Here is a 72,089-nt window from a genome sequence, read left to right as displayed (position 1 = left end):
CACCTCTGGGACATTGCAGTAGATGCAACATTTTCCTAACTCTGCTCAGAGATATCTTTGGGCTTTGGTGCTGCATTCTTTTTTTGGTTAGTGTTGCTGTAGCCCTAAGACAACACGGTTCTTAATTCTCCTACACTCTCCCCCAGTGTTCCGTAGTTTTTAAATTAAACCATATCCACCAATTCTCAAGACAGAAATTTTCCAGTCATATTTGATTCCACATCTTTAATTACCTACATTCAATCCATAAGGAAGGCTGATCAACTTTATATCTATACCTATGTCTATACTCATATATACATCCACATCCATATTATATCTATGTCTACACACTTATATTGTATCTATATCTACATCAGTTTACATACACATAGACATGTATATTTTAAAATCTGTGTATATATTAAAAGTCTGTCCACTGCAATGTTTCCTGTTACCACCACAAAGTGAAGATCTGCGTTGGATCTTGTTACGTTATCTACAAAACATCCTTGTCTTTTAATTTTTTTGTGACTGACACCCACACCCTCAATAATTCATTGTAGACACAAAAGCCAAAAAGACTTTGTTGTAAAGAAAATTTCATGTTGGCATGCCTGAGTGGCTCAGTGGTTCTCAGTGGATCTCATGGTTCCTGAGGTTGAGCTGACAGTGAAGATACTGCTTGGGATTCTCTCTCTCTCTCTCTCTCTCTCTCTCTCTCTGCCCCTAACCTGAGCTCACTTCTCTCTCTCAAAATTAATAAATAAATAAACTTTACAAAAAAGTTTAAAAAAAGTTCATGTCACATCCTCACAACATTCCATGAGATTTCACTGAACAAAGACTACTGTATAAATTATTGTCCATTCCCTAAAATTCCCTCCTTTCTGCTTTTCTAGCCATAATCTCTTTCTCCAACCCCCACCCCTTAGTAGTTTGTTCCCTTTTATTCCTGGGTCGTGTTCCATTGTCTAAGAAATCATAATTTACTAAGTCGTCCACCTTTTGAACAATGTGAGTTATTTCTATTTTTTTTTTTAACTGTTATGATTAAAGTCACCATGCTCATCCAGAAAAAAAAAAATTATGAGCAAATATACATTCACTTCTTTGGGAAATACCAAGTAGTACAATTCCATATAGTAAGTGTATGACTTAGTGTATGGAAAGAGTCCAAGTATTTCAAAAAGTTTGTCATATCTTTTTGCATTCCCACCAGCAATACATATTTGTTCCAATTTCTCTCTATATCCTCACCAACACTTGATATTGCCAGTTTAAAAATGTTTATTTATTCAAGTGTTTGTAGATAAATCTCATAATGTCTCTTTTTTTTTTTCTGATGACTGGAAATATTGAACATCTTTTCATGTGTTCATTGACCACCTCGGTATCTTCTTTTGTGAAGTTTCTAAATCTTCAAGATGAGTGCCCTTTTTTATTATGTTGTTTATTTCCTTAATTTTGGATCATAGGATTCTTTTTCATTTTAAGATAAGTTTTTTCTGGGATAAGTCACTGATTAAGGTCCAATTTTTTTCAAATTTTATATCCAGATGATCCAGAACAATTTGTTGGAAATATTAATTGTTCACTCCCTGTTCATAAGCTTTGGCAAAAATTTAAACCTCAATAATATTGGATCACTTAACATATAATGTATATGATTTTAATTTCCTCCTTTTGACCTTTGTACTATATTTGTCTATATTTTACTTGTATATGTCTTAGAATTTTGTGGCACATAATTGTTATTTTCACTTAAAATCTGAAATATTTATGGAATTTTGAGCATGGAAAAGTCTTCATATCTGTCCATATGTTTACTGTTTGTTTTGTGTTATTTGCAAAGATTCAAATCTCCAACTTGAGTTATTTTTTACTGATGTCTGAGGAATATCTTCACTTAATTTTATTTGAAAAATTATTGTTTCTTATAGTCAAAATCTGTTGGACAAATATATCTAAATTTTTTTCTGATTAAATTTTATTTCAGCTTCATTTTTGATGCATAACTGGGGTAACTCTAGTTTCTGTCTTTTTTCTTAGAACTTTAAAAATGTTAACAATTATTCTCTGGTTTGTATAATTTCACAAAGGAAAACTGGAGTCATTCTCATATTTTATCTTTGTCTCTGATAAGTTTTTATTCTCTAATTGTTTTTTATTACTGCTAGTCAGCAATATGGTTAGAATATGTCTTTATGTGATTTATTGTGTTTATTTTACTTGGATTCTTTTTAGCTTACTGAATTTCTGGGTGCATAGTTTTCATCAAATTTAGTAAATTTTATCCACTATTTCTTGACCTCTTAATCCTATTCCATGGATTACTAGAGCTGTTCTTATAAAACATTGTCTTTTTTACCTTGTTTTTCAGTCTGTATTGTGTCATTCCTCTCTCTTCAAATTTACTGATCTTTTCTTCTGAAATGTCTGCCTGCTGATAAGTCATCCATTGAATAATTAAATTACTGATATTATATTTTTATTTTGTAGATGTATCATCTAGTTCTTTCATATTTTCCATTTCTATTCTTATTTTGTACATGTTTTCCTTTAACCCTTAAGCATAATAAAATAAGTTTACTTTTCCAGTAAATTTAATCATTTATATCATTTCTATATCTTTTTTATTGATCAATTAAAAGAAATTAGTTCACATTTTCTGACTTAGTGACATGCCCTCACATATTGTGATTGGATGTTGGGCATTGTGAATATTATGTTGATGAGTGTCTGAATAATGCTATATATTTTTTTTAAATGTTGTGAACTGTATTATGGAAGAATTAAGTGACTTGCCTATCACTTTTAATCTGTTGAGACTTGTATTAAGCTAGTTTTAAGAGTACCTATTACTGTAGGAATTGTTTAGCCTTACTATTAAGGTCTGGGTCTTTTAGGGTTTCTACTGAATGCCCAAGTGATAAATGAAAACCCTACACTGAATTGACAGAACTAGAAAGTCTGTCTACCAAGTATGATTTCTGAGAATGATTCTGTTTATAGCATACTAGGCTTTTACAAGGACTCCTAGAATTTTACCCCATGCATACAAGACGTAGTTTAGCAAAGACAAAAATAGATTCCCCTTCAGGTTTTGTGGTGCTCTTTATATATAGATATAGATATAGATATAGATATAGATATAGATATAGATATAGATATAGATATAGATAGATATAGATAGATAGATAGATAGATAGATAGATAGATATAGATATAGATGCACCTCCTCCAAAATTCTGCCTTGCAACATTAGATTCCCTCAAGTCTGATCTTTGTCTCCTAAGCTCACTGACACCACTATACCCTGCTTTGAGAATTTTCATCCTGATTTGGAGACAGTAATGTTCACATTTGTTTCCTTTCTCTCAGAGATAATATTCCTGTGCTGCCCAAAATTCAATGTCTGAAAAGAAATATTTTATATATTTTGCCCTGTCTTCTACTTGTAATGATGGAAAGGTGTTATGAGCTGAATTGTGTCTCCCAAACCCCCACACCCCCAAATTCGTATGTTAAAAACTTATAGCTCCCAGGACCTTAGAATGTGACTGCATTTGGAAATAAGACCTTTAAAAGGCAATTGAGATAAAATGAGGTCATTAAGGCGGGCCCTAATCCGATATGACTGGTGTGCTTATAAGAAGACAAGATTAGGACACAGAGGCACAGAGCTCAAGGGACAATTGTGTGAGGACACAGTATAAAGGGACCACTTCCAAGTCAAGGAGAGTGACCTCAGAAGGAATCAAACTTGCTGACACTTTGATATTGGATTTCTAATGCCCTGAACTGAGACAATAAAGTTCCATTGTTTAAGCCACCCAGTCTGTGGTATTTGGTGATAGCAGTCCTGTCAGACTCATGCAGAAGATAAGTGAGATTTTCATTATTACATCTTTCCAAAGGAGAAGTGCCATAATAGTATTATAAACTGCCAAATATAATTTAAATTGCATTTTAAAAACCAAGTATTCTGCATATGACCTAGATGCCATTTAGGAGATGTATTTAAAGGGACCCAAGTGTTGAAATTACTGGATTGTGTAATATAAATTGGATCTTGTTCAATCTTCTTTATTTGAATGATTCACAGTATCTTACTTTATTACACAATATAGCCCTGTTTCAGTAAATTAACGGGACAAGAGCAAATGGCCTTTCTTCCTTTCTCTAGCACTAAACTCACTAGGAAGTGTTGTGGATTTTTTAAGAAAACTTTTTTCATGAAAGGAAAAGATGCAAGTATTTCCTGCATATATATTTAATCCTAAGCAGCATACTAATTATATTATGTTATTAACTTTTTAATACACATTACACAGTTATTTTCACTGTGTCTATTTATTAGATGAGAAAGCTGAGATCATATAAGTTGCTTCAATCACCCATGGTCACATGACTAGTAAGTGAAAGAGCTAAGATTCATACCAATTACCCCCATGGTTCTGTGAGCTCTCGGTCTTTTCTCCAGATTATTATCAGGATGAGATTTTTTTTAATAATTGTTTTATTTTTAATTTATTTTTTTAACATTTATTTTTGAGAGAGAGAGACAAAGCACAAGCAGGGAGGGGCAGAGAGAGAGGGAGACACAGAATCAAAAGCAGTCTCCAGGCTGAGCTGTCAGCACAGAGTCCAATGTGGGGCTCAAACCCATGAACTGTGAGACCATTACCTGAGCCAAAGTCGGGCACTTAGCCAACTGAGCCACCCAGGCACCCCTGAGATCATAATTTTTAATGAGACTGTTCTCTCCCCATGTGAGCATGCATAGTGGGATATTCAGAATTTTGTTTGTTTTATGCTAAAAATGATCAAAACTTGTTTAAACAAAAGTTTTTGTAAACCTTTTCAAAATTAACTAATGAATTTAAGATTCTGTTAAGAAAACTTTCTGTGTAGTTTCAGATTTTTTTCCTTTGTCTTGTAATAGGCATGGAAAACCTTGATACATAGGCATTGTACAAATGAACTCTACAAATATATCCTCTCTTACTCTTGATACTCTTAAATATATTATTAGGAACAGCCACTTTACCAAAGTTGAATTGTGAATCTGTAAGACATTTAAACATTAAAATTAGTTTCCTGTTCATAGTGTAACATTAATAATAAACATTGCATTACCTGGACTATTAGATTCATTGAATGGAAGCTTTACTTTAAAAATGCATGTGTTGTGCTCAAGTTGAGTCAGATTTAGATTTTCTCTAACAGATGGACAAGCTCTTTCATAATGTTAATCCTTGCTCAGAATTCTCACTGAAGGCTGTCATCTCAAGCCTTTTTTTGATGCCCTGAAGAATTCATGTGCTCAAAGTTTGCATTTATTTGACTCTGCAAGAATGGAATGGATTACAGAACAATTTAGCTAATGGTGTTTTTATAGGAAAATATAAACTCATCATCAATACAAAAATATTTCTGACTGCACAATAGCCAATCACAAAAAATAGCATCGTCACAAAGTCATGGCACAGAGAGGCCTAAATATATATAGTTATGATAAATTAGGTCACTAGGGCAAGTCATGAATGCCCCCAAATGACATAAGTGGCACGTGGTTATTTTGGTGCCACGCTGATTATAAAGGGCTGAATAGAGTTGACAATGTATACATGAAGAGATAAACTCCTAAAACTTTAGAATAGTCGCTCAGTTCATCATGACATGCTCCCTTATATCATGATAAAAATTGTCTTTTTTTTATTAAAAAATATTTTATTTATTTTTGTCAGTCGGGGGAGAGGCAGAGAGAGAGGAGAACAGAGGATTCAAAAGCAGGCTCTGTGCTGATAGCAGAGATTCCCCAGATGGGGCACGAATCCACCAAACATGAGATCATGAAGCAAGCTGAAGTCAGTTGCTTATCAGCTGCGCACCCAGGTGCCACAAAAATGTTTTCTTTTAGGACACTAGAGTTCAGTTTCAAGGCATGACCATTGTAGTGACATTCATCATGTCCAGAATACCATAATAGGTGTTCTATAAATAGTTTTTTTAATGAATGAGTTTTCCCTTCCTTCAAGGAGAAGTAGATGGAAATTAAATCAATGCAGGTTTGTGATTAGACAGTTGGTGCCAATCCCAAATGTTCCAATAGCTAACTGAATGACCTTTGGCCTAATGCTGAACTTCACGTTGTGAGTTTATTTTCTTATCTATAAAATATTTTATTTTCACTCAAAATACCAGTTTCCCAAGAAAAATATTCTATGTTCAGTAAAATGAGCTGGGGAAAATCTTGTTAATGTTTTGCCCATTTGGAGAGTCACAGAAATTATTAATACATTAAAGACCCTAAAATTTTTATGGTAAAGGCATGTGTTGCATGTTAAGTAAAATTTTTCAAAACTTATTTCACAAAGAGATCCATTTTTATCTACCTTCTGTAATACCTGTTAATGATCCATTAAATGAATTACCATCAAAGAAGACCAATTTGCCAGGCCTCTTTCCACATGATGTATTCTGAGATACTCTATTTCCCACATGATTCAGTATGTTACCAGACTCCATTTGGATCTTCAATAAATGAAAGAAATTATTTCCTTCCCATCCTTAGTATCTCTGCGGAGTGATTGGGGTTTTAGACTTTAAGTTTCATCCTTTGGAAAATCCAGGCCAAAAATAAATAAAATTCTCACAATGGATCATAGAATAAAATATAAATAGAAAACTATAAAATTCCTACAATATAATATAGGAGAAAATCCAGATGGCAAAGGCTTTAGCAATGTATTTTTAGATATAACACCAAAGGCTTGAAAGAAATAATTGATAAGTTGGACTTCATTAAAATAAAAAAAAATGTTATGAAAAGGACACTGTCAGAATTAGAGACATACCACAGCCTGGGATAAAATATTTGTAAAAGACGTTTTTGATAGAGGGCTATTATCCAAAATATACAGAGAACTGTTAAAACTTATAGCTGCATTTAGGTTAATTAACTGTATGAATCTATCACCATTTATTTGTCTATTATATATTCTTCATAGACATTTATTTTGTTTCCAATTTGGGCTGCTATGAGTACTGTTGCTGTAAGCATTCTTATCCAGTAAAACCTTGGTTTGTGAGTATGATTCATTCTGGAAACATGCTTGTAATCCAAAGCACTTGTGTATCAAAGTGAATTTCCCCATAAGAAATAATGGAACCTCAGATGATTCATTCCATCACCCAAAAATATTCATATAAAAATGATTATAATACTGTAATATAATACAAAATAATAAAGAAAATATAAAAACCTATCACTTGTGGAATCGCTGCTATCTGTTGGCTCAATGGAATCTTTTTATTTTCATGCAACTTTAACAAGGAACCTATCAATGACACTTTTGCCTCCTTTTGACATTTTGCAGCAACGTGACATTGCGTTGGCATTAAACACATTTATCACTTGTGCTGCTACAGCTTTGTTCGGGTGGTGCTTTTCTACAAAATTTTGCACTGGTTCCCACATTTTACACATCTTCCTAATCTCATTTGAATTGAGGGATTCTTCTGCCTTTTTCTTCTCCTCCTTTGCAGACCTGATACAGAGATTTCTTACAAAATCTTGCAAATTCAGCCACTGGCATACCTCGTTCATACTTCTCAATGATTTCCTTCTTAACTTCCACCGTAATCATCTTCTTCTTACTGCCTTTCTTTTCAAGCTTTTTATGAGTGGCGGCCATTGTATACACTTTTATAGATGTTGACTATAGTATAGTATTAATAAACTCTTGTCATATACTGTATTTCATGTAACTGGCAATAAGGCAGCAGAAGAAAGCATCTGTGTCTGCAGGCAGCCTGACCTAGAATAAAGTAAGGCATTCCCAAGCTTCCTCTTGTACGGAAAAGCAAAGGACTGTCCATAGATGCTTTGAAGTGACAAAAAAAAAATAGTACTAGTTGCAAGCACTTTTCCAATGTTATGAAAAATCACTGATTTCTGCCGCACACCACAGCTTGACACCAAGCATCCAAGTGGCATGGTCACCTACAATCCCACAGAGAGAGAGAGAGAGAGAGACAGAGAGAGAGAGAGAGAGGGAGAGAGAAGAACTATTGGCTCATTTGTGATCATGTGGCTTTTGGCATCACATACTACTCATATTGCAAGACATCTCTCACTATCTAATTAAAATTTATTAGAAATGTTTGCTCATTTTGCAGAACACTCTCAGAACAAGTGTTCTTGAAGAACATCTGCAATCCATGGTTTTTCTGTATATGCCTTTGTCGTACGTATGTAGACATTTCTCTTGCTTACCTATGTAGGAGTGGGATTGCTAGATCTCATGATATGTTTGGTTTTAACAGAGAATCTCAAACAAATTTGCAAAGAGGTTGTCCCAGTGTGAAAGTTCAGATTTTATCTATTTCTTTGGGAACTTAGATTATATGTAGTCATGCAGGTGACTTAGTATAATAGTGCAGTTAATTGAGGTTTTTGTTTAAATTTCTCTATTGAGTGATGGTATTAAGCAATTTTTCACATTTTTATTGAACATTTGGAAATACAGTTTATATGAAATGACTATTCAAACATTTATGAATTCCTTTCCTCCCTCATATCATTCCTTTCTCCCGTCTTCTTTTTTCTTTGTCTTTTTTTTTTTTAGTTGGCTTGTCTCTCTGTTTATTAATTTGTTAAAGTCTCATATATATTCTAGGTATGAGTCCTTTGCCAAATATATATTCCGCAAAATTTTTTTCTTACTTGGTGGCTTCTACGTTTATTCTTTAAAGGAATTTTTGATACAAATTGAAAATTTTATTTTTAATGTAGCTCATTTTATCAATCTTTTTCTTTTCTGGTAAGCACTACTTGTGTTTATAAATTTTTTCCTACCCCATAATTATATTATGTGTTTCCTTCTAGAATATATATTGTTCCAACTTTCACTTTTAAATTTATAAACCATTTGGGATTGATTTTATTTATGGTGTGTGGTAGGAGTATAAATTCACTTTCCACTATGAATATAAAAGTGCATGTTCACTATTTATTGAAAAGACTTGCATTTTTTCAGTACCCCAATTGGTACATTTGTCATAAATCATGCTACTTTATATATTTTTAATAGTAGATTATTTAATTTTATTGTATTTGATTCATTTATGTAGGTCTCTCTCCCTTTTTCTCTCTCCCCCCTGTTTTCATTTACTATGTAAATGTCTTACATATCTCACATTACATTTTCTTTTTGCATTTGATTTTTTTTTTTTTTTTTTTTTTTTTTTTTTTTGAGTAGAGGAGACAGAGAGAACATGAGTTTTGGGGAAGGGCAGAGGGAGAGGAAGAGAGAGGATCTTAAGGAGTCCCCATGCTCAGCACAGCGCCTGATGCAGGGTTCTATCTCATGACCCTGAGGTTGTGACCTGGGCTGTAATCAATAGTTGGACTATTAACTGACTGAACCACCTAGGCGCCCCACATTTGATGTTATTTTGATACAATTATGACTGTTACTTTAACTTTTCCATTTTATTTTCTAATTGTTTTTTTTCTAGTGATAGCAATACATAATTGCATATGTATTGCTGTTCCTAAATTTGTCTATTAATATTAACATATGTTCTATGATTTTTTTTAATTTTCTTATAAAAATCATGGAAATTTTTATACATCCCTTTCTCATATATATGTGATATGTGTGTGTGTGTGTGTGTGTGTGTGTATTTTTTTTTTTTTTTCTTCTATATCCTATTGGTTAGATCCACCTGGTCTGATGACAGCCCTCTTCCAGGTTGTACACTTCTTGTTGTATTTTCCCATTGGGGAGGAACTAGGAAACTTTGTGGAATGTCTTTTTAAAAGGACACTAATCGCTGGGATGCCTGGGTTACTCAATGGGTTAAGCATTTGACTCTTGATCTTGGCTCAGGTTTTGATCTCATGGTTTGTGAGATCAAGTCAGGCTCTGCTCTGCCTAAGCCTGTTTGGGATTCTGTCTCCCCCTCTCTCTGCCCCTCCCCTGCTTGGACTCTTTTCTCTCTCTCTCTCTCTCTCTCTCTCTCTCTCTCTTTCTCTCACTCTCTCAAAATAAATAAATAAGCTTAAAAACAATAGGACACTAATCCTATGCCTAAGGATTTCCATGTTATGACCTAATAACCTCCCAAAGGCCCTATATACTAGTACCTTCACATTTAGGTGTTAGACTTTGACCATGCATTTTGGGGAACCATAAACCTTTAGACCATAGCAACTTTCTAATATACTTTTCATGAAAGTAGTAATAAATGAAATCTTTTTTCTGATTCTTGATCTGTGGGAAGAGTTTTTAATAATTTAGCATTGAGTACAATGTTATCTGTAAAGTGTTTATAGAATCTCTTTATCAGATAAAGTGCCCTCTTATTCCTAGTTCTAGAGAGTCTATTTCATAAACTGGTGGAGAATTTTATAAAATGTTTTTTTCATGTATTGAAACAACCATATCTCTTTTATTCCTTAGTGCAGAGAATTTCCTTGATTAAACTTCAAATGTTAAACCAACCTAACATTCAGGAACAGTTTCCATTTGGATGTGGTGTATCACCTCGTTTAAATAATGTAGTGTTCATTTTTAAATATTTTATTAAGATATTTTCATTTGTGTGCATGCAAGAGATTGCTTTGTGAATTTTCATTCTTGAAATGTCTTTGGTGTTGATATCAAGGCTATATGTAATAATCTTCTAGAAAGAGTAAGGAAGAATCCCTTCATATTGTATCCTCCATAAAATTTTGTGTAAGGCCACTGCTATTTATTCTTTAAATATTAGAAAATTTTATTTTTTAATTTTTTTTTTACATTTTATTTATTTTTGAGAGAAAGAGTGAGACAGAGCACAAGTGGGGGAAGGGGAGAGAGAGAGAGACAGACAGACAGACCGACAGACAGACAGACAGGTAGAATCTGAAGAAGGCTCCAGGCTGAGCTGTTGGCACAGAGCCCGATGTGGGGCTTGAACTCACAAACTATGAGATCATGACCTGAGCCAAAGTCGGACACTCAACCTACTGAGCCACCCAGGTGCCCCAATATTGGAAATTTTTAAATAATGCCACCTGGGCTTGGAAATTTATTTGTAGGAAAATTTTTACATAAATATTTTACATAAATATCAGTCTAATAGATGTAGATTTAGATTTTCTACTTCTCCTTGTATCCATTTGGTATTTATATTTTTCAAAGAATTTCTCCATTTTGTCTAAATTTTCAAAATGAATTTTCAAACTATTGTTCATAAAACTTATTATTTTTTAAATGTCGGTAGGATCTTCATGATGTTCCCATTCCTGATACTGGTAATTTGTGTCTCCTCTTTCTTCTACAGTTTTTATCAAACTTTTGCCTTCGTACATTTTCTCTTATGGATGAATGTTTCCCATTTCATTGCTTGCTCTTATCTTCATCATACTTTTCTTCTAATATATTTGGCAGCCGTTCCAATTTACATTATGATTTCTTGTGCATCCCATGGATTCTTAGAATTATATTGCTTTATTTTCAAATATTTGGAGATTTCCTGGGTACATTTTTATTGATATTTAAACTGAATCTATTGTGTTAGGATATTTAGCTATGCATGATTTTAATTCTTTAAACAAGAACTCCCCCTTCCCTACCCTCCAGCCCCTGAGAACCACCATTCTACTTTCTATCTATGATTTTGACCATTCTAAGTATGTCAAATAAGTGGAATCGATAGTACTTACCTTTTTTTGTGACTGGCGTATTCACTGAACGGTGTCCTCAAATGTCCATTTTATACTATCAGAATATGTGAGAATATTCCTTTTTTTTTAAGGTTGACAATATTACATAGTGAGTGAGTGTGTGTATGTGTGTGTGTGTGTGTGTGTGTGTGTGTGTGTATCATATTTTGCTTATTCGTTCGTCCATTAATACATATCCTGAGTTGATTTCACATTTCAGCTATTGTGATTAACAGTGATAATCAACATGTGTGTACAAATATCTCTTCAAGATCTGTTTTCAGTTCTTGGGTATATATCTACATTCTAGGCTGAATAGTTTGGTTCCTCCAAAAATCATATATTGAAATTTTAATTTCCAATGTGATAGTATTAGGCTTTAGGCCTTTGGGAAGTGATTAGGTCCTTCCATTAGATAAATGTCCTTATAAAACAGACTCAAAACAAATCTCTTGTCTCTTCCACCGTGTCCACATGTCTGTTTATTCCCCATTGAGTTTATAATAATAAAGGAACCACATTAATGTTCATTTGTTTTTTCTGGTCTTTTGACAGCTGTTACACAAGTTATGATTACCAACTAGAAATTACCTCTACTAATGGTAGTGGTTTAAGTGGTTGACACAGGAAGTGACTATTGTAGGGTTTTTTGTTTGTTTTGCTATTATGATTGAGCACTTTGTGTCTTGATTCTTTTTTTTTTCTTTTTTTTTTTTTTTTTTAACATTTATTTATTATGGAGAGACAGAGAGACACAGAGCATGAGCATGGGAGTGGCAGAGAGACGGGGAGACACAGAATCTGAATCTGGTTCCAGGCTCTGAACTGTCAGCACAGAGCCCAATGCGAGCTCAAACTGGGGAATGGTGAGATCATGACCTTGAGCGGAAGTCTGACACCCAACAGACTGAGCCAGGCACGTACCCCTTGATTCTTTATTATTTAAACCCAATTGTGTTTACAAGATTGCATATTTCTTAATTACCTCCACCAGTGGAAATAGAAAATGCAAAATGCTTGCCACTTGTTGAAAAAGTTGGCATTGTAAGAGAGAGCGCAGCACATTTATCAAACCCGGTTTAAACCATGCCCTCAGGCATTTCAGAGATGTCATCAGCAATGATCTTCAGAGCAACCCTGTGAAAGGCATGATGTTAATTTTACCTTCCATGTGAGAAAACTCCCCAAATAGCCAGATCTGTTTCACCTGAAAGCCCATACATTTTCCACAGCACCTTCCTAACAGAAGTCCATTCATGGGAGACTGTCTCTGCTTCTTATACTTCAACACCTTCAGGCCCAGAGAGGAATTTTAGGGGAAATAAGACAGACCTCTTATCCCATATGGGGGAAAAAAAAAAAAAAATTGGATCGTTGTGGCAAAATGTGGTGTGCATGTTTAATGATCTGTTTGTAAAACACCTTCGTTCTGATTTGCTTGTTCAACCCTCAGGATACTAGGGGACTGTGAGCAGGCTGGTTATATAAATTCATTTTAGAAATGAGGCCCTCACATTGGATAATTTTACTAGTTCTGTAAACTAGTAATATTTGACTAACAAAACACTTTCTTTTTATTCTCCAAGTTCTCTAATCTTACCAAAAAACTACATGTAAATAATGGCAATATTTAATTTTTTGCCATAATTTAGATATTTTTCTGATTATTAAAAGAACACATACTTATTGAAACTTAAAATATAGAAAATTATGAAAAAAATATGTACAGTACTATAGTCTGGACAGAGAAATATAAACAATTTTGACTTTTATTTGCATTTTATAGTCATTTTATGTATTTTCTTTATGTAAAGTGTGTGCATTACCACACTTGAAATCGAATTACATTTTTACCTCATTTTTGTTCCTTTGATAACTTTTTGTGTGTTTGAAAATTCTTTAACACCTCAATTTAATGTCTGCATAACATTTGCTAACATGAATGTATGATACTTCAGTTACTTATTCCTCAGTTATCATGCATTTAATGATTTCTCTTTTTTGTGAGTCTAAAGAATGATGAAATAAATAGCTTTCCATATAAATATTTCTCCTGATTTAATAGTATTATTGTATGCTGCATTTAGGTTAGAATTTCTGGGCCAAAGGTAAATGATATGATTGTGTTATATTTGTTCAGGAAAATTGTGCATTCTATACAATTATGCATATAATTTTTAGTTTGGTAACTAAAACTAGTCTTTGATAAGTTGGGGATTTGGGAAGGTCAAAAACCAACAATATGAGAGAAAATGAGGCTCTTTCAGGCAAGGGTAAACAGGAGTGACATTGACCTTCTCCATAACCTTGAAATCTTTAAACATAGGCAGTCATGTGTCCTGTCTTGTGTCAGTGATGAGGCTACACAGGACAGAGACTGGTACCTATGAAAACTAAAATCTATATATTTTAATTTCTTTCCTTTGGATCCCAGCAACTTGTATCAGGCAACACTATTTTCCTGGCCTTCTATTCTTAGCTTGGACCTCTCTTTCTCCTTCCAAAGGTGCATGCTGAGCCTCACTGTGTCTGTGAACAATCAACAACTGCCTTCTCTTCCTTTAGGGGAATTGCTTTGCTTTGCTTTGAAATTGCAGGAAAGCCTTCATTTAATGTTTGCATTTGGTTGAAAAGCCTGAGAAGACTCAATGAGAACAAGCAAATGAATATAAAATAGAGGAGGAGAAAAGGGACAGAATAAGAAATAAGATTCAGTGGCACTATTTTTTTTTCTTTTTTTAAATCAGAGAAACAGACACACCACCCACCTGTGCAGGTCACACACTCAGAAATTCAAAGATGATGATTCTGAATATCAAAGTAAAAGTTACCCAGACAAACTCAGGCAGAATGCAGATATCTCTCATTTATATGGGTGAATTCTCTGGCTTAGATAAACATATGAAATGCTGACTGTCTCATTGACAGTTTTGTGTCTTCACTTCTCTGTCCATAGACACAATTTAGAATGAGAAAGAAAAAAATTGGAGACTATTTGTTTTCTCAATTTCCTATGACTTTCACAAAAGATGACCCACTTAATCTTTATGAAATCCTGTAGGAATTACTGTCCTCATTTTTAGGCAAAGAAATTGAGCTGGGTTAGATTAACTAAATTGCCCAAAATTCTCACTGTTATCCTAAGTACTTTTAAAGATATTATACATGTATTCCTATCCAGTAAAAATACTACTTCTAGGCATATACTTAGAAAAACAAGTACCAGAGTTTTGAACTGCAACATTATTTTTAATAACAACAGTTGGAAATAGCGTAAAATACACATGTGTAGTATATGGATAAAAACAAGTATGAGATATTCATGGCCTAGAATCCTGTGCTGAAATTAAAATGAGTGGACTGAAATTATATGCACCAATATTCCAAAATTGTAATATTATCAAAAAAGCAAGATATTGAGTGATTCATGCTGCATGGTAAGATTATATAAAGTTTAAGTACATGACAGACAGTTGCAAACATAGATTATAGCTACATAAATAGGTAAATAATAATAATAATATACTAAACATATGTTGTAATCGAACAGAAAAAATATCAGAAGAATAATTATTTTGAGTAGGGAGATAGGAATGGGATCAGGGAAAATCTACAATGGAAATCTCAATTCTATTTGAATAACCATGAAATCAATGGTAAAACCATACAATTTTATTCAGTTAGGTTGTAGCACTTAAATGTTTATTAATTTTTATTTTAAAATAATTCCTGAGTGGACAAATGGTTGGGAAATAAAACAAGCAAGGAATGCAAGCAGTATTTCTTAAATAGAAAACAAACAATTTGCCTCTGAATTACCTTTGTTCTATGTAAAAATGCAGATGGGTTCGTTCTATTTTAAATAAAATAAATCAGTATCTATGGGGAGTAAGCCTTGTAAAAAGAACTCTTGTGTGCACATACACAACACACACAAATGAAACTTCATCTCTGAGATGTGTTCCATGTGTGTGTGTGTGTGTGTTGCATATACTTTTTTTTAATGTTTACTTTTGAAAGAGAGCATGCAAGTTGGGGAGGGGCAGATAGTGAGGGGGACAGAGGATTTGAAGCAGGCTCTGCTCTGACAACAGTGAGCCAGACAAGGGGCTTGAACTCAGCAGCCCTAAGATCATGACCTGAGCCAAGGTCAGACACTAAACGGATGATCAACTGACTGGGCCACCAGGGGCCCCATGCATATTATATTTTAAGAACCATTGTTCTGAAAGCACAGTCATTGAGCGCGGGAACCAAATAAATAAATATTTCCCCAAGGATCTCTTGGATTTTCTACTCAATTTAACCTAATTAATAAAAACAAAATGATATGAAGAGAATAAATAAAAACTAACACCGTGGGTTTAAATATTAGCCTTGCCTCTAACTGGTTGTCCTGAGTAAATGCTTAATTTCTTTCCCCTGCCCTAATTTCTTCTGTATAAAAAGGGAACAATGAGGTAAGCTGTTTTATAGCACTTTCTATTAATGGTATTCCTAGCAAATCTGAATCATCCAGGTCCTTTTAATATTGAAGAGTGATTATATCAGTTCATTTATTTCATAAAATATTTATTGAGTGCCTAATACACACAAAGCACTGTTTTAAAGCTCAATCTCACAGTACTGTAGACCTATCCTGGTGCCACATGTGGGAATCTATAGTGGTTATCGTCTTCAGTGGTTTTCCATCTCAGTGGCTTCAAGGAATGAGTAGAGTATGTGAAAAACCCATACGTTAAATAAGACATAATCCCAAAAAATTATTGTAATTATCTTGAGTAATAAATACACATCTCTCTCTTTTTTTCTCCAGTTGAGAAAAGTGAGGCTAGGTTATATTAAATAATTGGTTACAGTTAAAAAGCCATAACATGGCAAAGCCACTAATTGAATTCCATCCTACAAGTTCTAAACCGAGTCCCTTTTTATTTGTTGTTTGTGGCAGTAGAATCCATAAAATTTGCTCCCAAGCTGATATTGATGCATCCAGCCTTCAAATAATTGTCTGTCCTCTGGTACTTGCTGAGACCCCAGTTGGGGTCCTTGAGCACTACTGAAACATAATGCTCCTTGAGGTACTTCCATTATCAGACATTCTAAATTTTACCTGACCATTCTTTCCACTGCCCCTGATAACAAAATTTTGGATTTTGTGTCTGCTTCAGCCTTGGCTAAAATATTCCCTACCTTTGTAGAATGAACACCCTGCCTCAGAACTCTCCCCTTCTTGCTGGATTCTTATTGTCTGATTGTGCATTGATACCAAAAATTTTAGTTGTAACCCCAAATTGTCCGTTCAAAGTAAGTAAAGTAAAACCCTAACCTTTGGAGATCCCAGACAAATGGAGGATAGCATATAATTCCCAGCATGGCCAGTGCATAGACATGGTCTAAGGCACAGGTTACAAGTTTCTTCTTTCAGTCATTCAGAAAGTTGCTCAGTACTGCCAGCTTGTTCAAGGCAATGTCAACACTACTCTGTGTTTTCACCATACAATATTGTTTAAAAACTGTTGGAATCAATTTTTCCAAAGCCAATGACCCTTTATGGATCTGAATAACCAATAAGATTATGATTTTGAGGGGAAAAATAGTGACAGAAACCATAGTCCTTTCTATTTTCCACTCTAAGTGATTTCTTAAAGCCAGACCAGTAACTCCTATATCCCTTTTCACGTGGCTTCTTGATCTCAGACTGTTCTGCTAGTTGCCTCCTCCCATTTTAGTCTTGGGAGCCTCTCTTTTTACCACCCTGAATGGTGAAGTCTCCATTATTTCTCAAGGGAAAATAACGGGAACTGAGATTTTATTTTTTCATTTTGTTTTTGTTCAAATAGCACATCTAAAACACCTCAATCCCTCACGCAAATAGTATATCTGGCCAAATGATACTCATTATTTAACCCTTTTCTGCAATATTGACTGCCCAAGAATTCTTCCATGATCATTCTTAACAATGCCTGTTTCACAACACTGTAGTAATTGTGTTATTACATAATAATTTGTTTTAATACCTTCCTTCCCTTTGAACTATGAAAATTTTGAAGACTCAGGGCATGGCTTATTTACTTCCATAACCCTATAGCTAAGCATAATGCAAAAAGTAGATGCGAAATTTATGTTTGTTGAGGATTTCAAAGCAACCACCATAATTTTCCCACTTATAAATATCCACTTAATGGAAAATTCACATTTACTATGCTTTGTAGATAGTAAATGTTCATAACCTCAAAGAAACAAATTTAAAGCAATACTATGATTATATATGAGTGAGTTCTGGTTTTGTAATCTAACAAAGGTTCTGTAAATGTATTCCCTGACACTGACTCCATAGCAAAACAAAAACCTTCTCAAACTTCTGGATTCTGCATTTCGTTCTTGCAATGAGTCTCCTCATTCTCCCAGTTTGGTTTTTAGAATGGATCTTGCTAATTTGCCCTGCTGATTCTACTATTCCTTCTATAATTCTAACCAAGTGTGTTCTCAGTATCTTCAGTAGCAGAGGTAATAGAGCATACTTGGTGATCACTTACTGTAAATGGATAGTTTGCAACTGGGGATATTTTTAAATGGCACTCATTTCACTTGCACTTTGTACCTCTCAGAACAATTACATGCTAGGGAAAAAAACAATACTTCATCTAACAGCAATCATTAAATAGATGCTTTAAGACCTTCCTAAAATATTTAGTGTAATGAGGACATGAGGAAATGAGCAACATAACAGTAAACATAATATTACTATCTTCATAAAACTCTTTTACTGTGTCAAAAACCACCTAAATGATCTCTTATTCTTTCAACATCAGCCTTGCAATATGGGCATTATTGTCCTTGATCTACAAATAAAGAAGTTGAGATTTAGAGTCAGCTAAAGTGATATCCTGAGTCTGGATGACAAAAAGTGAGCAAACCATGAAAATTGTTGTGTTTCCTGGCAAAGTGAGCGTCCGTACTTTTTTTTTTTTCATTTTAGGTTTCCGTACCTGAAAGAAATCTGTCTCCTGACTTTAGAACAATGGCACTATTAGTGGCCATGGTCCAAGAATGGCTGCTGGTGAATAGTTGGAGACAACCTGAGAAACTGGAGGATGAGTAATAGGGTTTATGATGGGAAGCAATTCTGGAATTGCTGCAAGCTGGCACTGCTACTTTCTGGATGACCTTTGTTGGCTGTGCCAAGGGGTTTCCTTTTTTAATAGTGCTGCTAAATGCCATTAGTAGATACGGCTGTGAATTTCTTTTTCCTGTCAGCCCCACTAACCTCAGGAGAGAAGTTTCCAAGGGACCTCTTCCAGGGAAGGTCACTGGCTCTTTCTCCTTCAAACTACTGGCTGTGATTAGAAAGGCAAGTGGGAAGTCAGTGGAATTGTAACCTGAAGATTTGGGGGGAACATGAGAGTTAAATTAGAATGAGGCTTCAAGATCAGGAAATCCAAAAACATGATTGAGCAGAAAGACAAATGAGTAGAGAAGAGGGTACCTTCTTTGTTCACTTTTCCATCATTGAGACAAATTAAATTTTACAATGTTGCACCAAATAGTTTTAGATATTTATTTTTAATTCAATGCTTGACATTTAAAATGGCACAAAAGATATGGATATGGGATTGGAGAATCTAAGCCAGGTATATGGTAGGGTGATCTTTTCTCAACAATGATTTCAAAGATCTTCATAAAGATAGGACACTAGGTGGATATTAAAACTATTTCCAATTTTTTTTTTCTTTTTTTTTTTTTTTTGGTCTTACAAAGATCATCTCAAATGTTCTCACAAATTACAAGGTGTATTGTGAGATCCTCATTGAGTCTGTGAGATTGTCCTTTCATGGAAGGGAAATTTACGCCCCTGGAATTGATGCTGTCAGAGCTCCCCCTACTGCTTCTCCTGAATTTTAAGACCACTTAGACTTGTTCTGGGGGAAAGCTGACAGATTCAAAGGTGAAATCATGGGATTTTCCTGATGCAATTAAAGTAAGACGATATGTGGAAATACATGCAACAATGAAGGGAAACTCTTTAATGGAATACAGGGTATAATGATTAGGTAAGTGGATGATGGAGGAAGTGCTAATCTTAAGGACCTTCATTATTGAAATCATACTTCATTTAAAAAAGTCACAAATATGTTTGCTTTAAAAAAAATGTACCAATTCAAGTTATTGTATCTCTGAAATTTTAATCTCTTTGGGGGATTTCTAAAGCTGATAGACTTTCATATATTTCTAATTTCAGAAAATCATGAGCAAAATTTCTAAAATGCAGTCCCTCTCCCCACTCATCTAAAGGGGTACCTGGGACTCAGAGTCTAGGATGCTAACACTGTCTCCTCTAATACCATGTTGAGAAGTAGGGTGAAAGTTACCACCTGTCAGGGTGACAGTCCTGGCTCCCTACTTGGCCTTCTCTGATACCACCATGGTGGGAGTGGCGGAACATTTCATTACAACCTGGTGAGAGTGGAAATCTAGACTGATCTCTCAGCCTTTTCTGTTGTGGATGGCAGTGGGGCCACAGTTTGGCTGTGGTGTTTGCTACATTACATTGGTCATTGTCAAACAGATTTCTTTCTTGACAGGCTGCCCCTTTTCTTGTATTTTGGCTTGAGGGAACAGACGTTTATTGGTGATTTTTAGCTGTGCTCATCAGTATTTCTGGGATGCTGACTTTTTCAGCTCCAAGCTTGGGTTATATAATGCAAAAGGAAGCCCAAGGAACTCATGAGAGAAGTTTCCAAGGAACAATTCTAGGGCCCTGAGTTCTCTATTTAGCCTTTGTCCTCTCCAATGTTTGGGATCTCCTTATGTTTGTTTTATATATAATATCCTAGAATTTTAGTTAGCCTAGCAGGAGAAATAGGGGAAAGTACATCTATTTCACCTTCCAGGAGTGCATGTCTCAGGTGTGTATGTTTTCATGAGATAATAAACTCTTTATTTAATTTTTTAAATGTTTTTTCATTTTAGAGTGACAGAGCATGAGCAGGGGAGGGGCAGAGAGACAGGGAGATGAAGAATCTGAAGCAGGCTCCAGGCTCTGAGCTGTCAGCACAGAGCCTTACAGGGGCCTCTAATTCAGGATCCATGAGATCATGACCTGAGCCAAAGTCAGAAACTTAACTGACTGAGCCATCCAGGTGCCCCTATGAGATATAAACTCGTAAGGGAGCTCTTTGCAGTGAATCAAGAAAGATGGTCAGTATTAGAATATCAAGAAGTGAAGTAAAGAGGATGTTTGAAGGAATTCCAAGCAGAGCAAACATATTGAGGATCAAATATTAGGAGTTTATAAGTGTATTACATTTATTGCAAACAATGAATAGATTTCTTTGATAAGGATTACCACCGCTGCATAAACTTCATAATGTGAGCCTTGGCTTTGTTGGCTTGTTTGTTTTTTCTCAATCACTTTAGCCCTAATACTACATATATTTCTAATTAATGCATGCTGATTATTTTGAAAACACCTATAATGAAAACAAACAGGATTATAGGACCATAGTTGTTTCAGAATTAATCTTAGGGGAAATGAGAAAGAACATAGTCAATAATTATATATATATATATATATATATATATATATATATATATGATATATGATATATGATATATGTATATCATCACTTTAGAGAGAATGAACACTTTCTATGGATTTTCTGCAATGCACAATAATAGAAATTTAACTATTGTTGTAGTTAAACATCCTATATAAACTGCAGGGGAATATATAGCATAGTCTTTTTTTTGTTTGTTTTTTGTTTTGTTTTGTTTTGTTTTGTTTTTATCCCTCTACCCTTGGGCATTAATGCAAATCCAGTTATCTTAAAAGGTTACATTGAAAACTCATTGTGGTACTGTGCTGGTTAATTTCAAGGTTAGTGAGAATTGTTAGGGCAACTTCCAAAGACCCAATCATGTACTTAATGAAAACTGATTTATTTCCAGAGGGTTTTGGACTCTGCTTAATCTCTAATATCCTATCAACAAGTTGAAAAGAAAAAAAATAAATAAATAAACAATTCAGAATACGTGGAGAAAGTCTGCTTTGGGCCATGAATAAACTTACAGTAGAATATATTTTCTAAAAAGTCCACAGCTGTATTTCAGTACCACATGCTCTTCCAGTATCTGGCCAAGTGGGAGGTTTATTTCTTCCTTTCTTGTTACGACCTTAATAAACACAGTAGCAAGGGCACCTGGGTGGCTATGCTAGTTAAGCATCAGACTCTTGATATCAGCTTAGGACATGATCTCCCAGTTGTAAGATCGAGCCCCACATCATTCTCTGCACTGAGCATGGAGCCTGCTTGGGATTCTCTTTCTCTCTAAATAAATAAATAAATAAATAAATAAATAAATAAACAAACAAACAATAAAAAGCACAGTAGCAGAAGTGACATTTTTTGCTATTCATTGCTAGGTCATCCAAGGCACAATATCTTCCTTGCTGTTTTCTCCCTCTTTCTGACTCTTTCCCCTTGCTCTGCCCTTGTAATCAAGCTGTTGTAAGGAGTCCTAGGCCACATCAGAAATTATGTTAGTATTCCAGGTGACAGATAGTTAAATTCTAAGGAGACATAAGGGGATAGCTAGAATAAACAACCAGTCGTATGAGTGAATGAGTCTATAGGTGATTTCAACCTCCAACTTGCTAGCCACCAGAGCAATGTCATGTGGTAAGGTAGAGAAAGAGAGGGTTATTGGAAGTCAAAGCAAACTTGCAATTTGGTCCAAATTATTCTTGCTGAGACTTAGCATTACCTTCTGCTAAAATAAGTATAATAATATATATTTTTCACAGTTGTTATACAAATGAAATAATTTGACTAGTTTAAAATGCTGGGTAGTGAGCTGTGCCTATTCTGACACTAAATAAAGCTGATATTCTTTTTTTCCTATATACTTAAATATAACTGTGATGTTTGAAATGTTTTATATATCCTAATTATAAAAAATGTGAACTTCATGGGAAGTGCATAATTAATTTATGTAAAGAAGATTTGGATCCAATGGCACCTGGGTGGCTCAGTCGGTAGAGCATCCAACTTCAGCTCAGGTCATGATCTTGCGTGTTGTGAGTTCAAGGCCCACATCGGGCTCACTGATGTCAGACTGTTAGTGCAGAGACCAATTTGTATCTTCTGTCCCCCTTTTTGTGTCCCTCTCCAACTTTGCTCTCCTAAAAATAAATAAATATTTTTAAAAAACCCTACTGTTGTAAGAAAAAGAAGATTTGGATCCAGGCTTTATGGAGGAAAACAGTGTTCTTTCACCAGTTTTAATGTTACTAACAGAGAAAATAAAATAAGAAAGAGAAGCCCTGAGTGGAAATGTTACAGAAAATCAAGAAAGAAGCAGGAGAAAGATTAAATTCTTAAGGAAAGGAGAGAAGTTCCCAAAAGATGGAGTAGATTCATCTAAGTCAAGATTTGCAGGATGCGGTCTTCTTCCCCAGGATTGGTACTTGGAGAAAAATGCATTGCAAATTGCATCTCACAATTGGGAGGTAGGGTGGCAAAGAATGGATTAACCAATTATCACTTCTCATTGTTGAAACCCTACCATCCAGTATATTTAAACAGCATCCTTAATCACTTTGATATCTTTTCATTCCTTGTTGTTACAATGATATACTTTCTATTGGTTTAGCTTCTTCTGTACACAAGAGCTTATTACCCACCCATCCCCCTTTTTTAGAGCAACACACACATGAAATGTGGCTTTCTTTCCCATCAAAATCTTTGTAATGTTCTAACTGAGTTACCATTCCTATCCAGTTGTTTCTTTTTTTTTTTTTTCTTTTTTAAATGTTTATTTATTATTATTGAGAGACAGAGAGAGACAGACTATGAGCATGGGAGGGGCAGTGAGAGGAGGAGACAGAGAATCTGAAGCAGGCTCCAGGCTCTAAGCTGTCAGCACAGAGCCCAACGCAGAGCTCAAACTCACAAACTGCAAGATCATGACCTGAATCGAAGTCAGATGCTTAAATGACTGAGCCACCCAGGCGCCCACCTATGCAGTCTTTTGTTTTTTTCAGGAAACTAAAAGGAAAAAGTGTTTTTCAATAATTGAAACATTTCTACTAAATGACCATTATTATGAATTTTGAAATGAATTTCAGTGCACTGTAGAAGAGTTGTGCAAATTTTTCATTCTAATATGTCTTCAAAGAAAGAACTCTCCCTCTTTTAATAATAGAGAATAAGTGGTGGGGGGATTAGCAGTGATTACATGTGCATATATCAAGGATATTGTTTTGTCTGTGGTTTCTTCAAAACTCATGTGATTATTTTGGATTAAAAGCAAGCAGGAAACCCAATTGCTCACTGGCAGTCAATCATTATTTGAGAGATAATCATTTGTTAAGCATTATTACCACATCTTAGGATTTCACAAACCCTGAGAAACTAATTGACTTAAATGAATTTTATATTTGTAACTAAGAAATAATTATAAGAAGACATCTCACATTTTTATTGACCCATTTCTCCTCCAACCAATGTAGCTTGTTCACAGATAAGTTTTCTTCTACAAGTATAAGAAAAGACAAACCAGCCAAGACAAATTAATGCAAAATATAATAAAGGCATTTTTATGGTGTTGCAAAATGGTAATTATCTAGAGCCTTGCCTTAAGAGTAGCAGGGCTAGATTTGTGAGGCACATCTGATACCAAGCCCATTTTCTGCTCTGCTATGTTATTTTTAAACATATTTGTTTCATTACTATAGCAGGACCAATAATAAAAAATGCATTTGATTTGTGTTGTTTTTAAATGTTTAAAGGAACAAAATCATCCTCTTTGGCCATCCAAATGCTAGATTTCAGATAAACTAAAAATGAAAAATACATAACAAAACAAAATAATGTAAAAAGCCAAGAGTTTTACTAAATACCATTTACTGAGCCCCAGGATGTTTTGGTTTCATGGTTGAAAGAGCCCATTTTTGTGTATTGACAACAGAAGCAGAAGATGAGGACTAGCATACATATTTTAAGATAATATGGATTTATTTTATTGCTACCACTGAAAGAATGTACAGTTACTATGGAAAAGATAATATGTTTTGACTACAGATATCCCTTAGTTACAACTCAGATTTCTTAATTTATTTGTTGAAATGTTTATTATTTGGGAACCGTAATTCTCAGGCTTTGCGACTATTAGATGATATATATCAGACACTTAACAAGTCAATAGACTCTTTCCATTGAAAAAATACAAATAAAATGTATTTTTTCCTTGAAATACTCTTTAAAGATTCTTTACAAAGTTTTGTTTCACATGATATTTGAAAAGAGGGGTGTTCATTCTCCTTTGTGCATTCTTTTCATTTTGAATTGATAATGGCCCAGGCTTCTCTAGAAGGCATAGAATAATCTATACTGAAAGATTCTTATTAGTTGAGCAAGATGTAGAGGGGAGAGATATCTTGTTTCCATGGTGATCAAATCTACTTTCTTGATACACCTGGATTCTGAGGTATAAGAAGGGCTTATAACTGAAACCTAACATATCCTTTATTCATTTTTAAAAGAAGTAGAAAGTAACTTGGCATTTATGTACCTATAATCTATATATCTTTAATTTATATATCTATATTTATTCAAAAGAAGTAGAAAGTAACTTGGCATTTATGTACCTATAATCTATATATCTTTAATTTATATATCTATATTTATGTATCTATAACCTTGTCTGTGAGGCCAGTCAACTTCACACATATTTAATGTTGGCCAACATATTGGAATTGTTCATTCTTGCTCACTTAAATTTTTATTTATTTATTTGTCTGTTTGTTTATTTACAAATGCATTTCTTAAACATTTCTTAAACTTAAGCATTTCTTACAGTGCTGGGCTATATAAACATGAGCAGACACCAAATATGAATAAGGAAAGATAACTATTTTAAGACAACATCTTGAATGGCTGTGTAAGAAACTCCATGAATCTGACCTACTGGGAAACACCTGAAATTGGTGAAAATTATTAAAAATAAGTATCGGAAGTATATTAAATTTGTCCTAGGATTATAGCAAGTGCAGAAACATTCAGTCAAGAAAATGTGTTAAATATCAATGAGTATAGTAAGAGTTGGTGCAAGTTGAGCCTCATCTTCTTCCCAACTCAGTATTGGAGAAGCACATCTCCAGGTGATGTTGCCAAAAGGTGAGGTTTTCTCACCCAGCTCCCAGGATTGCTGGGAGGAAAAGTCCACCAGAATCTCCTACCCTCCCAGATTCACATTTTAAAGTCTAAATTTCAGATGAGTGCAGCCAAGAGGTCAGTGGCTCCTTTTTCACGTATCATTTATTCATTTGGTGATGTTCTATTTAAGAGATGGCAGGTTGAGATTTCTGTAATAAAATGTAAAATGATATCACCTGAAATGAAAAATATTCTCAAGGGTTCAAAATTTGTTTGAAATGGCAGAAGAAATTATTTACAAACTTAGATATAGATTGATAAAATTATACAGTCCAAACAACAGTAATGCAAAGACAAAAACTAAGAGAAAATCTTAAAATCAGCAAGATAAAATCAACTAATTATGTACAATGAGAGTCTGATAAAATTAAGAGCTGGCTTCCCAGCACACAAAACAGAGGACAGGAAGCAGAGATAGGATATATTCAAAATACTATAAGGAAAGGAAAAAAAATCAGTGAAGGTACTTATACCCAACAAAACTATCCTTTGAAATGCAGAATAAAAAAAGAAAAAAAATGACAGTTCATAGTAAAGAAAAACTGAAAGAGTGTGTTGCTATCAGATCAGTTTATAAGATATACCAAAGCAATTTCTTCCAGATGAAAGCAAATATGCCTAAACCTTAATTTATATCCACAGGAGAAAAAAAAACAAAACAAAACAAACAAACAAAAAACACAACTAAACCACAACACTGGTAAATGTGATTATGTAATTGTAAAAGATAATTTCTATGAATAATTTTTCCTTTCTTTTCTTTTCTTAACTGATTCAAAAATCAATATATAAAATTATGCCTATAAAATAATATTCTAGGTTCTATGTAACACATATATTTCTCAAATCACACTAAATTGATAGATAGGAGAAAGAAGTATAAGTGTAATAATACAACACCAAATGTCAGCTCCAATAAAGAACAAAAGTTGAGGAGAAACAGAGATATAAATAAATAGAGAATTTAAAAGCTCTATAAATAGGGGCACATGGGTGGCTCAGTTGGTTGAGCCTCTGACTTTGGCTCAGGTCATGGTCTCAACATTTGTGTGTTTGAGCCCTGCATCTGGCTCTCTGCTGACAGCTCAGATCCTGGAGCCTGCTTCGGATTCTGTGTCTCCCTCTCTCTCTGTTCCTCCCCCACTCGCTCTCTCTCTCTCTCTCTCTCTCTCTCAAAAATAAGTAAAGATTTAAAAACATTAAAAAATAAATAAAAGCTCTATAAATAAACTATACCAATTATTAATTACCCCAAATATTAATAGAATAAACTATCCAATCAAAATGTTCCTAGCCTTGATTAAAACAAATAAACAAGATTCTACTACATGCTCTCTACTAGAAACATCAATTTGATTCAAAGATACAAATAAAGGGGTGCTTGGATGGCTCAGGTGGTTAGCCATCCAACTCTTGATTTCCTCTCAGGTCATGATCTCATTGATCATGAGATCAAGCCCCACGTTGGGCTCTGTGCTGACAACACAGAGCCTACTTGGGATTCTCTCTCTCTTCTCTCTCTGTCTCTCCCTTGCTCATGCTCTCTCTAAAAATAAATAAATAAAAATTTAAAAAAAATCAAAGATAGAAATAGTAAGTATAATGATAGAAAAAGTCATAACATGCAATTGGCAACAATAAGAAAATATGAATGTCTAGTCTGATATGTGACAAAATGGATAAGACAAAAATGTTACTAGAGAATCAGACTGGCTTTTCTAATTATAAAGTTTCAATGAATCAGTATTATATAGCAATTGTATAGAATTTTGTGCATGTATGCACCTAACTATATACATATATACATATATATACACATACATATACATACATATACTTATATATATACATATATGTGTGTATATATATATATATACATATATGTGTGTATATATATATATATATATATATATATATATATACACATTCTGTATAATGTACCAATTAGTTTGATAAAAACTGTATTTCCACACGCAAAAGAACAAAATTATACTATATCTTACTGTATATACAAAAGTCAACCCAAAATACATTAGATTTAAATGTCAGACCATAAAAAAATGTAAGATCATAATGCTATTAGAAGATAATCATAGGATACCTTGACATTTTTTTTTCTTTTTTTTTTTTTTTTTTTTTTTTAGGTAGAGAGAGAACAAGCAGGAGACAGGGGCAGAGAGAGAGAGAGAGAGAGAGAGACAGGGAGAGAATCCTAAGCAGGCTTCATGCTCAGTGTGAGTCTAGTGTGAATCTGACACGGGGCTTGATCCCAGGACCCTATAGTCATGACTGAACCAAAATCACAGTCAGTTGCTCAGTCTACTGAGCCATTCAGGCGCCCCCCAAAATAAATAAATTCTTATGGCAAATAGGATACCAAGGTTTGTCCATGCCAGTTTTGAAAACTTGACTCAAAAGTCAGATTTACTTTATATGTGTCAACTTAATGAAATTCAGTAAGACAATTTTAACAAATCTTTGCAACATGTCTTTATGGGGAAACCATGTTGCTGAAGATTCAGTATCATTTCAAAAGATTCTTATAAAAGGCCATTCAATGTTAATCTGCAAGTTATAGTGCTTAAAACACCTTGGGGTAATATTTGGATCTATGATGTTCTGTTTGCTTCTCTCAGCAAACATTAGACAATTCAACAGGCACAGAAAAGGCTAATTCTGTTTCTTTTTCATTAGCATGCCTGAACTTAGGGATATTTGATTTTATTCTGGCAATTAAAATATAAATCAGATACATGTCACCATGAGTTCCTCCATGGGAGACATATTCCTTACTCCCTGCTTTATGAAGAACCATTTACTATACCATCTCCTTGAGCTAAAATTTCATTTTGTATTTATTCAGGCATGAAATGCACCAAGCTGCCTGACACATGGCAGTAAAACATTATGTCTTCTGTCAGTTCCAACTTGTTGAACAACTATTTCAGATGGAAGGAAGTGCCTCCAAATAGAGGGCTAGTTCCTGGAGTAGAAAAAGTAGCACCCAAGGTCACCTCATTTATGTCATTTTCCCAAACTTTCCCAAATGCCCCTGAGGTTCTTATTCTAATATGCTTTCTTGTGAATACACTTGCTTGAACTTACCTGAAATTGACAAATGTTTATACTGTTGTAATGGTCTAGTATTGTTTATTTTGTTTACTTTTTAGGAGAGAGGAAAGCTCAGGTCCTTGAAGTCAGGCCTATGGTGAGGCAAGGTTTATATCCTCAGAGCATATAGAAATTACAATCTGCTATGCCACCTGAATTATTGCTATATTGATAACGGAAATACTCAGTAAGGCATAAAACAATTCATGGATGTCCATCTCCACATTTTTTTGTATTCATTCATTCAACAATCTTTTACAGATTACAGTAATATTAAAATTAGAATGCCAAATAAAATCTTCTTATATTTAAGGAGATTACATTTTTATAGGGGAGATAAACAAGTGAATCAATGATAAAATATTAACTTAAAATCTTTGAATAGGTATAACATTATTATGAAGTAAAGGGTTAAAAGGGGGGAAATGTCCCATTTTAGTTAGGATTTTTCCAAAAGGAGACACTGAAGTAATAACAATTTGAGTACAGGTACTTCATTTGGGAGATGATCAGGAATTATAGTTAAAGAAGTAAGTAAAATGAGAAGGAAAGAAAGGTACTGGAAGATATGTTAGCTACTGCTGTGGGTAACTGAAGCTCAAACATACTGTTGAGAAATCTTGAGGAGCATGCTCAGAATTATTGACTCAGGACTGAGACTGGGCTATTTATATACCACCTCCTACTTTCTAATAGCAGAGGGTTGCCCCCTGGGTGTTAATTTCACACACTTGAAAATAGAGAGCTGCTTTCAGTTTAGCATAGCCCAGGGATACTGGAGAAAATTCTTGGGCAGAGAGATTGAGAGATGCAGCCACCTGAGTTAGGAAGCTGCTAGCATGTTGTAAACAGCGCATCACAGTTACAGGTGAATGCAGCATGGGCCAGAGGGATGAGATACAGCATCGACAGCATTTTCTGCTACCCTTTCCCTATCCTCTTTCTTAATAGTCATGGTAATTCCATGATGTCAGTGTTAATGTCCCTATTTTACAGAAGAGAAAATATATTTTGTGTATTTTGCTTTAGGGAATACATGTAAACTTATACTTTCTGAATCAGGACCCAGACTAGACAGATTGAAATACTGAAAATTTTGAATGGCAACCTCTTTTAAAACTTTACTACTGGTCTATGAGTACCACTGAAAAGAACTTTTAATCATATACCTTGTATTATTTGATACTTAACTCGCTTTTTTCTCTCTTACCTCCCTCCAACTCAAGTGATGAATGTAGAGGGGTAGTTTGAATGCTGTGCTTAAATGCTTAGGGCCATCTCTAGACTCCTCAGTTCTGTTGTCCTTAGGGAGTTCTGTGTCCAGCCTACCTGTAGAAGTAAAGCATTATGATCATTCACTGATGTATGAGTACTTCACTGCTTGACCATGGAGTCACTTATGGTACTTACTAGTAGATTGTAAGACATGTTGATCTAGCTCTGACCTTGGGACAAATTGGAAAACAGAACATATTCTAATGTGGTTTCAGCTAAGTAGCTATGATTCCTTTATAACACAATTCTGTACTGACCTCTCTTCTTGAGGCAAAATTCCTTAGAGCCTGAGGCTTTGCTTGCCCCTCCCCCCCCCACCCCCCCCCCCAGTTTTTCCATCTCCACTCCCCAAATGACCTATTGTCTGAGAAGATTGACCTGGGAGCCTCTGCATGCTGGGATTGTCCCTTGCTGTGTCAACTTCATACCCAGGCTTTTACCGAACAGGTAGTTTGAATGAAGAATCAGTGCTTTGCAGCTCTTCTACCCAGACTACCACCTATTTCTTGACGCTGGAACTACAGAACACTGAAGTTGTATATTCTTTCCTTTGCTCACTCTCATGATCTAAAATAAGGATGAAACAAGTAGGTACAGCCAAACCTAGCTTGTCTAGGTGAAATCAATTTCAAATGGATATTACCCTTCAAGACATGGATAAGCAAATAATTCAACCAGATTGGAATATTTGTGTGAAAGGAAATAGATATAGGTTAGGAAAGGCAGAACATGAAGCGCCTTCCCTGGCTAAGAAATAATGGGGAACTATTGATGATTTTTAACCATTAGGATGAGATTTCAAACCAACTGCTCTGCGGCTGTTGGATGAAATGCATGCAATGAATTTTAGTCCATCCCTTTGCTAAATCTTACTTGAGATACTTCTGTGATTAGGAAACCTGACTTTATGGGTGAATCCAGGATTCTAAATATTTTCCTTTAGTCTAAATGATTCCCACTGGAAGCAGGAGATATCTGTGTAATGCTTAGACAAATGTGGTTAATATAGCCTATCATTAATTTGTCAGGTCTAATTAATGGTATCAGTTACCAGATGCAGAGGGAGACCATTAAACTTCCTAGGAGTATAAAAAAGGCAGTCAAGGAAGCTGCTAAAACCTTTACTCTCCCTGGATCACTGGAAGTAATGGGGTGAAAAAGAGTAAGCTAAACAGATAAAATGCTTAACAGAATTGAGAATATGCATAGTGGTGTCTCCGTTCCACTCCGTGCTGGGTGGGCCCAAACATCTAAGGTGAAAATAAGAAAAATGTAAGTCAAGCAACAGACTGAGCTTAACATCTATACAGTTATTGTCTTGGGCTTTTCCCTGTCCTCTCCCTCCTCCATTGTGCTGATTATTAGTTAGATGAATTGATGGGACAGTGGGAAAAATATGCGCACACACATATGTATAATATATGTATGCAAATGCATGTAAAATATGCAATAAACCATATATATGTAGACACAGATATATGTAAAAACAAACATATTTAAACATTTTCCATATGTGTATATATTTGTATATATGTATATATGTGTGTGTATATATATAATATTGAGTTAATATAACTTTAATATTCCTGTGTCATAGCCTTTCTTTCAAGGCTCCATGCACCATGCTTTTTTTTCCAAACATCTCCACAAAACCTTTCCCAAGATAGAACTAACTAGACAAGATGTGAGCATATCTCTAGTTAGTATATTACATATTTAATTTAACTTTTTTTTGTAATTATACTACTTACACAATAAAATAGGAGCTCTGTTGAAAAAAACCCAGCAATCAGAAAAGAAATACGCCCATTTAAAAGGCCACCTTTATCTCTACCTGGTCAGATTTTTGCTATGCTTTTTGTTGTACTAACTCTTCAGTATAATGAAATATAGACCATACTTAGCTCTGCTTTCTTCCATCTTTTTGAGTCCCTTCAATAATAATTTACATACCTGGGTATAGTCTCCTTACTTGAGCAATTCTTTTTGTAAATTTGATAACTTAAATCTTGGAATTTGCACTACCTAACTGACACCTTTCTATACTTTTATGTAATAGATCCCTTCATCCATCTTGTGATTGATATCCACTCATTTACTGCTTTGATGTGTATGTATGTTCTTCCATTTCTCTCACTTATGTCCTTTTCCTCCTTCTTCAAGCCATCACTATTTTAACTTATTTTAACTTCAAGCCAACACTATTTTAACAAGACTCCATTATTTTTCTTCAGGTTTCTCCTGACCCTGTTTCCTCTTTCAATCCTTGCCCCTCATAATCATTTGACAGGCTGTGATTGTATCAATCACCTATTAAAAACGTATAAACTCCTTACCCAGCTGTCAAAATCCTTTACTATTTGAAATGAACTTCACTTTGTTGTCTCTGTCACCAGACCCTAACATCATTCTGTTTCCTATCCATGTAGAACTTTTAATCCGTTCTCTGGTATGTATGTATGTATGTATGTATGTATGTATGTATTAGATTGCCCTCCCTTTTCTTCTTAATTCATGGGAATTATATTAATTTTTTAAGAATCATTTCAATTTTCTCTTCTAAGAACTCTTACTTAGCTTCCCCCCCACCTCCAAAATTTATGACTTCAATTTTCTATTTCCAGCACAAATACATATAACTTTGGCTCTTGATTTTTGTTTCCTAATTTTCTGAAATTCTTAAGTATAACTCATGATCCTAATTCTTAAGTTCTTATTTTATATTTATCTTCTTGTATTTATTATTAAACATGGCATAGTGTCTATACTTATAAATCCTTTGTACAATGACAGTTACACAAGCTCGGGCTGATGAAAAAGGGACATCTCTACTAATGGCTTTGAGTATTTTTGTAAGGCAAACACACTGAAGGATTTTATGCACATTTCCATATTGTATCCTCTTAATAACCTAATGTTAAGTAGACTGTGTGATTTGTTACCCAAACATGGCTGCATTTTAGAATAAAAGGGACCACTGTTAATATTACCAGAAAAACAGAGGTAAGCTAGAAACTTCCTGGGTAGAATAACATATATAGGCATCCTACCTACATGGGATATAAAATTTTAGTCTTAAGGAAGTAAAGAGTTTTTCCCAAGAGGCTGAATGTTAACTCAAAGTAGTCTGAGTCTAAACTCACATGTAGGTTCTTATTCAAGACAATGTTGCTTCCTTGGTACAGTAAAGCAAATATATATATATATATATATATATATATATATATTTATATTTATATTTATATTTTATTTTATTATTATTATTTTTTAATGTTTATTTTTGACAGAAGGAGAGAAACAGAGTATAAGCGGGGGAGGGGCAGAGAGAGAGGGAGACACAGAATCCGAACCAGGCTCCAGGCTCTGAGCTGTCAGCACAGAGACTGCCGCGGGGCTTGAACTCACAGACGGTGAGATCATGACCTGAGCCAAAGTCGGACGCTCAACCAACTGAGCCACCCAGGCGCACCTATTATATTTTAATTTAAAAGCGTATATTTTTAAATTTATTTATTTATTTTCATTTATTTTTTTAATTTACATCCAAGTTAATTAGCATATAGCACAATAATGATTTCAGTAGAATCCAGTGATTCATCCCCTATGTATAAGACCCAGGGAGGGGCTTAATGCCCCTTGCCCATTTAGCTCATCCTCCCCACCCATAACCCCTCCAGTGACCCTCAGTGTTTGTTCTCTATATTTAAGAGTCTCTTATGTTTTGCCCCCCTGTTTTTATATTATTTTTGCTTCCCTTTCCATATGTTAATCTGTTTATTTTTTGAGTTAGGTGGAAAATTCTAAACTCTCCCCCAAGATCTAGGCCCCAAATGTATATGCATGTTATGTCAGCTATTCAATCAAACACATCCAGGTACTGCTAGGGTGGGGTTTTGTGACCTTAAGATAAGAAGATTATGCTGGGTGAGGCTGACATAAAGGGTGAGACCTTTGAAAGCAGAGTATTTCCTCCAGCTGGTCCTATTGAAGACCTTACAGATAAATACTTATGCTGGCTTAGAAGAAAGCAAACAGTGTTGCTGTGAACTGCTTTTAGAGGCTGTTTGGCAAGGAGCTTTGGGCAGCTTTAGAAATTGAGATTTGTCCCTGGTTAAAAGCTAAAGAAAATGTTACCTCAGTATTACAATCAGAAGGAACTTAATTCTGCCAACAACTTGAATGAGCTTGGAGTAGGTCATTGAGTCTCATATGAGCTGTGTTATAGCAACACCTTGATTGTAATCTTTTGAAACTCTGAGCAGAGAATCCAGGTACACCATTACTGAACTTCTGTCCTATGAAAATACTATGAGGTAACAAATTTATTGTGTTTTCTGCTGCTAAGTTTATAGTAATTTGTTACATGGTAAAAGAGAGCCAACATGATCTGTAAAAAAACTGAATAAATGAATGACAGAATACCTGTCATTATGCATAAAACGACATATTTTATTTGAAGGTAAATATTAATTTATAATTGGTGTATGATTCACAAAATTACCATCCAAAGGCTAGTCTTCAACGTAGAGTATTCTGTTCCCGGGATATTTAGTATATGCCTTCAAAAATGCACAAAGTAGAGGAGAGAGTGAAAGCCATTTACTGGCTAATTCAAGGGCAAAGCACTTTAATATAGATTGGAGATGGAGGTTAAATATTATCTTTTTTGAGGGGCTTGGGTCAAATGGCGTGTCTCTAAAATTGGCTTTATTCTGCAATCCCACTTGAATTTGTAAGCAGTAAAATTAATGAAAGGAATCTCAGACAATGTCTACATTCTGACCTTTCTTATTTTGAAGAGTTTAATTCATGTTCCTTCTAATATCTTACACATCAAATGTCACTGCACCCAAAATAGCATGGTAAGAGTCACCTTATTCTACAAAGAATGTATAAGCCTCTATTATACTTATTAACATTTTATTCCTAAAATCATTGTCAGCATACTATTTTCAAACTCTTCTCTCTTTTCATGACCCTATTTTATATACATTTTTCTGAACTCCAGGGCCTTCTTTTTTGTCATTTTAATTTTCAATTTCTATTCAAATTTTAATTATAATCAGCACCATTATTTCAAGGCAGCAAATGTCAAAATTGTATTTGAGTCTCTGGGTAGCTTAAGAAAGTGTAGTTATTTTCTTTAAAATTACCTAAAGCAAGAAGAGGTGTGACCTCTTGTAGATGTATATGCTGAGTACTTTGTAACATGATCCTGAATAATAGATGTAAAATACACAGAGTCAAATGGAAGATACGCCTATTTGAGTGAGAAAGTATACTTTGCAATATTTGCTTGGTGATCTTTATGTGCTAGCTATTCACAAATAAAGATTCCAATCCATGAACATAACTAATATTTTAAATAACACATTCTGTTTTTAATATACATGCAGTAGTACATAAGGATAAAACATTTAAATTGCTACAACAGATGCTTGTTTATATGTATTTAGTACCATTATAAAAAGAGCCTGGAGAATACACAACTGAAGGTTCTCATATATATGCCCAGTGCTGAGGGAAATGGATTTTATTTCTGGTAATTTAAGGCATCTAATCACTATCATTAAATAAATAAGGATTCATTACAGGAACAAGAGGAAATGTGAACACAGTGCAACTTGGAAATAAAGGTGATCTAGAACCTGAATTTCTATGCCCATCTTATTTGAGCACAATTTATTTGGGAGGTTTATGACCTGTGACTATTTCTCAATTTAATACAACTGACCATTGCAGGGTAGGTGTCAGCCACTTGCATACTTGAGAGGAGAGGGGTTTAGTGGCAGAGAGGAAGGGGCCCTGCATATTAAAATTATGCACAGATGCACTTAAACTTGAAGGTACCAACTGCTTTACTAGAAGAGGAGATCATTCACAGAAATGGCTTAGCGGACTGAGAGATGGGAAACCACCAGGAAGCCATTGTGATACACAACCATAACAAATATCAATCCTGAGAAGTAGAAAACAGTTAGGTAGCTGATCTTATAGTAATATTCAATGGCTTCTTCAGTTCTGAATAGCTTCCTGTTGCTTTATTCTGGTAGAAATAGTAAAGGCTTTGGATTTGGACAAGTGTGAGATAAATGTCAGCTCCATCCTCAGTAAAGAAAACTTCAGCTGATACATTTAATAAGAGAAGAAGATTCAGCTTGTCTCAGGACAGGTATATGACAAATGCTAAGATTGTCCAGAAAATTGAAAATTAGTCTGGCAGTTTACTTGAATGGATCACTCTAGAATTTTAGGAAATGTAGAGTGTGTCCAAAGAAAGTTAATGGGGAAAAATGTATAAGAAAGTGAGTTACAAAAAAATGATCCAACGATAAGCAAATTAACAGTTTTGACCAATGTTTCCTTTAGCATTTTTGTCATGTTGGAATATGGAGTCAGTTCATGGTCTGAAGACCTGGTAATACCTTCTGAGGGAGACCTGCATATAGGAACCAAATCAAGGCAATGAAATGATTTACTAGTAGTTGGGATATATTAAGTATTCATGAATATTGAGAGAACAAATGAGTAAGTAGATGGGTGAACTGACAGATGAATGAATGGCAGCTTTGGCCCCAAATCCCATTTGTAGAATTTTAATGCATTAGAGTGGTAGCGGCTTGTAGGGAGAATTGCATTTTCCTACTCTATTTAAGGCTGTGCTCCAGTCTCAAGAAAAACTTAAAGCTGATTTCTTCATAAGCTACCAGTGCACACACCTGATTCTTAGATTCTCACTTTTCTCTGCCTTTATCTAAATATTTCCTTTACGTGTAGAGTTGTTTCCTCTTTTGCTTGTGTGTGCGCTCTCTCTCTTTTCTGGAATACAGATGTTTTCCAGAGAACGTGCAAATTACTTGGCTGATAAAAGGTTAAAGCTTCTCTGAAGTAACTATCTAAATGGAGAAAAGTTGAGATTAAACAAATCCTTTGACATAAAAAAATGAAAAATGGGTAACATAGAGATTGTTGGCTGCAATAAAATTGAAAGTGATTGAAGCAAAAGTCATCTGACTTCAAAAGAATTTTATGTGAACTGAAATATAAGAGAAAGAGAAAGAGAGAGATAAAACAGCTTATTTTTTTGTTTTTCTCCTGTGGTCAAAAGAAAGATCTCCTACATTCCTGTAGAACAAAAAAGATACGTCAGATATTATTCAGTGAGATTGCAGGAATAGGCAGAGGAAACAATATGGTCATTATCTGGGACAGGAGATTGTCCCAGGTCTCATCTGACTTTGGCTTCTCCTTGCAATCAGTTTGAGAGAGCAAGAACTAGAAGTAGCAGGAACTCAGGGGAAAAAAAATAAAAAAAAAATAAAAAACTTAAGAATCGTGTTACCATCACATCAAAAGCTATAGCTGTTGCATCAAAAATATGTCCAAATGATTTGAAATAGACAACCTGTTTTTGTGGTTTGACTTAGCCATGTCCAAGCTGAGTCACTTTGGACAAGCCACTTAGCCTCTTTGAAACCCTTCCATGTGTGATTTTGGAAGGAAAGCATCACCAAAGAAATGAGCCACAGCACCCTGTGCCTTCTTTGTACACTGCTCAGCAGTTTGTTCAAATTAAACCCAGAATGTCATCAGCTCTGGTGACAAATGAGGATGGAAATTCCATCATTCTAGCAGCCCAGAGAATGGAAAAGACAAAAGCAGCCCTCATCTAAGCCTGAACCTGCTCGTATGTAAAACAAGGACTGTCATTGTTTTGCTTTGCTTATTGAACAAATTATAAAGAAAAAAATATAAAATGAAGCTCAAAAATAAAATTTTATAGCAAACTATAAAATGGGTGTTAATGTCTCATATTGCAATCATGATTGTTTAATAATAAACATAAAACTTAGAGACAGTGATTACAGCGTCTTTAGACAAGATCTAGACACAATTGTGTTTAAATATAAGGTGCATCACTTTTTAGCTGCGTCACCTGTGAGAAGTAGTGGTTCATTTTCAGAAATACCAAATAAAAGCTGTGCTGTCTAGTTAACAATAGGTTTACAACCTGCTGGAAATATGTATGAATCCCTCCACCCTGCACAATGGAGTCCCAAACCCTTAGACACTTCACTTCCTGGTTCTTCGCCTCTCCATTTCACGTGCTTATTTTTTGCGGGCTTTGCAATGAGCATGCACCAAAGAACTGAAGTCTCTGTGTCACCTCCATGAATATATATTTGTTCAAATCAGACTACTTTTTGGCCTTACATGGGCATAGATGACTTCTGTGTGAGGCTGTAACCTCTGTAGTACTGAGCCAATGAAGAATCAAGGGAGGGACTTCACTCTAGGAGATAAACTGCCTGTTGTAACCACCCCCAGTGTGCATGTCCATCAGATACCCGCTTTTGCAAGAATGTTGATTAAAGCCTCACTCACTGTGCTCTGAGTCTCCGTGTCCCTCCTTTGATTGGGTCAGTGGGCTTGTTTCTCACATCACTGTAGACAACTTACTTTACCTTTCTGAATCTTCATCATCAACTTCCTCCTCTGGTTGTCCTTTCCTAATATTCAGTGAGTTTTAAATACTAAGTTTGATAATAAAAGTCAAACATTCAGCAAAAACCTCAGAATATGGTGGTTCCCTTCCTCCTCTATTGTTCTAGTTTATTAAAACATAATTTCAGTGTTGTCTCTAGAGTTATTATTCTTTGTGGTGGTATTTTGAGACAGTGCATTTCCTTCCATTTGTCTCTGGTGGACAGTTGTCTTCACTAAGACAGTTAGTGTTGTCTTTTTGTTCCACTGGATGGCTCTCATGTTCCATATTCATCATTTGGAATATATGAATACTCCTTGATGATAATTCAGATTGTGGTACTTCTTCCAAATGAAAATTAGAAATCTGAACATGGTGAATATGATACTACTCTAGGAAAATTGAATAGGTATTCTTGTTCAAATGATAAACCAGACATATTTTTCTAATCATCCCTTCATTCATTTCTTTATCTGTGGCTATATCATACATCCAGGGCTTGTCTGTTAGGCAGTATTACAAGATGCTAGAGTGCATTGCTGAGATCCACCTTTAGGACTGAGGCACCAATTCTCCTAGAAGCTAGAATTCTTGGCTGCTGAGTACCATAGCAGAGTACTTCTCCAGTAATTGCCCTCAAAAGAAGGAAGTGCTTCACCTTAAGTTTACCCCTTTCCCTGGGGCAGTTCACTTTTACTGGGGGCAGCTTGTTTTCATTTATTGCAAGGATATCAGGGCCAATTTTCTTCTTCAACCTGGGGCATTTCTGAAAGGCCATCCAAGCAGTTACAGTGAGTAACCCCCAGTAGAATTTTCTGTGCCTTATTTTTATTTTCTATAAAATAGGATGGTATTACTACCTACCTCTTGGAATTTTTAAGAAAACTATATTCATTATATATCTCACGTGCCTAAAATAGTGCTTAGAACATAGAAAGTACTCAAGAAATGTTAACTATAGATCAGTTAATTTGCATTATTTGGTGAATAGCTGAAGAGGCCATTTGATAAAGCTTAACATTTTTATGATCATCTCAACTGTTATATATATATATATATATATATATATATATATATATATATATAATATAAATTTATATATAATTTATATATAATATATTATATATTATTATATTATTTATTATATATATTTATATTCATATTCATATTTATATAAATATTTATATTTATATATTATTTATAATATTATTATATTATATAATATTATATATAATATATAATATATATATAAAACCTCTCCAGTAACCCTATGTTTGTTCTCCATATTTAAGTCTCTTACATTTTGTCCCCCTCCCTGCTTTTATGTTAGTTTTGCTTCCCTTCCCTATGTTCATCTTTTTTGTCTCTTAAAGTCCTCCTATGAGTGAAGTCGTATGATATTTGTCTTTCTCTGACTGACTCATTTCGCTTAGCATAATACCCTGTAGTTCCATCCACGTAGTTCCAAATAGCAAGATTTTATTCTTTTTGACTACCAAGTAATACTCCATTACTCGGGGTGTGTGTGTGTGTATGTATATATATATATATATATGTGTGTGTGTGTATATATGTGTATATATATATATATATATATATATATATATATATACACGTATATATATTCCACATCTTCTTTTTCCATTCATCCACTGATGGACATTTGGGCTCTTTCCCTAGTTTGGCTATTGTTGATAGTGCTGCTATAAACATTGGGGTGCATGTGCCCCTTTGAAACAACATACCCGTATCCCTTGGATAAATACCTAGTGTGCAATTGCTGGGTTGTAGGGTAGTTCTATTTTTAATTTTTTAAGGAACCTCCATACTGTTTTCCAGAGTGACTGCACCAGTTTGCATTCCCACCAGCAGTGCAAAAGAGATCCTCTTTCTCCACATCCTCGCCAACATCTGTTGTTGCCTGAATTGTTAATGTTAGTTATTCTGACAGATGTGAGGTGGTGTCTCATTGTGGTTTTGATTTGTATTTCCTGGGTGATGAGTGATGTTGAGTACTTTTTCATGTGACTGTCGGCCATCTGACTGTCTCCTTTGGAGGAGTGTCTATTCATGTCTTTTGCCCATTTCTTCCCTGGATTTTTTGTTTTTTGGGTGTTGAGTTTGATAAGTTCTTTATAGATTCTGGATACTAACCTTTTATCTGATATGTCATTTGCAAATATCTTCTCCCATTCTGTTGGTTGCCTTTTAGTTTTGCTGGTTGTTTCCTTTGCTGTACAGAAGCTTTTTATTTTGATGGGGTCCCAATAGTTCATGTTTGCTTTTGTTTCCCTTGCCTCCAAAGACATGTTGTGTAAGAAGTTGCTGCGGCCAAGGTCAAAGAGGTTGTTGCCTTTTTTTTTCTTCTAGGATTTTGATGGATTCTTCTCTGACATTTAGGTCTTTCATCCATTTTGGGTTTATTTTTATGTATTCACCTTAACTGTTATTAAAGTGATGTGATTACCATTCATATTGCTCTTCTTTAGTAAGAAAATAAATGGCAGAATTGAAGGAGTTGTTACTCATCAGAAACCTCTTTTTCATTAATAGAATTACCTTGTAATGATAGCTTTTTGGTTCATTTCAAATCAACTTATGACTCTGTGTATGTTCTCTTGTTAGTTTCCTCAAATTTGTCTCACATTTCTCTCAGTAAGAAGATGACATGTGTAGATGTAGTAACTGGCAATGTTCTCAGTGCCATCCAAGGAGAAACACTGCAGTATATGGGGAAATAGAGTGAGTTGTCTGTGCTATGAGCAAGACAAACTCAGATTGAATTCTCACCTCCTGGGCAGACCCCCGTGAACCTCAGGGGAAGTGAGAGGAGATGTCATTAAAGACTGCCTCTGAGCCTGTCTACATATTTCACTGTTGTGGTATTCCTATATATATATATATATATATATATATATATATATATATATATATATAACTAAAACTTTATTTTTTTCTTGTTCTGATGTGTTGGGGTTTGAGATTTTTTACTAAAGCCTATGTAATTTTTGTAGGACTTCCTTGTGTTACACATCCATTTCCCTAAATCCTATAATAGACATGAGAAACAAAATATTTTCCACATAATTAGGAAGATACATTTAATTTGAAATGTGGTTGGGTTACATATTTTATTTACAGTGACTGGCAGCATCAAGGCTTTGAGCATCATAAAAATGCAAATAGAATGAGAAATGCTTAGGGATGTGTGGCACGCATATGGGAACAACTAGCCTTGAAAATAACACTTTTTACCATCTAAAAAACACCATTGCTTATCCATGTGAGTGGTTCACGGGTAATTACTGATCAATCAGGCCCATTTCACATTTATTAACTAAGTTGATTGCCTATGAAAGGGACCATTTTAAAACCATACAGAGATATTCTATAACTTAAGAAATAGAAGTTGGTATGAGGGAAATAGAAAATAATAATAGGGAAATATTTGTTCCCCAACTTTATTGAGAAATAATTAACATATAAGTTTAAAGCATATAATATGTTGATTTGATACATATTATGTATTACAAATGGCTACTGTCATAGAAATAAGAGAATTTTCTGCATAATTTCTGAAACTGAATGCAACATACAATAAATGTGATAAGTATCTACGCTATTATGGGTAAATAATTGGTCCTTACTGTTGAAACGCTCAAAAATTTGGTTCAATAATTATTAAATGAATTACTCTTTAAACATAGCTGGCATCTTGTGAATTAAGCCTATTCTGCTATTTAGTCTTTATATTATTAATAATATTACTTATTATCATTATGTTAATCATCACTGTTATCATCGTCATCATTCTCGGTACACAGTAACAGAATATACCACTGTTGTTTTGAGTACTAAATTAGGTATACTTGGAGGTTCTGATTATGACAGTTAAATGCAAAAAGTTTCTAGAGCATGATCTATCTTGATCTATCTTGGAAAGTTGTTCACTGTGACAATACAATGGTTAAGGCTATTGGCTATCAAACAAGTAGTAACATGCAAATTAAAACAGTTTAAGTTTGATGAGAAAAGAAAGTATAACCTATGTAATTTAATTGGTCTATTAGGAATCTGGACTTCCTAATGTTCATAGCCCTACCAACTTCTCTCCAAATGTTAGGTACTAGAGCAAGATGGCAACTTGAAATAAACAGTCTAGAAAAGTAATATTTAGAGTTTTGAAGATGACCATTCAGGTAGTATGATTTCTGCACCATGCTCTTACTTCTTTCAAGATATTTGGACAAGGGAAGAATCACACGATCTCTTGGCAACATAGTGAAAACACCCATAGATTTAAGCGGCATGCTCTGGATCCCATCTAATTTGAGGGGCAATATCTCTTGTGCACTTGTTTTTTCCTGTCCTTACTGACCTCTAATTTTTAGTTCGTGGCTGATGTAATTAATGTCTTGACTCTGGATATGGTTATTCCATGCTGAATTACCCTCCCTTTGTCTCCTGCTTAGCTATGGAAACCTATCACCTATCACCTACCCCTACCACCTTTGCTCTGTATTCTACTAGTTCCTGGAGCCCTCATCTGTCTAGGCTTTGCTGGCTCCAAATGCAACATCCACACCAAAGGAGAATGCAGGGAGCCTGCAGACTTTGTATACTTGGCTTCTCTGAACTTCAGCTAAATCATCTACAAAATGGTCATAATATGTTTTTCCTTCTAGAGTAGAGGAAAATGTTAAATAATAGTTAATAATAACATCTGAAAGCACTCTTTGCTGAACTGTTACATAGTTAAAAATCATTAAATATATTTATAATTTTAATGAAAACAATATAATGCCAAAGAAGATGAAGAGGGGTCCCTGTTATTTATAGTTTAATATTTTAAAAAGAAACACATGCAGATGAGAATAGACTTTGCGTGATCTGAGTTCACCTTACCTGTTTCATTCTGTGTGCCCTTTGGCCTTGTGTTTCCTCACTTGGTGTGTCTCAGTATCCTTTAACATTGACTCTGGTAAACTATCTCTGAAGTACTGATACCTATTTTAGTTAAAGGAAGTTCAGGACAGGGGGATTTTTCTGCCTTGCAAAATTTCAACATCATCTTAATTGTTTGGTAAAACAATAGCAACAGCAATAGAACAGTAACATAAAGTCTCTCATTAAAAAAAAAAAAAAAACACTTGTACAGGATATAATCAAGGTTCAAGATATTATACTATTCAGCCTTAGGTCTCCAGTTCATGTTTATGGTTCCATCTGACCTAGAAGTTCTATCAATCAGGGAGTACCCGATTCTGTATTCAAACTTCTAGTTCCTCACAAAGTATGACATTCCAAAGACTAGAAGTGGAAACTATCCACACAAATATTTATGAGACACAGAACTAAGTGTCATAGTCCTGTCACTACCATGATGTTAAGATTTATATTACTTATTTCTTCTCCTTGTGCCCTGATCTTCACATCTATGTTGAACCTAGAACCAGGAAATCCTAATAAATGTGTTTTACACATTTATTACATTACAAATCCTAATAGATGTGTTTTATGAGAAATATATTGTGAACTCCAATTCAAATAAGATTTTTCTACTCTGATAACTAACAGACTGTGATGTACAACAGTGAATTTAGTATTGAATTCTGGCTAATTAGAACTAAAAGCTGACTAAATAGGTATCAATTGTTGTATCTTCTATTGGCTAGAATTTCCACTAAGACATTACATCTCTGTGAATAAACAAATCTGTAAGTCCCTTGCTAACTGGGAGATGCTCAATAATGTGCTGGGCTTGGTGAGGATAAACAGATTTATACAATAGATTGGATACCTCTAGGTGCATTCAGTAAAGCTGCCTAGTTAAGAATATTATCTCTGAATCTCAGCCTCATCTCTTACTTGTTCTGTGACCTTGAACTAGGTATTTAACTTCTAAAATTTAATTCTTCCATTTGTGAAATTGAAATTATGTTAGTAGAATCTAATGAAATATTGTATGTTATTTTAGTACAGCAATTTGAGTCACACGTGATCACTCATAATGCATCCTAGTTATTAACATTATAGTTACTAATAATCTCCTGGCTTGAAATTATATACTTGTTTACAAATTGAGATGTTCTTACTCACACCATTGGTTTTATATGATTTTCAAAGTGGTTCTCTGAGGGTGACTTTGTTATACTGATGAATTCACAAAAAATAAAGACCATCATGATCATTAATGTAGGCAATGGCAAGATAAACACGGGACCCAAGTCTAAGATCATTTTTCTATTACATATCACATCAATTTTAAAAATATTGGGAGCATATGCTTCTCCACCACTTACATTTCTTAAGATCATCAAAATGAGTTATAATTTGTCTACAGCTGTCCTGCAAAAGCCTTCTTTGGCCTTTGTTCATCAGTACCTATTCTACTTAGTATTTTTTTCTTGAGAACTTAGCAAAGAATCAGCAGTGTCTTTACAAAGCATCAAATGAGGGGACAGAACAATGAGGTTCTAGAGACTGCCGAAGACACTGCACTGAGATGCTGGGGAGTAGCAAAGGTTGAACGATAAGCAGTGGTATAAGTAATGGATTGCTAAGTTATAACAGGGAAATCTGCTCTCTCAGATTATAAAACCTCAGGGCAAAAGGAGGTTATGGAAGAAGAATTAGAATAAACCATGAAAATTCTTGCATACAGATTTATAAATTACTGAATTTTCTAGGTCATTGTTTCTAAAAATGGATTCCTTTGCTATCACTTGATAGCTGTGTGTGTGTGTGTGTGTGTGTGTGTGTGTGTGTGTGTGTGTGTGTAAATATAGTAAGGGAAGTAAGATTCTGTTGTCAAATAAGTTAAAAAATTTTGTGGGGGCGCCTGGGTGGCTCAGTCGGTTGAGCGTCCGACTTCGGCTCAGGTCACGATCTCGCGGTCCGTGAGTTCGAGCCCCGCGTCAGGCTCTGTGCTGAGTGCTCAGAGCCTGGAGCCTGTTTCAGATTCTGTGTCTCCCTCTCTCTCTGACCCTCCCCCGTTCATGCTCTGTCTCTCTCTGTCTCAAAAATAAATAAACGTTAAAAAAAATTAAAAAAAAATTTGTGTAAAACACAGTAAGCTAAGTGGCATTATTGAGAATTTAATATATCCCCCCTGCATTGTGAATTTCAAAGGAGAGGACATTTTGTTGCAGGAAGTGATTCTAAAATATATTATTCAGGAACATAATTTGTGGAGATGCTAGTATTGCTCAGAATATAATTTGAGGAACTGTACTCTGGTGGTCAAGGAATGATTATAGCATTTGCAATGAAATGCTTATGTATATTAGTCAAGTGTGGATGTAGTGGACAGAAATGGAAGATGATATAAGCCACCTTTCTACAGTCACTGTTTGCTTGTAATCTTGTTGGAACAGAGACTCCTGTTATGCCTATAACAAACTCAAACATGTCAGAGTTAAAACTGGAAGTAGCATATATGAGAGCATCAGTGTTCTGATTCTGCAAGGGCTTGATCTGCTTTGAGGAACTTGTCACAGTCTTTGTGCAAACTGGCTACCCAGGACAAGTAGTTCTTGCTTGTTCACTGAAAGAAAAAGCTGATTATTGACTTCAGACATTGAAATGTTTGATCAGCAATGGATGCTTGTGCTACTGTGTGTGTGTGTGTGTGTGTGTGTGAGAGAGAAAGGGACAGAGAGAAATTGAGAGAATACTTTTATTAGAATTACTTAAGGATATTACACATGCTTATATACGCATAACACACACAGCTTCTGCTACTCTTGGGAACACATAAGCCAACATACTCTCCAGTAGGGAAAAGTTCAAGGAAGACATCACAGCATAAGAGAGACAATATATCAGTTTCACTTTATCCTTCCCCTTAATACACATCATGTCAAGGAGACACATTCACTTATGCAGCAAGGACAAAGGTCCCAAGAAGCCATCTTTGGAAACTTTCCCCATTCCTTCCTGCACTAGTGGATTTTTTGATGGGATATAGGAGGAGGGGTCAAACCTTGTTTCTTTCCCCAAATTCACTGTCTTTTATGTTCTTACAAAGTCATGGTAATCTGAGAATAGTAATCGGGAACACTATGAGTGTAGAAAATAACTATTTTCATGTAATTCCGTGTTTAGCTTTCAACAAAAAGAGCAAGTATGAAAAGATAAGAAGAGAAAGAAAAGATCTCTCAAGTCTCAGCTTCATAAGAATAAGCATCTCACATATAGATTACAAACGTGCTAGAATGAGTGCTCAAGAATGCTAACTTAACAATGCCAGGTTCCTGTTTCAGTGATTCAGGATAAAATCCCAAATTCCTACTCATGACCCATGAATCCTTTCCTCACCTTTCTTGTATCTGCTTGGATAGTCCTCTCTTGCCATTCCCAACTGATCCTATATCATGATTTCAAGCTATTTTTCATTACACTTTACTTTCATTGGCTTCCTATTCAATCGGACTGGTCTTATCTGTCCACATTTTCTAGTCAGCCTGAACTACTTAGAAGTGCACTTCCCGATATACTAATACCCTCCTGTTACTCTTGCTTAGCAAACTTCTGTTCATGTGTCATGAGCATCCCAGGATGGAAATAATTTCTATGACTGTGTCATATGCTTCCCTGATTCACTCTCCTATAATGCAATTGACTCTTACTGTAAGCAGGGGTACGTTGTAAGCACATTTAGAGAGTAGACTTTTTTATTTTAGAATCTCTTGTATTTTGCTTATATCTACAAATATGGAACCTTGGGCAATATTTACAGAACTAATTAATCATTATCTGTTTATATGGCAGAGAGATATGCCCAACCAGTATTCCTATAATGTATCCATTTTTTTTCTATTTTCCCATGTATGTAAATACATTATTTTCCTGAGAAAATTATAATATCTTATTTTTTTTCATGAGTAACATTTCCTGTTATAAATATGAGGTAGAAGAAGCGATTCTGCAGACTTTTATTTAACCCAATAATGTTAAAATGCCCACTAGGGAAATACTTTTGAAATCTAAGTAATGCATAAATATTTTCACTACAGATCAGTTCTTTTCTAATTTCCTGATTTTTACTCAAACCAAGTGGATTTTGATAATAGAGATGTGAAATTAGTTTTAAGCTAGGATATGAACTAAATAAATAAAGACATGAATAAGAGAAAATGCATAAAGTTTGGGATGTGAAGCAGAAATCAGGGTGGCTATGCAGAAATTCCATCCAGATTACATTCTCTCCTTTGCATCATATTCAGAAAGTCCATAAATCACTCTAAATGCTGACAATAATGCTGTTTCTGGCCAGTGGAAATGGCAGTCATTAAATAACTGTGTCATTCAGCAATGTGTTCTAACATGTATTTTTTATTATAATTATGAATAGGTCCCATACCATCAAATTAAGCAGTCAGTAAATCCCTAAGAATGCTAGATGGAAAATTAGATTTACAATTATGGCCCCAACAGTGAACAGTATTTTTCAAAGTTAAGTAAAAATTGCTTGAGGTTGAGAAATGCTTTCTCAGCAGGTAAAATTAGAGTTTGGTGATAAAAATACAATCTGTTTTATACATCTATCTACACTAAAAGTGTAAAATTTATATAGATATATAATATTGCTGAAACAGAGACAGGCTTTACTTTACAAACAAGTAATAGGCACATAATTTAAATTTGTCAATAAATATGGTATTATTTTATTAGTAACAACAAGCTTCATCCTCTTTGATTAAGGAAATAATTGAGAAAGCATATTTTATGCCAGACCTTGTGTCTGGTGATTTTAGATGTGTGATCTTCTTGAATACTTTTGAAAGCCCAGAAATGTGGATCTAACATTAATTATTATAGGTGAAGAATATGGGATTTACAATGAACCAGGGAATTTGTCAAAACTCAAATAATAAATGGGGGATCCAAGCTGTCCTGGAATGATTTCCTATCCAGGTTTTCTACCCCAGCATCTCTTTCCATGTAATTATGATTTATGCTTTACCTTCTACTCAATCAAATGTTTTACTTATGGTAAAACTAAATGTTTTAGAGAACATTTAAAGAGAGATATTAATATACCCACGTTATTATTTCAGGTTGTAATAGCTTTTTTCAGGTTGTAATAGCTTTCCCATGGTCAATGAAATTACATTAGATAATGTATGTGCAATTACTTTTGAACTGATAAATGCAATATAAACATTCAATACTTAACACATAGCCAGTATTTGTTGAGTACTTATTATCTTCTGGACACTATTCAAAGCTCAAACCTGACTATACCTGATACTCCCTATCATGGAGCTCCAACTCTAGATTGGAGATTCAAGACAATGAACAGGTAAACAAATAAAGAGAGAAATGATTCATAGACTGATGAATGCTATGAACAAATTAAATTTTGGTAAAATAATAAAAGTGAACTGCAGGGACAAGCCTGGTGAGAAGCATGGTGTCTCTAGATTGAATGGTCATCAGTGATCAAATGATGGTCAGACATGGGGTAGTCTTGGGGAAGAGCATTATGTACAGAAACACACACATGTACACACACTTGCACACAAATACACAAATGCCCACATAATGTGAACAGCATGAGGACTCAAGTAGCAAGAATAACCTTAGGATGTCCAAAGCACAGAAAGAAACAAAGGCTGGTGTGGCTACATCCTGGTGAAAGAGGAGGATGAAGGTACAGGGAGAAGGAGTCAGCAGGAGCTAGAGATAGGATGGGCTTTTTGGGATAAAAGCTTTGCATACAAAGTAGTACCTTCCAATTATCTCTATCTCCACAGAGAAGGACAGGTTGTTTGTCTGTTTTATTTTGTAACGTCCGATTCAATTTGGCTGATAATCTTGTAAAATCCAATAAAAGTTAAAATGGGACTAGTACTGGTGAAAAAATATTATAAAATGCGCTAAATACTTACTCATATTTATCTTACTGTGGACTAGTAATAAAATGTTCACAGAACAGAGCCGGTTTGGCAACAGCAATGTATTTAGCTCTGATTGAGAAAAGGTTTGAAGTAGAATGGTAAGATAATTTGATATAAATATAATATTGTGTGTGTGTGTGTGTGTGTGTGTGTGTGTGTGTGTGTGTGTGTTTATAAAATCACCACTGAACCTTACAGCCTAAGGTTCAGCATCAGTTCATGGACAGAATTTAGGACTTTTTTGCCCAGGGAACTCAGAAAGAGGTTGTTCACATTAAAATTTCCTTGAGTTTTGTATGTGAGTAATAAGAAACAAAACAAAACATATTAGTAAGATTAGAAAAAAGAGCATCCCTACAACACTCCAGAGCTAACTTTTTATAATCATTATACGACCTAAACAGCGACTCCTCAACTTATAAATTACTGTGATTAAAATCTGCTCACAATGAATCTCTGATGATAAGATTTGGGTCCAAAGCCTCCCCTGTTCTTGTCCCCCAAACTGAAGAAGAGATTCAAGGAAAAGATTGATTTTTAAGCCTTTGGCCTCAGTCCTGGTGGATTCATTTTGCTGGTTATAGCTATACTACAACTTCAGCAGCCCTGTTAGGTGAGTTAATGTTATTCTAGCATTTTACAGAGAAGCAATCTAAAGTTCAAAAATGTTAAGCCATGTGTCCAAGAGCTTACTTATCATTGCCAAACTGAGATTTGGAAAATTTATGATAATGTATACATCTTAATTCCCCTGTAAAACAGGAAACTCCTTAAAAGCAGTGAGGACTAGAACAAATACAACACAGAAAACATTCTTTAGGCCACTGTTTTAAAAGACTTTTCCACCACAGTATTTCCACATAAGTATTGGGTGTTCTCTTGCACTGGATCTACTGATTTCTACATTTCTTCCCCCCTGCCCAAGCTTTACTGATATGTAATCGATATGTAGCATCGTGTTAGTTTAAGGTTTACAAAGTGAGGATTTGACCCATGTATATATTGTGAAATGATTACCACAATAAGGTTAGTTAACACATCCATCACCTCCTGTAATTATCTGTGTGTGTGTGTGTGTGTGTGTGTGTGTGTGTGTGTGCGTGTATGCCTGTGTGTGTGTTGAGAGCATGTAAGACCTACTGCCTTAGCAACTTTCAAGTACATAACAGTATTGTTAACTATAGTCACCACGCGGTACATTATGTCTTGAGAACTTTTGAAACGTTTAGCTGGAAGTATGTGCACTTTGACCACCTTCTCCCCTTCTCCCCACCTGCCAGCCCCTCGTTTTTTTTGTTTTTAAATATATGAAATTTATTGTCAAATTGGTTTCCATACAACACCCAGTGCTCATCCCAAAAGATGCCCTCTTCAATACCCATCACCCACCCTCCCCTCCCTCCCACCCCCCATCAGCCCTCAGTTTGTTCTCATTTTTTGAAGAGTCTCATGCTTTGCCTGACAGCCCCTTGTAAACACCCTTCTACTCTCAATTTCTGTGAACTTGGCTCTTGTAGATTTTACACATAAGTGAGATCAGACAGTGTTGTTCTTTCTCTGTCTGACCCATTTCACTTAGCATATGTCCTCAATGCCCATCCATGTTGTCACAAATAGCAGGATTTCCTGCTTTTTATGGGTGAATAATATTCCTACATTTCTAATTCCCAAGGTTCACCCCCCACCCCACCAAATGGTCTGATGCAGCTAAGAATAGAGCCCACTATTAATTTAAAATTCAACATTACAGACCTGATTTTAAGATTGAGGAATTCATCACTTACTCAGTTTTACAAAGAACAACATTAAAATTTTTTGCACTGAGGGGCACCTGGGTGGCTCAGTCAGTTGAGCGTCTGACTTTGGCTCAGGTCATGATCTCAGGGTTTGTGAGTTCAAGCCCTGCCTCGGGCTCTGTGTTGACAGTTCAGAGCCTGGAGCCTGCTTCAGATTCTGTGTCTCCCTCTCTCTCTGCCCCTCCCCTGCCCTCACTCTCTCTTTCAAAAATAAATGAATGTTAAAAAAATAAAAAAATTTTTGCATTGAGAATGATTTTATTCATTATTATGAAAAACTCCACCGCACACACACTCTGAACTACAAATTACTTTTTTTTTGGCCATTCCTCCTCCTCCACGCACCCTTTCTATTACTCAGACAATGAGGAAAATGATTGGGAAGTTTTAAATTCAAGCACAAATGTCATACATTATCAATAATTGTCAAATGTATTTTATGTATGATCATAACTTTTTATAAGATCAGTTTAGAAAAAAGAAGAAAAAGAAAAGAAAAGAGTGACAATACAACACATTTATTTTGTGTAATATAAGAAATAAAATGATCAATGATGGCACAATTTATGAAGTATTTAAAAATATTTGTAATACAGCTTTATACAAAATGAATGTTTGTGTTCTCAATCTTCCAGTTCTGGATTATTTTCCTCATTTCTTTTATTTTTTTCTATGTATTTATTTTTCCTAATGACATGTTTGTTTTTATATAAAAAAACTGTTGGCTCTCATTTCATTGCTCAAAAAAAGAACATGCTATTTAGAATTCAGCTTATAAAAAAATAATTCAGCTTACTAAAAGAGGAGCTTGTATTGAATTGAATGACAAGAAACTATCCATGGTCACCCCTGTATATATTATGCTTTTTCCATTTCAAAAATGTAAAATAGGGACGCCCGGATGGCATAGTTGGTTGAAAATCCAACTCTTGATTTCGGCTCAGGTCGTGTTCCCAGGGTCACGGGATCAAGCCCCAAATTGGGCTCCATGCTGAGCGTGGAGTCTGCGTAAGATATTCTCTTTCTCCCTCTCTGTCCCTCCCCACCTTGTGCACATGTATGCACATGTGCACAGTCTCTTTCTAAAAATGATAAAATTTTAAAATGTAAAATATATTTTTTATGGTGGAATAGGGGAAAATTTAAATATTGCATAATTACAAATTTTTTATGCACCCTGAAATTCTATTTAATGTATCATTTTTTATGCTAAAATTAAACTTAGGACATAGGCGTCTTGACTTCTACTCAGTCATAATACACTTCTTTTCACTCTTTTGTATTTTCACACATAATACTTCATTTTAAACATGCTAGATACTAATTTTCCATGTAATCATCACAAACCTTGATGTTTCTCATCTTTATAGGAGCTCCATACCAGTGTTCAATCTTGGAAGCCTATAATTCCTGCCTTTTTAAAAAAGAGTTAAAATGTCACAATCAAGAAAACAACATGAAGTAGTACACACATTAAAAAGAAAGCCAGTTTTTATTTAAAACTGTCCCTGAAGTCCAAAGAAGTGAAGTACGCCTAAGTTCTCCCACCTAGGAAGGGGCAGAATAGAGAATAGAGGGTTTTGTTTTATTTTGTTTTGTTTTTTGTTTGTTTGTTTGCTTGCTTTGGTTTTGCTAGTTATTTCTAATCCAGCTCTGTCGTGGTACTTACTTGCTACTTAAAAAAGAACGACTAACTTCTCCACATTTATATTTTTACTTTCTATTACCTGAATTCATATAATTATTTTATGCTGCCAGCATACTGTAAGTAATATACCAGGCATATTTCAGTCAGATTTCTCAAAGAATCAAGTCATTTTCTAAGTGACATTAAAAACTGCTTAACTTTAAGAATAAATCTGGAAAAAAAGACACTTAAATTATGGATTATCCTTGAAATCGTCATATTTGATAGACCTAATTTTGCTTTTTACATCAAGTGCTAGAACTGTTGGCATCTTAATAAAAGCTGATTTTGTAAATGAAATGCTTTAAAGACATTAGGAAAGATTCATTGATTAAAAAATGTGTGCCATGTTTCGCTTGCATGGGGTTTCCTCCTTGGAACAATGGCATAAATTACAAGGAAATGCAGACAAATTATGAGGACACTCTTGATGTGGCTAATAGAATCATTAACTTCGGTAATAAGGAAGACAAATGGTACATGGCATGTTATAGTCACATACCCGTGCTCTAAACCAAGGGTCCAGTCAATTAAAATCTCTTTTTGTTAAATGATGCTAATCCATATTTCATGATAAAAGTAAATAATACAAGCAGATTTTTAAAACTATAAAATTATTTAAAAAATTGTTCTTATCAAAAATGGCTTGTATATTTGTCTGTAAATCTTTTATTTTATATTGGGAATTCAAGCCTCTCCCAAAAATTTATTCCATGCTCAAGCAGGACTACAACCTGTTTTTCAATTAGGAACTCTTCTCCATGAAGCCCCAATGTATATCAATGAGCGGTTCTACCTGCTGCCTTAGAAGATTTGTCTCTAAATGCATACTTTAGATTTTGTTGTTGTTGTTTTATTTTATTTTTATTGTTGTTTTCTTTTTGTTAAATGTTTATTAGATTTAAGGGACACATTGAATATCCATTTTTATTTTGTGTTTTGGAAATTTTGCTATGCTCTGGGAATATGATTCCTAATCTCACAGAAATCCTAGTTTTGGCATCTCAAAGATAGAATTCTCAGAGGTACACAATACTAAAAGGCAGGCTTTGTGAATCTAAGCTTTTCCTGAAATAAAATTTTAGGGGCACCTGGGTGGTTCAGTTGGTTAAGTGTCCAACTCTGATTTTGGCTCAGGTCATGATCTCATGTTTTCATGAGTTCAAGCCCCACATCAGGCTCTGTGCTGACCTCGTGGAGCCTGCTTGGGATTCTCTCTCTCCCTCTCTCTCTGCCCCTCCCTCACTTCTCTCTCTCTCTCTCTCTCAAAATAAATAAATAAATAAACATTAAATAATTTTGAAATAAAATTTTTATCTAAGAAAATAAAAGCAGATAATGAAAATAGCACAATAGTTGTTACTAGATTGGTTAAAAATGAGAGCTTTGTTTAAATTTTGGCTCATTCTCTTAATACCATTAAATTGAACTTCAACTTTGGAAGTTACATAAATTACTATTTCATTTTCTTTAAAGTAAAATTGATAATATCAGAGATGAGAGATATTTATTTTAGGAAATTTAATTCCCACCCTCATGAAATGGGAGTCCCGGATATTTGTTGAGTGAGCAATACCACCACTACTAAATGTGCTGATCGCTGTAAATCCTTTTAGCTCGGTACTTAACACATGGTACCTCCTCAATAATTGGTGGTATTACTGGCACTACCAGCAACTGTACCAGCAGGAGAAGTACTAGAAGTATGGCTACTATTAGTGATATTAATACTATAATATTGTATGCTGGCAATGAAATGAGTGCTGAATGAATGAATATATGAATCAATAAGTAGATTAGGATTTGAATACTTTTCAGAAAGGAATAATATATATGATAATGGAGAAGCAAAAATGTTATATAAATTCTCATTTCAAAGGATTTGGATCATATAACCTACAGCAACTTAGATGATCACCTGGTTCAATTCCCTCATGTATGGAGAAAAATACTGAGTCTAAGAGAGACCTAATATTCTGTCCAAAGTCACGTAGCTTGTGGGAAAATCGAGCTCCCTTGGATTTAATGATGTGACAGCCTAAATAATCATATGCATACCAAGATATATAATGTATTTCTCTCATAATTGTAGAAGTAGTTAATAATATAAATTATATATATATATATCTCATTTAATTTATACACACGCGCGCACACACACACACACACACACACATATATATACATACATAACATGGGATTCCATATAAAATCCTCTAAATGTGTAATAGTCATGGAAAGAGAGATTAATATATGTCAGTCCAAATTTGTAAAGTTTGCTTTTAAAGATAGCAATAGTACTTACACATTGAGAAAAAAATGAACAAAATATAGGAAAATAATCACTTTTACCATCATACTAACACTGTCCCTCTCCCAGAAAGGATGCCTTTTCTTCGGAGGGAGCCCATGAGCATCTGGTAGGGTAACTGGTGATGAAGATTTTGCATTGTATTGTTTTTAGCTGATTTCTTTGAATCAGCAACTTTATGATCATTGGAACTAAGCTGTCCATTGTAATTGTCTTAATGGCTGGGCTTATGTTCTTATAAACAGACATTTGGCTAAATAAAAATACAGAAATATTTTTGAGGTACTAGCAGAGAAGGTACACCCCAGCCTGTCTCCATCTCCTTTCTGATCTCCAATCCTTGTTAAGAGGAATATATTAGACCCAAACTTAGGTGACCCAATTCCTCGATTCATTCATTCTTTCATACACTCATTCCATAAATTCTCATTAAATGCTTTTTCTGCATTTAAGGCACTGGAGATACAACAGTTAATAAGATTTCATACCACTCCTCTTGGAGTTTGCAGTCTAATGGATGATGTAGACAAGTCTCCAGTCACTGATCATCAATATGAACACCATCATAGTGCACTTTGAGAGCACAGAGAAAAGACATCTAACTCAGAGTTGGAAGACTATGGGATGCTTCTCAAAGAAGATGCATTAAAGCTGACACTTGCAGTAGGAATGAATAATATAAAGGGTATCCCAGGCAGAAGGATCAGTGTGGGATAAAGACTAGAAGCAGAAAGGACATGGGGAACTTCAGACAACTGAATGAAGGGACAGGTAAGACACAGGATGCTGTAAGAGGTATGGCTGGACAGATAAGTAGAAATTCAATTGAAAAAAGACAGTTTTAAGACATATTAAGGTCTCAGGTTGTGACCTTATTGATATGTGTCCATATTAAATGTGCATGTATACACACAGGCACACACACACACACACACACACACACACACACATATATATGTATATATATATATATCCCATATATATATATGTGTGTAAGATATTTATGAGGGAAAATGTGTGTATATGCTGCACCTGCCAGCTAATTAGCAGTTAAACAGATAGAAGCTCAATAATGGATTTCTCATGACAGATTTTACAATCACTTGTAATCATCTCTACCTCTTCATGTAGTAAATCTCCAATTGAGTCTAAAAACAATTTTAAATCATCTGTCTTCCACAATGCTTTCTGGATAGCACATTAATGATATTTCAGATGCATTTTTCACATTTAATCTTGGGAGAAACTGGCAAATGGGGTATCAAGTGAAGACTACAATTATTGCTCATGAACTTTTGAGAATATTGTCTGCAAATGTCTGTTCACATTCAGATATAAGCACAAGCCTGCCAGAATATAGAGACATATTTTTTCTTCCATTTCAAAATTTCATTATTCAGCATCAATTTCTGAGGTCTGATTAACAGTGACAGCGTTTTGGAGGGCATTCTATCTAAAGTGATTACAATTCAGGAGTTGGAAGGCCTTTGTTTCAGCAACAATTATTTATGGAGAAATGCTTTCTTAGAATCAGACAGCATAAAGTGTATGTTTTCAGGAAGAGCATACAAAGATAACTTCACTTTGAATTCATTAATTCAGTTTGTATTTCTCTGTGCAACACAAAGGGACAAAACTACTCCCCAGTGTAAAAGATGGTGAGATGCAAGTAGGAGGAAAAATTTATGTTGATGTACTGCTTTCGTTTCAAACAGGCAGCACAGCTGACCCTCAAACTGACCTGACAAGTCCGTTTGAGAAGGACTCCTCATCCCCATTCCACATGGAAGGAAACCGTCATTTCAAATAGTCAAGCATTTTACCAGAGACTGGTAGAGAGTAATTTGGATAGTCAGAGTTAGAACCCATACTACCTGATTCCCAGTCTAGATCTCTATACAGTGATCTGGCTCTATGTGGAGGCAGTGTTTTCCCCATCTATCTAGCTGACTACACAGCTTATTATGTGTTTTTCTTTTCCTACAGAATTGTGTAACACCAAACTTCTCAAATGTCTATTCCGCAAATATGTTGATTAACGGAAAAATGGGTTTTGATTTTCTTATAATATTATAAGGGACTAAAAAACCCTGGCCCAGTTAACTTCATCATACCTTATGTCAACTTTCAACTTTGCTTCAAATCACAGGCTCAAGGCCTAAGTAGTGTGGTGGGAGAAGATTCCAAGCTGCAACATATCTGAAAGCATTCTAATGACTCATTGACTCTACCACTACTCATTTATAATTTCTTGATCCTCAATTTTCATTAATGTGATAGATTGTTCTAAAAATGAAATTAATACATAAATTATAAAGCCTATATCAGGACTTAATTTATTCTTTGAAAATTTGAAATTAATAATAATAAAAAATTATAGAACAAATTTATGGAAACTATTTTGGTCTACTTTATGCTAAAGTGCCAAAAGGAGTAAAGATTTTTCACCTCTATGTTAAATTATATTGCTAATATATTTTTATTCTGCTTTACTCTTTATTATATATATCTTGTTTGCTCTTATAACCATGGTTTTCCTTATGTTGTTATTTGTTTCCCTTTCTTTTCCATGGAGTGCATAAATTGAATTTATTCTATAAAAAGAACTATGACACCCCAATATGCAACTGCAGAGGCTGTAAAAAATTATAGCCACCCTGTCTTACACCCAAGAAAGTAGATACATCAAAATGTCACCCAATAGTGGTGATATTATAGACTAGTATACTCAGTCATCACCTATATCACTTAAACTATTATACTCTTTTGTAAACAATATTATAGTTTACAGCAAGAGCTATAATGATATATAATCATCAGTCAACATAATATACTATTTTAATTTATCTAAACATATAATTCAACAAAAGTAGAAACTACTTAATGAAGTACTTAATGAAGTATTATGAATAATACAAAAGAAGAAAACAATGAAAACAATTTGAAGTATTAGATGAGAAAATTGTTTAATAAATTAAATATACCATGATGTTGGAATATATTCCAGTCATTGTAGAATGATGACTCTTAATTCTGGAGATTCCCTGGTTGTCACTGAGTAGATTAAGTATTGGCAAGAATTGGATAGCTGGTGCCCAGATGTATGGTCAAGAGTATCTCAGAGGTATAGAGCTTTTGAAGAAAACGTGGGTCCATATTTGATGAATAGCTCTAAAGTTACAACAGTAAAACACAGTGAGTGCTCAGTAATTATGTTTCCAGGAATGTTTCATGGGACCACAGGGAATAAAGGTGAAAACAATAGTGAGGAATAGCAGGATGATCGGTCAGAGGAATCCCACAATCTAAAGTGTCTGGAGAACTGGGACCGTTCCAGAAAAAAGAACCATGGTAAGTTACCACAGAAACCACCATATACCAAAGAACAAGAAACCGGAAGTGAAACGCTGGCACCATGCCCTTGTTACAGAACCTGCCTTCATGAACAATGTGTGAGAGAAGCGTTTATCATAAAACATTTGGTTGCCAATGGCAAAAATACAGTTCAAACTGACCTAAGGAGGGAGAAAGCTTAAAGGTCAAAGACATGCTTATTTTGTGTAACACAAGGTAAAATGATGTCCACCTTCATTTTTTTAGTTCTGATTTTCTGTTTTAGTTTTTTTTTTTTTCTCAGGCAAGCTCTACCTTCACTCTAGCAAGACAATCACCAATAGGTCTAGGCTTATGACCTTCCAGCAAGACAATGTTAATGGAAAGAGAGGATCTTCTTCTTGGCCATTAAAAAATAATAATAAAATAAATTAAGTCTTGATAATTAGATATATTCACCTGACTTTGCTCAAATCTCCTTCTTGAAGTAAATATTGTGGTTAAGTGAATACACTAACGAACTTTGTCACCTTGTTACTTCTGGAATTGAGGTTGGTTGCAACCTTAGTAGTAACATGTGAGTAGAGGAACATTTTCAAAAGTAAACTGAAATCACCTAAATAATGTCAGATGAGTGGTGTATCCATGTAGTCTATATAAGAAAGACATGATATTCATGGCAGATTTTAAAAGTGGACCATTTGAAGAGGATAGGGTAGGGATAATGGAAACCAACTAGGGATGATGAAAAGACCCTCAAGGCTGGTAAATCTCTTTTGGGAGATTGTGAGGAAGCAGAACAGAAAGCTGGAGGAATTTTGCCCCTGCCGAGAGAGGCCAGAGAGATATACCCTGCCCTCAATTCATCCAACCCCTATGTTTCTCATAAAAATAGAGTGGGATTAGAAAGATCCAGTAGTAAGGTATAAAGAGAAAAAAATCAAACAAAGTAGATGGGAAAGCAGTAGATGTTGTTCAGTATACTGGGACTGACCCAGTGCGGTGAACAGGTAAAATCATTTGTGTAAGGTAAGGTATAAAGGAAATCAGAAACTAGTGACAATGGGTTATTGGAAGCAGTGCATGTGAGTTGAAGGGCATTTTAGGTCCTGCAGATTTTGGAGAATGACAGCACTTAGAACAAATCGAATTAAATATAGGAAGCAAATCAACATAGGAATTATATCCTCCTTTATGTAGACCCTCCTAGCCATATGTGAATATTTTTTTTCTATAACTTTACAGTACTTGCCCCCCCACTCTCCCCACTCCAGTCCTAATTCTTATATTATGCATCGTCTGTGCCACCAGTGAAGATCTTTCCTATGCAGCACATAATACTATTGTAGTCGTTAATTGTGTTTATCAACTAGACTTAGCTACAGGGTGCCCAGACATTTGGCCAAACATTATTCTGCATGGCTGTGAGGGTATTTCTGGATGAGGTTAACATTTGAATCAATAGACCGAGAAAAGCATATTGTGTTATTAACCCTAATGTGGGAAACCTCGTCCAATCAGTTGAAAGCCTGAAGAGAACAAAAAGGCTGACCTCCTGGGAGTAAGAGGGAATTCAGACCTGACTGCTGGCACAGGACGTTGTTCTTTTTCTGTCTTCTAACTTGAACTGAACCATAATTTCTTTTTATGTCTTGAGACTGCTAATATTTGGACAGAATTTACACCATCAGCTCCCTCAATTGTCAGGCCTTTGGACCTGAACTGAAACTTCACTATTTCCAGTTTGCTCATTGCAGAGTTTGGGACTTCTCAGCCTCCAATATTTTGTGAGCCATTTCCTGGTGATACACCTCTTTCTGTATAGATACATGCTGTCCATTCTGTTTCTCTGGAGGACTGTAATACAACTATATATGCAGATTCCATCTACACAACTCCTATCTACATGAGTTCAAGGCCGATGGCTTAAATATATATGACTTATATGCTTATAAAGTAAATTTGTAGGCGCATGGACATTGTTTTACTCAAGAGTAATTTTCTGGGCCGTTGGTCTTTTTCACTACCATTTGTTCATATGGTCTGTCTTCTTAAAAGGACACATGGGTTTGGTTTGATCACATCTGTAGCAAGTGCAAATACAGAGTCACTGTAACAATGGCTACTTGTGAGTTTGATGTAAACGTTTTCAAGTGGAGAATTTCTTCCTTCAAGATTTTTCTGAATGTCCTTTTTTATACATTTAAGTTTGCTTCATTTGAGCTCTATTAATGTGCTATGATGCAGTGTAATCTCATGTGATTTCTTTTTTTTTTTATTGACTATTACAAAACTAAAATCTGTCCGTGCTGTTTTTTTGTAGTTCAGTTATTTTTTGTGATTGTGTAATACTCCATTGGTTAAGTATATCATAATTAAGTTAATTGTTTATGAATTTTGTGTTTTTTCTTTTTTTTCCCCTCCAGCTGCTGACTATTCTGAACATAATTCTCCTATAGGTTTCCTGGTGCATATGTCAGATTTTATCTAATGTGTTTACTTAATTGTTTGGCCATAAATTATGCAAATGATAAAATTTCTGAAATAATACAAAACTATTTATAAAAATTATTATATTATTTTAATCTTCTTTATCCCTATTTTTTCAGCACTTAGTATTACCAAATTTCCTGTTTTTACTAGTCTACTGAGAGTCATTTGCAGTTTCCTAACATCCAATAACGTTGAGCATCTATGTTTATTTGAAAAGGATTCCCTTTCCTTATCAAAGAGATGCCTATTCATGATTTTTGTCATCTTGTTTAAAATACAAAGGGCTGTTTTTCTTATTGATTTGTAATTGCTGTTTATATATCCTCGACAGTAATTATTTATTAATTACATATGCTGCAATTATTTCTCTTATTTGTAGGTTTCTTTTTCACTTTATGGTATCTCTTGAACATAATTTCTTAATTTGAAGGTGGTCAAATGTTTGAAACATCAGTTCTATGTTAATGTTTCACCTGAATTACTTAAGTCTCTCACTTCGTAGAGGCAAAATAGGTATTCTGTATTTTCTTCTAAAACTTGTAAGGATTTGGGATTCACACTTAAATTCTTATTACATTTAGAATATATATTCTTTGTGTGTGTCTGTGTGTGTGTGTGAGTGTGTGTGTGTGTGTGTGTTATGACATAGAGATCCATTTTAGTTTTAAAATATGTAGTGCCAACACTGTTTATTGAATGATACCCCCTTTATGCAATAATTCACATGCTACATAGATACACTTGTTAAGTTTGCATATCTCTTGAGTCAGTTTCTGTAATATCTATTATTTTTTGTTGGTCACTTTATCTACCCCTGTGTCAGCACCATGCAATAAGAGCCTGTGCTTCTTCTGTGCTTAAGACTTTTTATATAGAATTTCCAATCAGCTTCTCAAATTTCTTAAAAAATCCCCTAAGGCTTAAATTTAATTGCGTTAACCCTATGGATAAACTTGGTGACACTTTTTGTTGGTATAATACTAAATCATTTGTCCAGGAATATGCGTATCTCTTTATTTAAAATACATACTGCTTAAAAATAAAATAAAATAAAATAAAATAAAATAAAATAAAATAAAATAAAATAAAATAAAATAAAACAAAACAAAATACATACTGGTTTTCTTTATCCTGGCATGAACAATGCCTACTACTATGGCTGGCATATAATATTTACATGTAAATATTTTCAAATGTATAATTTGAAGACATTAATTGAAATCCATTACCTTAAGGAAGAAATGTTAAACCATCAGTTGGTTTAAAAATTTGCAACATCCCATCAAATGATTCTCTTGTCTCTACTTGACATCACCATTGACAGGATGCTTACTACCTACTGAGCAAGTTTCTGGAGAAAAAAAATATTCAAAAAATTAGTTTCTTACTTTGTTCTGAAATTACCCATGAAGTCTGGTTTATTTATTAAATTACAAATAATTCCCTTTAGATTTTCATTTAATTAGCTCAGTTTTACTTTTAGCTGACGTTTCCTATAGCTTCTTATCAATCACAGATTTGTTGTTTCATATTCTTTATGATTCATAAAATCCTCTTATTTAAAGCAGAAAGCATCTCTTATCAAAGGTTTCTGTAGAAGTTCATGTATCCATCTTCTTCCTTTGTGTTGTCTTTCTTACCATCCATTAATGACATTCTGAGACCATCTTTTAATCTTCATATATTTCATCTTCCATGTTATAGACTCATCAAATCTTCCAGTACTGCACATTTATGTGAATCTGTATTAAAAGTTCACTGTCATTTATTAATATTTAGATAAGCCATTCTTTTCTCCATTCTTTATTATTTTTAACTCTGTCATACTCTCCACTTTGTCTTTCCTTTTTCTCTGGTAGCAGGATTACTTCTGATTTCTTAACATATACGTGTCCAAAACTGAGGATATGCTCACGGTTTTATCTATGCCATAGAAGACTTTCCTAAAGCTACTGACAATAGCCTTGAGGTTGGAGGCTTCTTTTGAATTCCAAGCTTCTTTCACTGAAAATAAATGTGGAATGAGAATAGCTTTTAAATAAATTTAGAAGATAAAGTACTTGAGTCCATAGGAAGCTAGTTCATATTTCATTTGCTTAAAAACCTTTTTCAACTCGTTCAAAGAGCATCTTTAGTAAGGGCAGGAGGGGCTCTTAAAACTTCCTCTATTTCCCATTTTTATAAATATGCTGAGCACAGTGTAGATGTTCAATATATGTTTATCAAAAACATTTACTCATACAAGGTATTGTAGAAGCAAGACTAAAACTCAACTCATATTTCATTTACTACAGGAATTACAAATGCTAAAAAATGCAAATGGCAAATAAAAAGGCTTCATGATTTTTATTGCACTCAGTTGATTTTTAATAAAAAGGGAAATTACTGCATGAGAGGAACCAGCTCTATTAGCATACATTTAAACATTTTCCAATATTAGCACTGCATTCCATTGTGACCTGCCCACTGATTCTGACCCCAACCAGTAAGTGGAGATTTTTACCTTTGTTCAGCTAAGCCTCACTCTCTCCAAGCCTTTCTCATTCTCTCTCTCTGCTTTTTCACATCTAAGTCCTGCACCCTGTGCTGTAATTTGCCCGCTGCAGCAGCCATTTTCATTCCCTTCCCAATGATTATACCAAGGACAGAAAATGCCCCTAAATTAATCCATCACACTGGCACAGATTCTAATGAGTAGGAAATGCCAAAAATGATCCATTATCACTGCAATTGGAAAATCATAACATCATAGCTCAGGCCAAGCAAACAGTAAAGGAAATCTCTGAAGCATATAGTGAAGGCTGGATGTGGAAAGCAATCTCTGGTCCTGGAGCTGCCTTGGTGGGGCACTAACTGATTTATATGTCCACACAGCTATGCCCATCCTCATGTACAGACATTACCCTAGAGTACCTGTGTGTGCTCATCCTGGGTTTTGAAAAACCAGATTATTCTCCCGGAGTTGAGTTTTCAAAGGTCACTTGACCAAAATGCAATGCCACAGTGCCCTCAAGTGGTTTCATATATTTACAATAGTTATTTCTTGAGTGGCAGGATTCTTGCTTTGAAAACCATAGATGTTTTTATTTTTTTAAGAGAAGGTAAAATATACAAACACCATCAGCAATAGCAACAACAACAAGAAATCTTTCTCTGCCCACTTTTTTCTTTCTTCCTTCCCTCCTTCCCTCCTTCCCTCCTTCCCTCCTTCCCTCCTTACCTCCTTTTCTTTCTTTCTCTTTCTTTCTCTCTTTCTTTCTTTCTTTCTTTCTTTCTTTCTTTCTTTCTTTCTTTTTCTTTTTCTTTTCTTTTTCTTTCTTTCTTTTCTTCTTTCTTTCTTTCTTTCTTTCTTTCTTTCTTTCTTTCTTTCTTTCCTTTCTGCATTGTCTCACCTCACTGTTCTCCCCACCTCCCTTCTCTTTCTACTAGTTCCCTGTCCCTGTAAGCTCACCTTGCAGAGGTGACTGACAAGCCTTCCACCCAAGGTCTGTGTTGTCAATGTAACAGTCTGGTGAGTCAGGGACATTACTGTTTCCACTTCTCCTGCCAATTGGGAAAGTTATATGAGAGAAGGCAAGAAGAACTATGTACCAAACCCTTTGATGTATGGGAAACCAAATGTGAAGATAATAGAAATCTTTATCTTAATCTGATAAATTTACACTTTTGTGTGTAAGTCAACTCAGGACTTCTCCATTACAATTCAGGTATATTCACATCAGTTCTGAATTTTACTTTGGACTGTGTGGAGAAAAATACAAATACCCTTAAATCATTACTTAGTTTGATTGATAAATGTAGAAAATGTATTACGCATTTACAAAAATTTATTTCATCATATTTTATATACTTTTTTCTCAAAAACAGGCCTCCCAGATTTCATTTATTAGAAATGTGGTGGCAGTTTCATGCATGCCGCTTATTGAGAAATAAGAGTTATGTGTGCCAATTTCTCTTTCTTTCACTTATTAAACCATTGTGCAATTCTAGTTAAGCGTGGAACAATCACTTATCAGGGAATTATTACCAAAGGGAATAGTCTTGATGTCACTATTAAATGGTAAATAACAGTGAAATCAAGTAAGTTAATAAATTTTATGGCTATATATATATAGTATATGTAAATTTTATATATAAGAATAAATAATATGCTCATGTAACCCCTTTTGTGAAACAAAAGAAAAACAAAATAAAAATAATAAATCTGCAGAATATTTACATTTTAGTGACCAAAAATGAAGTTCATGAGACCTGAGCTTGAGCGAATAGAAGAGAGGGTCCAAATGGACATGAAGGATGTTTTCAATATCACCATACTCTGAGTCATAAAGCTCTTAGCTTTTGAGAATAATAATGAGGAATATAAATAATTCACAAAAATTTAAATATTACTCTTAGCCTTTATTTTTTGGGCTATTTTTCCAACAAAAAGAAGGGATTATTTTTATTCAGGAAATATAGAAGAGATTAGAGTTACCCAACATGGTTACCTTTTCAGCTGGACTATGATGACTACCATAGAGTTTAGAGCAAAAGTTTCAGCCATGCACAAACTAGTGCAGAATTCCAGTTCTGAGACATATTTGTGGGATCCCATTCTGTGATCATGGATGTTGTTTTTTTAATCTCTTTGAGACTGTTTCTACATCAAACATAAAATGATAATATTAAGAGACCTACATCATATTGTTGTGGCAAGAATTCAAGGATGCAATATTTTTAATCTTATAAACATTAAAAACTAAAAATAATATATATAATAATAAAAAATTAAAGGCATAGTGCCCAGCATTAGTAACTAGCCAACTGCCTAATTTTTATTTTATTTTGTATTTGTTATTTATAGACCATTTAAAGCAAAGGAAATGTGTATCTATCATCTGTCTATCTATCTATCTATCTATCTATCTATCTATCCATCATCTATCTCCTGGGTCCAGTTAAGTAATTTCCATGGTACTCCAATCACAGAGAACAGGCTGAGGTTCACTTTACCTACATCCAGGTCAGGGAAAATTTGAATAGTGGGAAAATTACTATTTTTTTTGAAAAATTACTTTTTTAATTGACTTTGATTTCTACAATTTATTAATGACTCCATAGTTTTCTTGAGTCTCAGTGCAGTCATCTTAAAAATGGAAAAAAATAAGAAAAAGAAGCTTTAGGAAGCCCCTGAGATCATTTCAGTTACTAAAGTATTCAAAATGTGGGTATGTTTACTATATAATTTTTAATATACATTAACATTATAATGTAGCATAAATCTGTCATATTACAAAGAAAGAGCTCAAAAAAGTACAGTATTAGGCTAAGTAAACAGATGTGAGATCTTGAAAATCTCATATGTTCCTTCAATGCAAGTAGTAATTATAGTTATAGTAAGGTACAACCAGAAATCTTAGGATGCATATGTTCCATGTGACGGATTCTCCTAATTTTATCAATAGTCAGTGATTGATGGTGGCAAGGAACTTCCCTGGTTTTTTTTTTTTTTTTTTTTAAATTTTTTTTTCCCAACGTTTTTTATTTATTTTTGGGACAGAGAGAGACAGAGCATGAACGGGGGAGGGGCAGAGAGAGAGGGAGACACAGAATCGGAAACAGGCTCCAGGCTCCGAGCCATCAGCCCAGAGCCTGACGCGGGGCTCGAACTCACGGACCGCGAGATCGTGACCTGGCTGAAGTCGGACGCTTAACCGACTGCGCCACCCAGGCGCCCCGGAACTTCCCTGGTTTTAAAGAGTCATTTGGTCATAGATAATATTTAATCATATTCTCTGCATATGACAGCGTGTCACCAATACACAGCCTTCCCCTGCAGCCTCCAGCAGTGCACTCTAGCAGGTCTGAGTGAAGTATGTTAACAGACCAGACCATGTAGAGCACTGAAGTGCTATCTTCCCTTGGATCTCTTTAAGCGCATCTCCTACCACTACTATCTGTGCCCCTACCGCCCAGCCAAAATCTCAGTCTTTATCTCTGTCTGATCTTGACAGGCCATTTAATGTCTAAGTCATTGCTGTACTGTGCTGTCATCCATCCTGCCATGCTCCTGTTTTCATACCTAGCAACATCCTGTTATTTGTAACGCTCTGTCTAACATTTTTATGTTGACTTCCCAAATCTCCTCCATCAGAATTGATTGTTCTTTCTTTTGTCCCCTTAGAGCACTTGGTGTGCTTTACTAATGGTGATGCTGTTTAGATTTACTCAAACTACCTCTTCCATGCATTCTATTCATCCGTACATCTATCCACTTATTCCCATTTGGTGTTGAAGATACTTGCTCTGCAGTAGGTCACAGAATAGTCTTTGGCTTCAGAGAGATGTGTTGTGGCTTTCTTTCTTTCTCACTTACCAATCTGGATAATTTAACTGCTTTAAAGCTCAGTTTACTAATCTGAAGATATGGGCCAACGTTAATATACTGACTTGACAGTGCTTCAGAGAAAATTGATTGAAATGGGCTAACACATTTATCTTTATCTTGGCACCCAGTAAGCACTCAAATCCATGCTAGTAGCTATTAGGATTATTATTTTACCATTATATCCATGCCGACTGTCATCCAGACCTCTCGAACTTCAGTCTTACATATCAACTGTCTTTGAAACACTCATTTCAATATCTAAGTGGCATATAAAATTAACCAACCTCTCAAACATTGAACTGATAAGTCCCTCAAGCAATACCTGCTTTAATTTAGTCTGCCCTATCTACATTTTCATCTATTATATATATTTTAAATGATCATGCATACATTTTAGAGTCATTTTGGACTCCTTTCTTTCCTTCACACCCTACATCCTATCTATCAGAAAATCATAGTGGCTCTTCTAACTAATATATCTAAAAGTCTCACCATTTTGCTCCACCCCCAGTGTTTCCATTTTGATCTGAGTCACTATAATTCCTTACTTGAGCTACTGAATTTGTTTTTCTTGCTGGAATCCTTGTGCTGCCCTGTCTCCCTTAACATTTTTGTCAAATATATTTTACTTTATTTGTTTCGGACAAACTTTATTGATTTGTCATTGACATACAATAAGCTGCACACATATGAAGTGCATAACTGTCTTAAAAGAAGTATACATCTGTGAAACCATCAGATATAGATACAAAATCAAGGTAATAAACATTATCATATTAACATATAACCACAAAAATCAAGGTACTAAACATATCCACTACGGGCAGAAGCTTCCTTTTGCCATTTTGTAACTTGCTCCTCCCTCTCTTCTTCCCTGCCCAGCGAACCACTAAATTGATTTCTGTCCCCAGAGATTAGTTTGCATTTTGTAGTATTTTATGCAAGTTGAATCATACAGCGCATGATCTTTGTGTCCAAGTCTTTGTATGAAAATATGCTGTCATTTCCCTGGGTAAATAACAATACATGGAGAGTCTAAATTATAAGGTAGTTTATGCATAACTTTTTAAAAACTGCTAAACCTTTTCCCAAATTGGTTGTATTATTTTCCATGACACTAACAGCATGTGAGAACTCTATTTCTTCAATATCCTAGACAACGCTTGCTATGGTCAGTCTTCACTTTTAGTCATTCTACTCTACGTGCAGTTATATTTCATTGTGGTTTAAATTTGCATTTCCAGAATGACTTACAGACTGAGGACATTTTCATATGCTTATATGACATCTATATACCTTCCATAGAGAAGTGTCTTTTCAAATATTTCCCTTTTTTGTTAGGTTGTTTTCTTCTTACTGATTTTTGAGCGTTCCTACATATTTTGAGTTCAAGACATTTATCAGATGTGAGTTTTCCATAGATAATTCTCCCAGTCTGTGATTTGTCTTACTCTTCTAATATCGTCTTTGAAGATCAAGGGTACAGTTTTCAATTTGTTATTTTAAGATTTGTGCTTTTGATATCACATATCACATGTAAGATCAGGGTAATATAGATATATTCCTATTTTTTCTAAAATTATGGTATATCTATTACTTTAAGTTTTCTCCAGTTTACTCACTTGCATTTTATAGACTTCAAATTGCTTATATCCTATAACCTTCAGAAATTCACTTCCTTTTTCTGATCAGATTTTATAGATTTCATTAGTTTTTCTACATAGACACATGTTGGTGAACATGTTGGTGAACACAGTTTTAATTCTTATTTTCCAATTTCAGTCAGTTTCATCCCTTTTACTTGCCTTATTGCACTGAGTAGAACTTCCAGATTTGAATAGAAAGAGTGACATTCTGGGGCGCCTGGGTGGCTCAGTCGGTTGAGTGTCCGGCTTCAGCTCAGGTCATGATCTTATGGTTATTGAGTTTGAGCCGTGCGTCAGGCTCTGTCCTTACAGCTCAGAGCCTGGAGCCTACTTCAGATTCTGTGTCTCCCTTTCTGTCTGCCCCTCCCCTGCTTTCCCTCGGTCTCTCTCTGTCTCTCAAGTGAATAAACATTAAAAAAAAATTTTTTTAAAAGAAAGAATAACATTCTTACCTTGCTCCTGATTTCAGGAGAAATTAATTTAGGTTTTCTTCCAAAGTAAATAATTTAATTATTAATTTAATTATTCCTTAATGCTAATAATAATTTAAAAATAAATAAATTGTTCTGAAATTAAAATAATCTATCATGAAACATGATGTCACCTATAGATGACCTTTATCAGGTTTGAAGAAGCTCATTTCTATTCCTAATTTGCCTAGAGTTCTTTATTTTTCTAGAAATGAATGTTGATTTTGTCAATTTTTTTCCTGGATCTATTAAGATGTTCATATGTTGTTATTCTTTTTTGTTTAATTATTAGTGGATTGAAATGATGAATATTAATAATTTTCAAATCACAATTCAACCTTGCATTACTGTGTTAAACATGACTTGATCATTATCATTAATTGTTTTTATATATTATAGGATTCTGTTTTCTTCTAATGAATTTTGTTTGGCTTTAGTATCATTGTAAATACAAAATGAGTTGGAAAAAGAGTCACTCTATTTAGATATATAAAAGAATGTGTGTAAACAGTATTTCAGTGTTTACGTATGCAGTTATCATTTCAATGGTTCTTATTCCTGTTTGTAGATCTATGTATTCATCTGATAACACTTCCCTTCTATTAAAATGGCATCCTTTAATAATTCTTGCAATACAGGTTTACCAGTGATGAATACTTTCAGTTTATGTTTATCTGAAAATATCCTTTAGGAAGGATATTTTAACTGAGTATGAAATTATAGGTTGATGGCTTCTTGTTTTTCTTCTTTTACTATTTCAAAATATGGCTCACTTTCTTCTCATTTGCATTGTTTCTGATGAGAAATTGGCTTATAAAGCTGATTAATCTTTGTCTCTCTGTCTCTATCTCTGGGTGCTTTTAAGATTTTTAATTTTTATTGGCTTAAAGAATCTTGATAACTATGTGTCCTGATGTGTCTTGGGTTTTTTTAGATTTTTTAAAATATATATTTTTTAATTTATTTTGAAAGGGTGGTGGTCAGAGAATGGGAGAGAGAGAATCCCAAGCAAGCTCCATGCTGTCAGCACAGAGCTTGATGCTGGGCTCAGTCTCACAAACCATGACATTATGATCCGAGCCAAAATCAAGAGTGAGACACTAAATTGACTGAGCCACCCAGGCACCCCTGTGTCTTGATTTTCTACTTTGCTTCTTGAATCCATGGGCTTAAACCTTTTATCAAATTGGAAAATTTGGAGGTTTTTTTTTTCTTTCTTCTTTTCCACATTCTGCTCCTCTTTGGGGAGTCCTATTACACATGTATTAGGTCTCTTGAATTTTTCCCAGAGATCACTGATCCTCTGTCTATGGAAAGTCTCTCTGTACAGTATGCTGGGGCAATAGCAGGGCTCATCTCATTTGTTTGCTATCTTTCAGTGATTACTATTTGTTTTTTCCAGGTGTCTGGTAGTGAAAAAATTTTATATATATTATATGTTGCATATATTATAAACTGTATAGTTATGCGTATAGTTATAATTATATGTTATATATTTTATGTTATATATGTTATATATATATAGTCATTATTATGCATTTATTATTATTATTTACTTTTGGGGAAGGAGAAGGTAAACACTATGTATTTTCTACCATCTTTGTCCAAAGTGCTAATAGTATCCTTATAAGGCAAGCAGTCACACATCTCTCTAGTCAAAATTCAGCAATGACTCTTACCTACCTAAGAGGCAAAATCAAGTTTGTAACAATGACCTCACAATCCTATACAGTATAGCCTTCCCCATCATTATCTATGTGGTCTTGTTTCTCCCTATTGCTAGCTTTGCTCCAGCCACATTGACCTTTCTTATGTCACTGAAGCATTTCAGTCACTCTATTTTTTGTGTCTTTACACTGACTAATATCTCTATGTGAATGTTTTCTCCTTTCTCTTCCTCACCTCACCTCCTTGGCTACTACCTCTCCAGCAAAGATTTTCTCATGTGTCACTTTTCTGTGAAGTTAACCTTGACATTATCTTATTGAAAATTGCAAGTACCTTCTCTTCTACTTTTCTGATTCACATTGCCATGTTCTACATTTATTTCCTTAGCACTTATCACATTGTTCCACACTAATTTAAGAGGCTAATGACTTAGTCATTTTCCATCTTCACTCTCATGACCACACTCTTACCAGGAGGTAAGTTCTAGAAGGACAGGTTTGGTTTTTGTTTTTGTTTTTGTTTACATGCATCTCTGCCCAAAACACATCTGCTGCAGTTGTGCTACAATTTTTTAATGATTAAATCATGAATCCTATAATTTTATAGGACCATTGCTGTGTATT

This window comes from Panthera leo, chromosome E2 (genome assembly GCF_018350215.1).
Source record: "Panthera leo isolate Ple1 chromosome E2, P.leo_Ple1_pat1.1, whole genome shotgun sequence".
Lineage (NCBI taxonomy): Eukaryota > Metazoa > Chordata > Mammalia > Carnivora > Felidae > Panthera > Panthera leo.
Note: the sequence above shows the minus strand (reverse complement) of the source record.